Raw genomic sequence first — 63,338 nt, 5'->3', positions numbered from 1 at the left:
GGAAGTCAACCAAGGCGTTTTTTTAAAGAAGAAGAAGCCCTTTTTTTTTAGAGAAAAAGAAGCCCTCAACCAAGGCGTGGATTTTTTAAAGAAGATTTTTTGAGAAACTTTTTGAGAAGCCCTCAACCAAGGCGTGGATTTTTTTAGAGAAAACTTTTTGAGAAGCCCTCAACCAAGGCGTGAATTTTTTAAAGAAGATTTTTTGAGAAGCCCTCAACCAAGGCGTGGATTTTTTTAGAGAAAACTTTTTGAGAAGCCCTCAACCAAGGCGTGGATTTTTTTAGAGAAAACTTTTTGAGAAGCCCTCAACCAAGGCGTGGATTTTTTTATAGAAGCCCTCAACCAAGGCGTGAATTTTTTAAAGAAGATTTTTTGAGAAGCCCTCAACCAAGGCGTGAATTTTTTAAAGAAGATTTTTTGAGAAGCCCTCAACCACGGCGTGAATTTTTTAAAAAAGATTTTTTGAGAAGCACTCAACCAAGGCGTGGATTTTTTTAGAAGACCTTAATCAAGGCGTGGATTTTTTTAAGAAGACTTTTTGAGAAGACCTTAACCAAGGCGTGGATTTTTTTAAGAAGACTTTTTGAGAAGACCTTAACCAAGGCGTGGATTTTTTTAAGAAGACTTTTTGAGAAGACCTTAACCAAGGCGTGGATTTTTTAAAGAAGACTTTTTGAGAAGCCCTCAACCAAGGCGTGGATTTTTTAAAGAAGACTTTTTGAGAAGCCCTCAACCAAGGCGTGGATTTTTTAAAGAAGATTTTTGAGAAGCCCTCAACCAAGGCGTGGATTTTTTAAAGAAGATTTTTTGAGGAGCCCTCAACCAAGGCGTGGATTTTTTAAAGAAGAGTTTTTCAAGGCAAAGCATAAGGCATGCCTCAACCAAGGCGTGGATTTTTTAAAGAATAGTTTTTCAAGGCAAAGCATAAGGCATGCCTCAACCAAGGCGTGGATTTTTTTAAAGAATATTTTAGAGAAGCCCTCAACCAAGGCGTGGATTTTTAAGAATATTTTAGAGAAGCCCTCAACCAAGGCGTGGATTTTTAAGAATATTTTAGAGAAGCCCTCAACCAAGGCGTGGATTTTTTAAAGAATATTTTAGAGAAGCTCTCAACCAAGGCGTCGTTTTTTAAAGAATATTTTTGGGAAGCCCTCAACCAAGGCGTGGATTTTTTAAAGAATATTTTAGAGAAGCCCTCAACCAAGGCGTGGATTTTTTTAAGAATATTTTAGAAAAGCCCTCAACCAAGGCGTGGATTTTTCAAGAATATTTTAGAGAAGCCCTCAACCAAGGCGTGGATTTTTTAAAGAAGACTTTTTGATAAGCCCTCAACCAATGCGTGGATTTTTTTAGAGAAAAGAAGCCCTCAACCAAGGCGTGGATTTTTTAAGAAGAAGCCCTCAACCAAGGCGTGAATTTTTTAAAGAAGACTTTTTGAGAAGCCCTCAACCAAGGCGTGGATTTTTTTAGAGAAAACTTTTTGAGAAGCCCTCAACCAAGGCGTGGATTTTTTTAGAGAAAACTTTTTGAGAAGCCCTCAACCAAGGCGTGGATTTTTTTAGAGAAAACTTTTTGAGAAGCCCTCAACCAAGGCGTGGATTTTTTAAAGAAGATTTTTGAGAAGCCCTCAACCAAGGCGTGGATTTTTTTAGAGAAAACTTTTTGAGAAGCCCTCAACCAAGGCGTGGATTTTTTTAGAGAAGCCCTCAACCAAGGCGTGGATTTTTTTAGAGAAAACTTTTTGAGAAGCCCTCAACCAAGGCGTGGATTTTTTAAGGAATATTTTTAAGAAGCCCTCAACCAAGGCGTGGATTTTTTAAAGAATATTTTTAAGAAGCCCTCAACCAAGGCATGGATTTTGTAAAGAAGACTTTTTGAGAAGCCCTCAACCAAGTCGTGGATTTTTAAAGAAGACTTATTGAGAAGCCCCCAACCAAGGCGTGGCTTTTTTGAAGAAGATTTTTTGAGAAGCCCTCAACCAAGGCGTGGATTTTTTTAGAGAAAACTTTTTGAGAAGCCCTCAACCAAGGCGTGGATTTTTTTAGAGAAAAATTTTTGAGAAGCCCTCAATTTTTTTAGAGAAAACTTTTTGAGAAGCCCTCAACCAAGGCGTGAATTTTTTAAAGAAGTTTTTTTGAGAAGCCCTCAACCAAGGCGTGGATTTTTTTAGAGAAAACTTTTTGAGAAGCCCTCAACCAAGGCGTGGATTTTTTTAGAGAAAACTTTTTGAGAAGCCCTCAACCAAGGCGTGGATTTTTTTAGAGAAAACTTTTTGAGAAGCCCTCAACCAAGGCGTGAATTTTTTAAAGAAGATTTTTTGAGAAGCCCTCAACCAAGGCGTGGATTTTTTAAAGAAGATTTTTTGAGGAGCCCTCAACCAAGGCGTGGATTTTTTAAAGAAGACTTTTTGAGAAGCCCTCAACCAAGGAGTGGATTTTTTAAAGAAGACTTTTTGAGAAGCCCTCAACCAAGGTGTGGATTTTTTAAAGAATCAGATTCCTACAATTTATCACTGTTCGATGTTCGGTCACTCAATTCTTTCGTACTCTGACTTGTTGAGAAGCCCTCAACCAAGGAGTGGATTTTTTAAAGAAGACTTTTTGAGAAGCCCTCAACCAAGGTGTGGATTTTTTTAGAGAAAACTTTTTGAGAAGCCCTCAACCAAGGCGTGGATTTTTTTAGAGAAAACTTTTTGAGAAGCGTGGATTTTTCAATCAGACATTTGCAAAACTGGCTAGATCAATGGACAATTTTTTGTGAAAGAAAACAAAACGTCATTTGTATTTTAAAAAATGAGAAGCCCTCAACGCTTAAATTTTTGGATTTTTTAAAGAAGATTTTTGAGAAGCCCTATCTTTGGCGATGTTAAGCACTGATCGAAAAGAAACATGAACCAGTTATTTGGAATTTGCGTATGAAATTACGGCATGCATTTTTATTCTCCTACAGAACTATGGAGGGTGTTTTCATTTGACTTATATGTTTGTAACTAAATACACATGAGAGGTGTGGAACAGGGTAGCCATCCATTGAAATCAAGATAGAACTAAAATTTGTATGACATACATACAATTATATTGCGTTTCTGGACATGTGACCAAGGATTTGTTAAAGAGAACCCCCCATTCTCGATTTTAAATTTTCAAGATTTTCAATGGGCTGGTAAGTTAAAGATTTGAAACTTTGCACAATTATGCATATTTGAAGATTTAAAAGAGAACAAAAATTATTTACAATTGTTTTTTGTTATTGTTTTTGGGTAATGACAAGATAACTCCTCACTGTAACATCGGAATCCGAAAATTACAACGGTGTTAGAACGAGTACATGTCTGGCTCTCGCTCAAAAATTAACAAAAAGGCGAAAATTTGAATAGTCGGACTGGGGCGACCGTATCATATCCTTCATCACTTCGGGTGTATTCTAACAGATCTCGCCTTTTCGAAGGAACATTGACATGAAATTGAACGAACCTAAATATGCGATCTTTTTCTATAAGTAAATCGTCTAACATAAATTCCAACACATGCCATGTTGCAATCAATTCTATATTTTGTAAAAAGATTTAAAGCAAACTTTACGCATGCTATTTGGTATGCTAAAATTTTAAAATTTAATATGAATCGGACGACCATTGATTATTTGGTGTACAATCAACATGAATAGGGCGAAATTATATATGGAAGCTATGCTATATCTATATCTGAACCGATTTCAAGGAAACTTGTCGGAGATTAAATTATATTAATTTCAGTATGTTTTATCAATCAGCCTGGGAGATATATATAAATTTCTCGAAACTTGGTACACGTCACTCTAGACTCAATTCAGCACACTATGCAGAATTTCCCGCAAATCGAAAGATATATAGGGTCTTTGGTGCACCATTTACACAAAATCGGACAAAACTATGTATGGGAGCATATCAAAATCTGAACCGATTTTTTCGAAACTTAACACACGTCATTCTAGACTCAATTCAGTACACTATGCAGAATTTCCCGCAAATCGAAAGATATATAGGGTTTTTGGTGTCCCATTTACCTTAAATCGGACGAAAATATATGTATATGGGAGCTATATCTAAATCAATTTCAATAGGGTTCGTCCTTTGGCCACATTAGTGACTTGTGCCCAATTTCATCCAAATCGGATCATAAATGCTACCTGTACTTTGTTTACAATTTAACGTCTATCGACGGACGGACTGACTGACATGCATAAATCGACTTAGAAAGTGATTCCATGCATATTCTCAAAAGGAACCATGTGTCTATCTCGTTTCCTTTTGCCTGTTACAAACATATGCACAAAGACGCAATACCCTGTACCACAGTGTGGTGAAGAGTATACAAATGGGGCTATATGGGGAGACTACTCCTGAAAGGGGCCGAATATTAATAATACAGAAAATGGAGGTTACGCGTATATAGGGTCTACAAGACAAATTGGACCTATATTTATAATTTTTAGTTTAGAAATTTGGCACGCAATGTGCGAAATTTCAGCGGATTCGGTTGAAAAAAAAACACGTTCAAGAACCCAAAAATACCGACAATTGAGGGATACTCTTATATGGGAGATATGCTTAAACGTGGATCGATATATACCATATCCGAATTTAACCTGACAGAAGACAAAATAACTCTATGCAACATTTTGGGCGATTTATCTCAATTCGTTTAGAGGCTAGAGTGTTTACAAAAGATAGACGGACATGGCTAAATCGTCATAGAATTTTACGTTGATCAAGAATATATATACTTTATATGGTCGCAAATGATCATTTCGATGAGTTAAAAAACAAAATTAATACACCCTCCATACCATGGTGAAGGGTATAACAAATAAAAACCAACGACGAGCTCTTTTAACGCTAAAAAAGAACTTTCCCAAAGTAACGACGAGCTCTTATAATCCATAAAAATATATTTTCAATAATCCACCAGTTTAGAAAACATATTTTTAAAAATCCATCAGCACTTATAAACCGTTAAATTATTTTTTTACACAATTTTTTCTATGACATAATAAGACATTACACTAGACTACAGTTTTTGTTAATTTCATCAAGTAAGCCTGGCTCTTGTTAATGTACCATGCTTAGAACTATATTATTTAATCAGCATGCCCTTTTAAGACTTAAAAAATAACCTCCATTAGTGTTGGCGGATTATTTGGAAATACCATTTGTATTTCGTTTTTGTAAAATAGTGAGGCTGAATCCCTGTTTGTAGTTTTTATAAAAAAAACAACTATTTATTAGTGGGGCATTGTATGGCATTGTCCGCCGAGGGGTAAATCGGGGAATACTCATATATAGTTTCTTCCGATTTTTTTGGAATGATACCCCAAACTCCCAATAAATGTCCCATTGAGCAAAATTTTGCATAGCGAATTGAGTAAAAAAGGATGTGTGATAAGGGTTGTTGAAATCGGTTCAGATTTTCATATAGGTCTTGTCAGGGACGTGCGCAGGGGGGCGGCCCGGGCCCCCCCGAAATGATTTTTTTTTTACAGTAAATTTATGTTTGCAACAGCGAATTTTTTCATTTTGTACTACCGGTACATGGTATGGTATGTTTTTTTATTGGTTCGAATATCTATTTAAATAGCATAATTAATTTCGTCCGATTCCATCTCAATGATCCTCCAAAGATTCTATGTCAGTTCTATCTAGAGGATATTGCAGATATTAACATATCTTGTATGTACCCAAAGTGGTGAAGGGTATCATATAGTCGGCGCCATCCGACTTTTGAACTTTCCTTACTGGTTTCTTATTAACATTGTTTGAAATATTAACACGCGACAATACATTAAGTAAAGTCATATATCATAGAGAGATATTTGTAATAAAATAAAAACATACACAATTACATTTTGAAAATATTTAAATTATTACTGTTAATTGCTATAGCTGCTACTAATAAATTGCTTTGATAATTTTTCAAACAAAATTCTAAGCTTTGTATTTGATGTCTATTGAACCTTAAACAGCCTTGAGGAGGTTGGGAATGTTGTTATGAAATGACCGCAAACATTTTGTAAATTTTGAAAAAAAAAATTAGAATGATTTTAAATATTTTGTAAAATAATTAATATATTTTTACTTGAAATCGATTGGAGGAAGTCATATAAATCGTGGCAAAGGGCCATACTGAATTTTTGATTTTATATACAGATAATCATATTTTGAAAGAAAGTTCTCTTGAAACCCAAACTAAATTTTCAATTTCTATTTTGAGTTATAAATATATTTAATTTACAAACAAATATTAAAACAAATAATAGCTTCGCACAATTCCCAAATCTCTTTAAAATTTACATAAAATTGCGTATTTAAAGTAAATTTTTCCATTGTCAATGACATCAGCAATAAAATTGTTAATGTTAAAAAGTTATCAAATATCACAAAAATTTAACATTTCCATGGGAAATAAAAGAATGTGTGAATATGCGAATATTTGTGAAAAAAATGTTTAACGCATTTTTTTATTTATTTGTTGATAAAACAAATTAACGAAAAAATAAAAACATAAACCGAAAACAAAACGCAAATGCGTTAAAAGCTTAATAGGCCTCCACACTTCGCAAAAAAGGGGTAAAACATTCAAATGTAATGTCATAGGAATATATATATATATATATATATACATACTCCTTTTTGCACTGTGAACAAAATTTGCTGTGGAGGTAGACAATGTGATGGGACACAGTGGGGTAAATAGTCACTGAATATTTTGTAGAGAATGTTTTTCCGAAGGACCATTTTTAAAGAATATTTATGGGCTTCCTAAAACAAGCCGTGGATTTATTAAAGAATATTTTTGAGAAGCCCTCAACCAAGGCGTGGATTTATTAAAGAAGACTTTTTGAGAAGCCCTCAACCAAGGCGTGGCTTTTTTAAAGAAGACTTTTTGAGAAGCCCTCAACCAAGGCGTGGATTTATTAAAGAAGACTTTTTGAGAAGCCCTCATCCAAGGCGTAGATTTATTAAAGAAGACTTTTTGAGAAGCCCTCAACCAAGGCGTGGATTTATTAAAGAAGACTTTTTGAGAAGCCCTCAACCAAGGCGTGGATTTTTTAAAGAAGACTTTTTGAGAAGCCCTCAACCAAGGCGTGGATTTAATAAAGAAGACTTTTTGAGAAGCCCTCAACCAAGGCGTGGATTTATTAAAGAAGACTTTTTGAGAAGCCCTCAACCAAGGCGTGGATTTTTTAAAGAAGACTTTTTGAGAAGCCCTCAACCAAGGCGTGGATTTATTAAAGAAGACTTTTTGAGAAGCCCTCAACCAAGGCGTGGATTTTTTAAAGAAGACTTTTTGAGAAGCCCTCAACCAAGGCGTGGATTTTTTAAAGAAGACTTTTTGAGAAGCCCTCAACCAAGGCGTGGATTTTTTAAAGAAGACTTTTTGAGAAGCCCTCAACCAAGGCGTGGATTTATTAAAGAAGACTTTTTGAGAAGCCCTCAACCAAGGCGTGGATTTTTTAAAGAAGACTTTTTGAGAAGCCCTCAACCAAGGCGTGGATTTTTTAAAGAAGACTTTTTGAGAAGCCCTCAACCAAGGCGTGGATTTATTAAAGAAGACTTTTTGAGAAGCCCTCAACCAAGGCGTGGATTTATTAAAGAAGACTTTTTGAGAAGAAATTTTCGAATTCCGATACACAAAATGCCGCCCATTGTATCCCAATTACCCCAATCATCTCTATTTGGAAGTGGATTTGTTCGAACACAGATTATATGTTTCGACTCATTACATCTGTGTTTGGTTACAACTGGATTTTTGTCGATGGTGTTGTTGTTAGTTTTTACAACAAATTGCACTGGACAACGGCACGACAATTGGGTGCTGTTTTCAACGGTTATTCGCATGTTTCAGTTTGATGATCGGCAGCCCTGCTACTGTTGAGTGTGTTTTTTTTATTTGTTAACAAAAATACACTTGTGGGTACAATATTTAGCACAGATGCTGCAGATCAAATTTTGTTTTGAAGTCGCAGATTATCTCAAATTTTGAAGCTCCATCCATAAATGTCCATAACCACCATGAATCGTTTCAAAACTATATGTTTTAAGGTTGCCTCCACCATTACTTGCAATCTGTGCTATAAAATCCCTCCCAGCAACGAAGTGATCGCGTGTAACCACTTTTTGTGAATGTCATGGTTTTTGAACGTTTGCGGTTTGAGTCGGAAAGACAGACAGCGAGAGAGTGACAACGTAATTGAAAAGGCGTAAACGGAACGCAGCGCAACGAGACGACGAAAAACACATGTGACGCCAAATGTTTTGAGCACCCTCCGAATAGCCGGTAAAAAATAACACACAAAATAAACAGCTAACCAGCCATCACCCCCAGCAGTTTAGTTGGGGGTTTTATTTCCGCTGGACATTCGGTCTCCAGTGTTTGATTAAAAGCCACATCAAAATATTGCAACAGTAGCAGCAGCAGCAGATACAACAACAATAACCAAACTCTAAACACAACAGACGCCAGTCGGTCAGGCAGCCAACCAGCTAGCCACCTATTCAATTGATTGTTTTCCGATGATTGTTAATGAAATGTTGTGTCGAGCGATTAAAGTTGTTAGTCTATATCAGCGGAAGGTGGACAATGGGTGAAAAGTGGGATCACAGTGGGAGATCCATGAAAAAAAGTCTTCTTTAAAAAATCCACGTCTTGGTTGAGGGTTTCTCAAAAAGTCTTATTTGAAAAATTCACGCCTTGGTTGAGGGCTTCTCAAAAAGTCTTCTTTAAAAAATCTACGCTTTGGTTGAGGGCTTCTCAAAAATACTACTTACTTACTTAGCTGGCTTGATTGTTCCATAAGCCTAGCTTAAAAAAGATTTCCAAGCGCGTTGGTCTTGTGCGCATCTCCTCCAATTTGAAAGACCACGTTCGAAGATGTTGTTTTCTACTTGGTCTTTCCATCTAATTCGTGACCTTCCCCTTCTTCGGGATCAGATCAGTAGGCTCGCTTTTATATGTCTTTTGAGCTGGGGCATTCTCATTCATTCGCACAACATGGCCTGGCCACCGTAGTCAATACGTCTGATGTCGGTATCCGCGTATAAATTGTAAAACTCGTGGTTCATTCGACGCCGATATTCACCGTCGACGCAGATCTTTCGGAGAATTTTTCTTTCAAACAGCCCAAGATCTGTCACATCTGCTTGCGCAAGTACCATGCTTCAGATCCATATAACAGCACGGGTAGTATCAGCGTCTTGCAGAGTGTGAGTTTGCTTTTGAGTTTTTTGCTCAGACCATAGTAGTATCGGTTGGCCATCACTATCCTTCTCCGAATTTCAAAACTGATGTCATTAGCTTTATTTATGGCGGTACGAAGGTATATAAATTCATTGACTACCTCGAAGCTGTAGTTCTCAAGTTCCACAGTTGGTCCGAGTCTACTGGATGTCTTGCGCGTTGATACCATAAGTTTGGTCTACTCGCCATTCACTGCCAGTCCCACTTTGGCAGACTTCTTCTCGACCCATTATATCGATAACATCGGTGTAGGCGAGTAACATGTGTTGTTTGGTGTACAGAGTGCCATGCATGCTCCTGACCAGCATCTGACCACCAATCTTGAATAGTTCGGCTGGTAACCCATCGGCTCCTGCTGTTTTATTGTTCTTGAGCCGATCAAATGTTTTTATGACCTCATCTTGGCTAGGTGGTATACACTCTATACCATCATCTCTTATTGGATCCGGAGTATCTTCTTCACTATTTGATACCAGAAGCTTTTCAAAATGCTCCTTCCGGATCCTCAACACGCTGTCTGTATCTGTCACCAGGTTTCCTTCTACATCTCTACAGAAGGATGTGTTTGCACCAAAACTTTCGGTTAGGCGTTCTACTCGTTGGTAAAATTTCCGGACTTCATTCTGACTACTGTACATCTCGATTTGCTCACGTTTTTCTTGTTCTTTCTTCTTTTTTTCTGAAAACACGTTTCTCCTCTCTCCTTTTCTTCCGATAATTCTCAATCACATTACGTGTTGCTACTGTCTGAAGGGTTGCCCGATACGGTGCGTTTTTCACATCAGTAGAATTACGACACTCCTGATAGTACCATGGGTTTCTTGGTGGTGGTTTTTGGTACCCAAGTGTTGCTTTTGGTGCAGTTTGTAGGGAGTGGGCAATTCTTTGCCATTGTGCTTCTATCGGGACAAGAAGTGCTTTCGTTAAGCAGGTGGGTAAGTTGAGCGGAGTAGGCCTCGACTACCTGTTGTGTTTGCAGAGTCGAGTTGAGTTTCCGTGTTGTGTTAGATATATTGCAAGGATCGCAATCGTCTTAATGTTGCAGCAAACATTAAGACGATTGCGATCCTTGGCTGCTACAAGGTAGTGGTCCGAATCGATATTTTCTCCTCGGATAGATCGAACGTCTAATACACTGGATGAATGCCTTCCGTCTATCACAACATACTCAATTTGATTTCCCGTCGCTTGATCAGGAGAAATACAGGTGGCCTTGTGTATATCAAGTTGCTCATGCCGTTATCGGATGTTTCTTCCTGAAGGCTGAATTTTCCGACGGTGGGGCCAAAGATATTTTCCCTTCCGATTTTTGCATTAAAATCTCCTAGCAGAATTTTAATGTCGTGGCCAGGGCAACGGTCATATGCTGTTTCTAGGCGCTCGCAAAATATGTCTTTGGTCTGCTAATATTTGTCTTTGGTCGGAGCATGGGCGCAAATAAGACTGATGTAGAAGAACATAGGTTTTATGCGGATTATAGCAATTCGCTCATCTACTGGGGTACATCTGGAGACGAGGACTTTTATTTCCTGTTAACCATAAATCCGCAGCCAAATTCATGTCTCGTTTCATGACAGCTATAATACAGTGCGTGATCGTCTGATTTCCTTACGCCTGTCCCTTTCCATCGCATTTACTGTAAGGCAATCATATCGGCTTTGTACTTCTTAACCCTTTCAGTGTCAAAAAATTTTTTGTCGGAATAAAAATCTAAAATTTTGTACTTAAAATCATATGTAGGCACAGAGTTTAGAACAAAAAGCAATTCTTATTTTAACCCTCGGACAGTTTTGTCTGTCTTTCAGCAAAAACAAAGACATCAATTGTAACGGTACATAGGATAACGGAAAAATTGCAAAGGAAGAGAGTAATTTTAAATGTCGAATATATTCGACAAAAACACTGAAAGGGTTAAGTACATCCGCCAAAGCTAGAACTGCGACTATTCTGTACAACGTGCGTACATTCCAAGTGCAGCTTCGCAGATCGTGGTCCTTTATACGTTTGCGTGGGTCGCCAACATTAGGGGTTTTTTCTTTGCTTTTTCATAGTAGGAGGGCTTTTTCGAGTGTGGGCAACTAACCCGACGCCTCAACCCACTTTTTTATATTTCTTATGGGTGAACTGGTGGCACATAGCAGCTCAAGCCTTGGTTGAGGCTTTTTCAAAAATATTCTTTAAAAAATTCACACTGTATAGGCCTTGAAAAAAATATTATTAAAAATCCACGCCTAGATAGGCCCTAGAAAAATACTCTTTAAAAATGCAGGTCGGATGGCCCACAGGAATAACTTTTCCCCCATTGTGAATCTATACAAACTAAATAAAATGTGTGTAGTATATTTGTATGTATATACTTGTATTAAAATAATATATATATATATGTATATATATATACTTACTTGTAAAAATATTTATCTTCCGAACATTTGTACTACTGATCTTTATCGGTTATAATAATATCGGTGAAATGTGTATTCAATTAAAATGTTTTCGGTTGTTGTAGTTGTCATAGCTTTGTTTTATTTGTTTTTTTTTTTCTATTAAAAAAAGAGTTTTTTTTATTATAACCGACTTTTAAATAAAAGTTGAAATAGTTGTATGAATGTTTGTGTGTTGGTGCAATTGTGCGGATTATTTGTAGAGTGGCATCTGGAGAACGGAACCGAACGGGAGCATACATATGGGGTATAAAACAAATAAAAAAACACAAAATAAATAAACAAACCGACAAAAACCGGAAGTTCTGCTAAAAATAAAACCGATGACGTCGACGACGATGATTGTCAAAGATGACGACGTTGATGATGATCTGATCAGTGGAGCGTAGTGTCTCAAATAATAAAATAAAAATTAAAACTTAAAGAGTAATATTCAATTGTCTTAGAAAAACAACAACAACATATCGTAGTACAACTATTTAAAGATCATTCCCTTTAATAACAGTCTTGATCGGTGGAGATTGTCATATAAATTACGGCACGTCTTTATAGATAATAAACTATAATTTTTTAAGTATATAATTAATTATTTTTTATTATTATTATGAAGTAGTAGTAACTAGAAGTGGAAAGAATATAGGTAGGTACAAATGAATGAAATTTTGTAATCAACTAAGTTTTTATTTTTTTTTTTATAGATATAAAATTGTAACTTCCTTGTTAGGCGCATTCTATCATAAAATGAAGGGTATATAAATTTATTCCATATGTTTGTAACGCATGTAGGTAGTTAAGGAGAATACGGATTTCCTAAAAATATTTTTAATTGACCGTATGAGCGTCTATTTGTTAAAGACTATTTTTTCAAAGCACCAGCGGGATAATTTAAAAAATATCAGATTATTGACCGACTATATGCCTAGATATTTTTAGGAAAATATTTCATGGGTCACCTGAACTGCAGGCGTGTATTTTTTAAAGAACCACAGGCATTGACATTTTGCAAAAAAATAATGGATTTTTTTAAAGATTTGTTAAGAATATTTTTCCAAGCGGACCATCTGAGCTATATGCTGAGATTTTTTTAGACATTATTAGTTCACAGTATAAATTAATAGATTAATTATTTCAATTGTATCATCTGACATAGTATTATATCCGCCCACAGGAAATATGGGTCCACGTTTAGGTGTACAGGGTGAGATGAAAAAACTGCAACCAACTTCAGACTGCTGTCATTTCTAAGCCACTCATCCGACAGCTGTTAAAATTATTCCAGTGGCAGCTCCTTATATTGTTTACAAGCATACAAAAGCATTTTAGTGAGAATTTTCCAGAAAAAAAATATTCGTGATGGAATTCAAACGAGATAGTGTGTTTATATTTGGCTTGAGAACCACAAGTGACTATCGTTTGATCACTCCAGCATTTAAATGTGAATAAATATTTTGTGTCTCGTACCATCGCTCGTTATCGTGATACTGGTAGCGTAGCCCGACGTCAAAGAAGTGCACGGAAGAAAACAGCAACATCAGCAGAAATGGTTCGAAAAGTAAAGAAGCGACTTGATCGAACCCCGTGTCGCAGTGGCCGAAAAATAGCTCGTGAGCTGTACATATCGCAATAGTCCATTCGCAAATATTAAAAAATGAGGTCGGGGTAGAGCCACTGAAATTCCAAAAAGTGCAAGAACTTACACCGTAACAGAAAGAAAATAGACTCAACAGATCTAATGAGTTGCTTCGCTTGGCCGAAATTGGTGAACTGCCGAATCTGGTTTTCTCCGATGAGAAAACATTCGTTGTCCTGCAATTTGTAAACAAACAAAATGATCATGTTTACTTGCCAAAGAGGTCAGCTGAAAATGTGCACCTTCGGTTGGCCACCAGAACTAAATCGCCGGCCATGTTGATGGTGTGGCCCTCCATAACAGCCGATGGTCGCTCTCCGCTTGTACAAATCGACCGTGGCATCACAACGGCCACCAAAATCTACCGGATACCAATCCGTTGGACTATTGTGTCTGGATTATTTTGGAAAGCAAGGTTGGCACTAAAAAAATACCAAAGTGTCGATCAACTCAAGCAAGCGCTTCGCCGGGAATGGGCCAAAATACCGCAGAGCAACATTCGGGCAGCGTGTGACGGTTTCATTTGCCGTGTGACATAGTGCCAAAGGTGACCAATCCGAACAAATCTAAACTTATTATAAAATTTGATATTATTTTCGGCATTTTTCTCTTTCATTAAATAAAATTTAAGAAAAATTTAAAAATTGAATTTGTTGAATTTTTTTATCTCGCCCCGCATTGTCTTCAGACCTCATGTTCTCTGGACTTTCTGGAAATAGTTTTACTTTACATTTGTTGTTCACGCATGTCTACCAAACTTTAGATGCGTTGGTTAGAATCGGTCTAATGACGCTCTTGTAGATCCAATGTATCATCTATGGATTAAAACCTCATTTAGAGAGTACGGCTGTTCTATAGAAAGGAATTTGTCGACCAGTCCCTCTGTATGTGATTTTTCCATTTAAGTTTCCTATGAAGGATGACTTCCAAATATTTTACTTTATTAGATATGGGTATCACTTTGTTCATACTGTCCTATTTTTGTTATATATCTCGGTCTTGTCAATATTTACATTAAGGCCTCTTGGCCTCACCCAATTAAAAACTAACGCCGCCTTCCTTCGTAGGGAGTATTATAACGTCGTCTGCATAACAGACGGGTTCAAATCCCTCATCAGTTAAAGTCCTTAAGAGACTATCAATTATGGTGACCCACACGATTGTCACCATACAAGTGGCTGAATTCTAGTATTTCTGGTGTACAGTGAATTAAATGTCATTGTTAAACATTGTCGGCATATGTTCACTTATTTCTCATGTCATATCTATAAAAGTTCCACCCGAAACTTCCAAAAATCGTCTAGATTTGTATTCTTTTAACTCAATGAAAAGCGGACAAACTTTAGTTACTTGGTACATCATTTGGATGAAATCAGATGAAAATGTATGTGGAAACTATATCTTAAACTGGGACATCTCCGATACAATACGCTATGCAATATTCCATGTACCATTTACATTTGCACCATTTACATAAATTCGGACAAACATATATGAGGGAGCTGTATCTACATCTGAACCGATTTCAACAACAAAATATCGTAAATAGAACAGGATCTATGTGTCACAATTTACATAAAATGGGACTAAATTATATGTGAGCTATATTTAATCTGAATCGATTTCAAATTTAATCAAAGCATTCTAGAATATATTTCGTGAATATAGAACAAAAATCGGACTAGAGTATATTTGGGAGCTATGTCAAAATCTGAACCTATTTCAACAAAACTTCACGGATGTCAACCTGTAGTAACTTCAATGCGATACGATACTTCAATACAATACAATGCTCCATTTACATAAAATCGCACGAAACTATATATGGAAGCTATATCTAAATCTGAACCGATATTAACAAAACTTGGCATATATCAATCTAAACCTAATTCAGTACTCTGTGCAAAATTTTGTCTCAATCCGGCCAATATAGGGGCCAATTACATAAAATCGGACGAAACTATATATGGGAGCTATATCTAAATCTGAACCGATTTTCTTCAATTTCAATAGGGTTCATCCTTGGACCAAATAAGTGACATGTGCCATGGGTACCATGGGTCTATCTCGATACCTTTTGCCTGTTACAAACATATGCATAAAGGCATGGTAAAGGGTATAATGAGAGGTCTAAGATATAGTACGTCTTGACCCCTTCTGATTTTGCGATATTTTTGGGGATTTTTGCCACGGAACACAGGGCGTTTAATTTAGATTTGTATAAAAATACTACTTTACTACTTTTTATTGACCCATGTTCCTAATTATTCTTTAAAATGTATGCGCTACGCTTTATTGTAACCATGGTATGACCACTTGGCAGAATATTTTTAAAATAAGTCGATAGCTTCACGAAGGAATAAATGCGCGAATAAAAATGACAGAGCTGCAATATATTTGTACTTTTCGATTTTTTTATTATATTATTGTCTGTTCATTGAGGAGGGTATATAAGTAGGACAGGTTCTACAGATTAGGTTCATAAAGTCCGATTTGCACTTGATTCTATTTTTTGTAAAAATGTATGTATATATTTATGCGGGAGTGGTCCATTCTTTCCCCTACAAGATATATAGGGGTTTTAAAGGAAATTATCGTTGTTTAACATAAAAAATGATCGGATATTAATGTCATAATAATGAGGACGCACAGTGGGAAAAAATACCGATCTAGCGCGCAGAAAATAAAAAAATGAACTTGAAGGAAACTTTAAAAAATTAATGCAGTTTTAAAGTAGAGTGTTGCGTCTACTTAAGTCCGGTACATTTAAAATAGATATTTTTTCCAATGTTAAAAATTGTATTTTTTAGCTATAAAATTGCGATGGTCGTGTGCATTCTGTGAATATATTTTTATAGAATTTTGTCCATTTTTGATATATAGCATTGGTATTTAATTAAATTGTATAGTTATATAACCCATAAGTTATTTTAATTTAGGTGTTTCGGGCAAAATATATGTAAGGTCCGTTTTTTTAAATTCCTTCAATTAAAATAGGGGTTTAGTATGGAGTGCAGTCGAGTTCAGCGTTGATTTTTGTTTTATTTTTCTTGTGTGTCTGTCTAGAACATCATATTAAATTTTTTCCTGCGACTTCCTGCGATTCTCGGATTTATGGCAATTTTTTGAAAAAAGAATACCAATTTGGTATGGATTTTCTACAATGGATTTTCTACAAAGCAACAAACAGATGTAATTTACACTGATTTTAGTAAAGCATTTGATACGGTGTTACACAAACTTTTATTATTTAAATTGGACGCCATGGGTTTTCCATTCAAAATTTTGACTTGGATTTCATCCTACTTGCAAAACCGCACTCAAAGCGTATCTTATAATAATATTTTCTCTAGAAATATTGATGTTCATTCTGGAGTTCCTCAAGGTAGCCATTTAGGTCCACTATTATTTGTGTTATACCTTAATGATCTTCCATCAGTTATTCAATCTTCTAAAGTGTTGATGTTTGCTGATGATGTAAAACTTTTCAGAAATTTAGACTCACTAAATCAAGCCCTTAATCTACAAAATGATTTGCACTCTCTTGAATACTGGTGCAGTATTAACGGTATGTCACTGAATCTTAAAAAATGTAAAAAATTATGCCTTTCTAAATGTCGTTCAATTCCTACCAATTATTTTATAGGCTCTTACAAATTAGACAATGTTGATTCCTTTGTTGATCTTGGTGTTATCTTAGATGATAAATTGCGATTTAATTTGCATATTGAGTCATGTGTAAATAAAGCCAAATCTTTACTAGGATTCATAAAACGATGGTCTAAATAGTTTGACGACCCTTATGTGACTAAACGTTTATTTGTTAGTCTGGTTCGGCCTACATTAGAATATGGATGTATATTGTGGAGCCCGTTTTACAGTTGTTATTCTAAAAAAATTGAATCTGTCCAAACACAATTTCTCTTATTTGCTCTTAGAGGTTTGCCTTGGAGTACAGTTGAAGGACTCCCTCCTTATGAAAATCGTTTAAAACTTATTAATCTCCCAACACTAGAACGAAGACGTTTAATGCTGAGATCTATATTTTTAATAAAACTTTTACGCGGTCAAATTGACTCGAAATTTCTAATCGGTGAAATCAAGTTTAATGTACCTTCACGTCTTACTCGTAATTATATACCGCTTTATCTTCCTTTAGTGAGATCTAATTATGAGTTATGTAATCCCTTTAGATCACTATGTGAAATATATAACAATCTGTATAATCGCATCTCTTTATCTGATCCAATACATGTAATTAAAAATTCTATTCTAAATTTAGAACTGTAGAGTGCAAGCAGTTGCCAGATGTTTATGTTTTGTGTTTGTCTTTATTGTTGTGTTTAATTAATTAACTTTAAATTGTTTAACCGGCTGATGTTTACTGTAGCCGGTGTTTCCCAACATTACTAACCCTCCATAATCCGGATTATGAGGTGTACGTTCTCCCTACGTTATGGGGAGGAGGTCCCCTCGGTCGGCAGGGGCGGGTAAGAGTGGCGTGGGAACGATCGAAAAAAAAAAAAAATTGGTGTAGGAAGCTTTTTAAGTTTTTGTACAAATAAAATTAAAAATTTGTGAATTTTTTGATATAATTCATCGAATATGACTTGGAATATATCACAGCATAGCAGATAAGAAAAAAACAAGTTCAAAATGTCCATCCTAAGGTTCCAGAGTAATGGGTGTGAGTTTGAAAATGAGGGTATTTATGTAAGCTGCTCCAAACATTGATTTTAAACTCATGCACTGAATATACATTTATTTCAAATGTCTTTCTAAATAAAAATTGAAATTACAACGAAATCGGTTGTAAGAGTCTTTTCAAATACCGCAGGTAAAGGGTCTACTTTATGAACCCTGAAAAAATATCATTGGTGTAACATTCATATATACACGGTTTTACCTACATGACCTGTGGATATGCTATTAACGCAGAGTCATTTAAAGAACTTACTGAGGAAACATTTATTCTTTTCGTGTGATTATATCCTTGGTTCTATATGCCTTCAAGCATACACAAAATATTTGTGCATGGAGCTGATATAATTATGGAGCTGATGAAGAAGCCATGGAATCCAGAAATAAGGTCTTTCGGAATTACAGGGAACTGTACACCAGAAAAATGAGTGGTGAGGAAACAATGAGGGATCTTTTCAATAGGTAGCTATTTTCTTCTGATCCAAAAATATGAAGTTTGTCTCGTATTACATCTCTAAACCATCGATATAGTGAGCCACTATCTGAAGAAGTCCTTAAATTCCTAGATGATCCAATGCTACCAACTAATTCAGATCAAAACTCGGATTCTGAATGTGATTAGTATTTAACAAGTAATGCCTAAATTTTGTAAAATATAAATATAGTTTAATGTTTTAGGTATATAATACTAACAATAATAAAGATACATATAATAACAATAGTGTTTGCCCTTAACCCACTTTTTACCCTGCAAATGTTTCGGAATTTTTAAAAGAACCTCCTATTTTAGGAGTACTATTATTTATAACGAAAAATTTTGCTTATTAAAAAATGCTTAAAAAGCTTCAAAATAGTAATAATCAACTAAAAATTTAAGTTTTTTCTAAAAAAAATCGGCGTAACTACGTTTTTCATAAAATAATTAAAATTGTCCATCAAAATCTATTCTTATCCAAAATATCGATAAACATACAGTAAAACATCTACTTTTATTATCTGCGCGCTAGATCTGCATTTTTTCCCACTGTGGGACGGTATGCCGTATTATGTAATGAAATACGATATCAGGTACAGGACCATATATTTGTCCTATGCCTTCGAAAGCTTCAAAAATGTACCCTCGCCTACATTTCATGTATTTTAAAGACTTTAATTTGAAATTTTCCAAAGCAAAACGAGATATAAAGAATCCAGGGATATCCATAATAAATTTGTTCATTTTTGCGAGCATTGGTTGATCGGGTCTCCTATCCGTTAAAATTCCATGGTGTTCGTATTTTTAGATTAAAAAGTGACTAGAAAAATTACCAAACATGTATTGGTTTTAGTGAAGAACTTTACATAGATTTTCGTAACGATCCGCACGTCATCTGTGTCCTCTATTGTGAGGACGGTAATACTAAACAGTAAGTAGAATATGTAGACCCCATATAATATTTTAGTATGACATCCATTACATGCATCAATAAATAATTTGATTATTTTGAAATATTCGAGCAATTTCTTAAATATGTTATTATACAGCCATCGTATATACTATGTATGAACACACTTTCCTTTCCTGACCTTTCAAACTCCACTGATTTCCAAGAATTCGCCAAACTTTGATCGTTTCATAAAGAAATGTGTTTTACTTTTGCTAAAGCATTATATTTATTTAAAAAATTATATATTTGACACTAATGTAACAAAGAGAAACTATTATTTCAGATTTTTTGTTTTTGCTATTTTTATTTCTTTGTTAATTATTTTGTTTACTTTTTTTGTTTTGTTAGTTGGCTTTGTAGTTCTCAAATTTAATATTTATTTTTTATTTCACAACATTTATTTTTGTTTACTTTTTATTTTTTTGCAATATGAATATTTCACACGATCATCATTTTTGTCGATATTTAAATATTTTTTGGTTTTTTTTTTTTTTTTTTGCTTTTATTTTTTAGCTATTTTTTCATGATGTTGTTTTAGTTGTAGTTTTTTTTTAGTTTTTTTGGTTGTTGTTTGTAAATAAAAATTACGTCTTTATTCGCTTAAACACCGGAACCTAATAACAGTTCATTATTTTGTAGTTACGTTTGTACAAGTTAATGTTTATTGTAGTTTGTTTTTTGTATTTGTTTTAAACAATTGCAAAAAACGAAATGAGTTTTTTTTTTTTTGTATTTTTTTGCCAGCTAGCCATTGAGAATAGCTGCTGACCGTTTTGTAGAAAAAATGTGTATTAACGCTTAGAGAATAGTAGGTTGGTTCCGAAGTGACTTGAATTGGAATATAAAATGAAAACAAGGAATTTTCTCTTCCGAAAAATTTGACTACTAGGGGTCTTCTATAAAAAATTATATTCGGCATTCTATAAGAGTACCTATTCGGTCTTCTATAAGAGGACCTATCTGGTCTTCTATATGAAGATCTATTCGTTCATCTATCAGATGACCCATTGGTCTTCTATTAGAATACCTATCTGCTCTACTATTAGAAGACCTATTCGGTCATTTAGAGGAAGACCTACTCGTCTTTTTATAGATAATTGGGTATTCTTTTAGAAGACCAGTAAGACATCTATAAGATGACATATTTATCTTCTATGTGAATAACAATTAGTCTTCCACAAAAATATCGATTCTTTTAATTTTGTATTTTCCTCCGTTGTCGGAACCCACCTATTATCTAAATCTTAGCACAGAAGCACGCACAGTTTCACATGCGCCAAGCCAAGCCAGCGAAACCTGAACGTTTAAATGTTGCCATTAATAGCGTACGCTGATATCGGTGGAGGCAGAGAGAAAGAGGTCTTTGGAGAGTAGACAAAGATATGCAATTTTTTAAAGACCACAAACACAAATCAATAAATTAAAGCAAGCCTAACAAATATTTTACTACAAATATGACAAGAAATTTATTTGTGAATTTATTTCTGCTATTCCGTAATTTATTACAAATTTCAGTATTTTTTACAATATGTACGTGCATTTGACGATGATTGGAAATGTTTGTAATGGAGGTATTTTTAAATAAATGAGAAAATACTTTCTTTGAACTTAGAATTATATTTTTGGATTTTTTTTTTTCAAAATGAGTTTAACATGCTAACCTGGACTTTAGCAACTGCTGATGATTGACAATTAAGGACACGAGTTGGCCCATACTCATTACTGTGGACTGTCTTAGTGTGAACAAGTCTCAGCGATGTAACCCGTGCCAATCGATCGATATCAGATGGAAAGGGCTTCCTTCATTTCATTGCTATATCGCCGGATTTCCTTCCGGATGTGTCGAGGCAATGGATTCTGAACTACTATGTCGGGATGCGTCGACAGATGATATACTGTGATTATTAATGATGCCGTTTGACTTATTTTGTCAATGATGTTATTTTGCCTTCGATTTCGACGACATATACTCCAGAGACAAGGATGTCGAGTTTTATACACTCGTGTTTTATGACACCTCCTTATGGGACGCCCATTTCTATCTTCCGACTCTTTGACTATTCCCCCTCAACATATGCCTTTTGGTTGTGTTTGGTTATCTAGAGTACAAGATGTCGTTAATCTAAATTATCTGATCGATAGTGTCGAAGGCTTTATGGATAGATCCAATGTCACAAGAACTGTCCTTCAGCATGTTTTGTTGAGGCCATTAGCCTTATTAACAATATCAATGAGTCTCTATGGCTAGCTGATTAGTCCGATTTTGACAATAAGATAATTCTGGTCATATTCCATATTTCAGGGATCACTGACTGTTTGGTGGAGAGAATCAGGATGTGTGATAGATAGGATATTGCTAATGTAGCCTTTAGTGAAGGTTTCTGTTTTGTATAAAGGCTTAAAAAGTTCAATTAACACAATAATTCAAGCCAATGGATTCCCAAAAAGTTGTGTCTTTGGAAATTGGGTAATTGATATTCATAAAACTTAATCCGAAAATCGTTCGAAAAAACATCTTGACTAATGTACTATTCCGCTTCGGTGGACACTTCAAGAAGCTAAATTGTTTCATCTAGAGGTAGGAAAATCCAAAGGTATGGTTGAAAAGCCCCTCCATCCTGAAAGAGTGAATGTTATGGTCGTTGGTGCCATTGGACCTCACTCTGTGCATTCTCAGCCTTATGACTAATAAGGGTATATGGATTTTCCAACGCAAACATGTTTCTTTGGACCAAATTCATTTCAGACAATTTGAAGACGATACATATTCTCCATCTTAAATCAAGTTCGAAGATAGAGAATATCCACGCACTGCATCTAGTAACTCAACTAAAAAATGTCAATAATGTGTCTGATTTGGTATATTTGTCCATAAACCAGTTTTTATGAGACGTAGATTAAGTTTGAAGGAGGGATCCTTTAGTCCACTCACTTGCCGACTCCATTTCATTTTTTTTCTAGACCAAAAGGCCATGAGCGATTCCAAAAACTCCATATGTCATTAGGTAAGGGTATATATCTGTTGGAAACACCAACTGACACCTTTTTAAAATGAGGTCTGATCAGTAGTTACGGTGACTGGCTCAATTCAGTTATTTACGAGAAAAGTTTCGGCACCGATATAGGTTTTGAATTTATGTTGTTATTTCATTATGAACGAACTTTCTTTATTATGAAATAAACATCCATTCAGATATATCTTTAAAATGGCATTTTCTCTTCACTCTAAAATAAAAACCGGTGAACGGAGCAGTATAGTCAGACCGGGCCAAATGATACCCTACACAACTACCACCAAAATAAAATTTTCAGCAGATCTATATGCCAGGGTGTCTATGCCTGGACACCCTGGCATATTTTACGAATCATGTTTTCCCGTAGTAAATATTTACGCCATACGATTCAAATTGGGTACTTTACATACAAAAGTGTTGGTTCACTTGACCCTAAATAAATAGTTGATTAGATCCTTTCACCTTGTAAAAATGGTTTGCTTACAATAATAGCCTCTAAAGGAAGCGTTTTTGGTCCATTCCATCTACTAAACATCATCTTATCATCACCGAATTTTATAGGGGTCGTACCTAAAATATCATCCAATTTCTCTGTGTAAAATTTCGTGATGTTTGGGTCAAAATTATGACCTCTAGAGCGACCAGAAAAACCGACAAAAATCAAGTTTTGGCCTATTTCAGCCTTAATATTAAACGATCATTACCACAATCAATTGGCGACTTCTTTTTCCAGAACATGCGTTTGATCCATAACTGCGGCCTGTATCGTGTTTATAAATTATAATGGACGGACAGACACTCATGTCTAGATCGACTGTGTTAGTCGATATATGAAGATTGGTATACTAAAATGTGGGGACTTGGACCAATATATAATATATAATACCCTTACAACATAGTTGTTTAGCATTCCTTCACTCTAAGAATTAAAAGCTAACAAGACTATTTATATGGGAGCTTTTAATTACAGCCATTTGGATCAAAAAAATGCTGCTATGTCCTTAAAAAATACCTAAGGTCGTGCTATATTATCTTATAGGAACGCGAAATCTTCTAGAATCTTCAAAATCAAATGGTGCGTGCTATGAATGTTGTGGCTGTATTTAAGTAACAAATACACGACTTTTAATTTTCAAACCCAACAAAAATCCTAACAGTCAATAGGTTTTAGAGGAAATATTATTGCCTGGCAACTATGGCCACTCCAACAATAAAAGCAATTAATTATAGCAACATATTTTGTGTGGATTCTTCGACAACATCGATGTTTATAAACATTTGACATATGCCGCTCAAACATAAATTCCGATACAGTCAGATGAAGAAAACATTCCAAGCGGCATATAACTGCCCGGCTAGCTCAGTCGGTAGAGCATGAGACTCTTAATCTCAGGGTCGTGGGTTCGAGCCCCACGTTGGGCGCAAGTAATTTTTTTCGAATTTTTGAAATTACAGCTAAATTGATTATGTATATATTTTTTAAAATAATTTTTTTTAATATATATTTTTTAAAATATATATTTTTATTTATAAAATATAATAATTTATAAAATATAATTTTAGTGATCGTAAGTATTTGTTATTCACAATAGACTGATTCTTTATTCTATTCAGCTCAGTAAAGGTGTTAATAGAAACCGCCGTGTTCACGTAGGTATTACATTTGTAAGACTTGTGGAACTGGGCCTAAAATCTCCTGAAAATTATCATTAGAAATTTAAACATTTTGGGAAGTTATTTTAAGCTTGAACCTTACAGTGCCATGCATTTCCCGCCGGTCTACAGGTGATGCATAATATTAAAAACACATTTGAAATATTTACCTTAAATGAAAATGTAGTGTACTTCAAATAAAAAATGCAAGAATTGTCTTATTTTATTGTAATTTATTTTCCTTACAATATTTATTATTATCTTAAAGCTGTTTCCATATCAATTCATTGTTAAAATAATAACATAAACAAAAAATTGAACTGCGCCCAACGTGGGGCTCGAACCCACGACCCTGAGATTAAGAGTCTCATGCTCTACCGACTGAGCTAGCCGGGCATATATTGATCGCAAGATCACTACACAATTTCGGATAATTCCGATAATTTTAATGTTATGATCAGTTTCGAAATTGAATTCTAACCTAATTTTCAAAACAAATAATTTCAAAAATATTTTGAAAATAAATTTTAAAATATAATTTCAATTTATTTTAAATTTGAAAAAATTAAAAATAAAACTTTTTTCAATAAAAAGAATGTGGTCCAATCATATTGGCTGGGCTGGCGATGGCACCTCACTCCGGTACGCTATCCCACTACTGCTTACCGCGGGGACTCTTGGCTGCTGGTTTTCACCCCTGGCCCGGTACACCCCTCCTTAGCCAACCTGAATGCCTCGGACTCCTCCATGGCACCCATATTGACGGCAAGCTTAGTGCGGACGTTCCGTCAACATGAGGAAATCCACCACACAGAACCCCCAGCCTCAGACCATTCCACAATCTGACCTCGCAGAAGCACGATTACAGAAGATGCCAACCTTCCAGTCGAGTAGCGATGAACTGAAACGTTAATATAAGCTGCACAAGCAAGCACATATAATGAACACACATACATACGAGCATTGACTCACGGTGAGTGGTATTCACATTGACTGTTGTTAAATATAGCCACACACATAAGAGGCGAAGCAACGACTAGGGGATATTTTTAGTTAAACGTAAAGGTGAACCAAATGTATTGTGACGTAGGGTAACATAACCTAACCACTTGTGTTCAAAATAATACCATTTGTGAAATGTGAAATAATGATTTTAATAAAGAAAATTAATTTCTTCTTATTTGGTATTCGAATAAATTATAATAGTTGTAACTCTATACCCCTATTTGAATTAATAAAAACAATTTAAAAAAATAGAAAACAAAAAAGTGAACTGCGCCCAACGTGGGGCTCGAACCCACGACCCTGAGATTAAGAGTCTCATGCTCTACCGACTGAGCTAGCCGGGCTATATGAATGTAGGGCGTTCAATGGTGTTCCTGGATAGGGGCAAACACACATTCTAATATGAATCAAAATCTATAGAAATTTTGGTAAATGTTCGAATTAAAAAAAAAAACTGTAAGTTGGAAAAAACAATATAACTTACCTGGCACATACTACACCAACAGCAAGACAATTTGTGATCATATAATTTTTCTTTAGTCTTTCAAAATCCTGAAAATAAACAAAATTTTTTGTTTCATTACTTAAGACAAATTCTGAAAAAAATATTATTTCAACTCAACTGTTACAAATATGTATACTTTAAACCACATGTTGGGGAAGGTACATGAAGAAGAGTACCAGTTAAGCCCCATATTCGGACTTGACCTAGGCTTGGTAAAGATAATAGGTTGTGCAAAGTTTGGTTCAAATCGCTCATTCCATTCGGCAGATCTTGAATTTTTAAATATTGAAAATGTTGACTCCTTTGTGGAAGATACTCTGTTTGTTTCATATAAGATTTAATAATTTTAAAACTGTTGATCGTTTATGGGGTGGGGGAAGTAATAGAAGGAACGGACCAATAAGTCTCTCAACAATATACAGGCATGATTAAAATAGTAGGATGTGCAAAGTTTGGTTTGAATCGGATATGATATTATGAATGATTTTTCAGCACAATTTCTACCAGAAGGAGTTTACGGATTTTTCGTATTTTCAGGTTTGAAAGAAATTTAAGATGTGCAAAATGTTGACATATGCTTGGCCATTGGGCCATTCCATTCGATTAATATTGGATTTATAAATAGTGACCCTTTGTGTGGGTGGTACCAGAAGGATAGGACCGCATATTCCTCATCATCGATGCGGAATCGGTTAAACCCTTCGAAAGTTCTCGTGACACCAGCCGCTAAGACAGACCGACATTTGTAAATCAACTCCAAATTGGTCCAAAGAAACATGGGGCCCAAAATCGATATTTCGAGGTGCCAAATTTCTTCAGCATCAAAGTGTATATACCCATAAGGCTAAGGGTATAAAGTGTCCAAACTCCCCAACAGTCCGTATAATAACGTTATATGGGGGCTATCCTAAAAAGTGGACCTATATCGATCATTTTCGGAAGGGAGATTTAACTCGATGTACAATAATTATTGTCAATTCATTTCAAAAACGTGCCAAAAATTCCCAAAACACCGAATATTTGGCTGTGGGGAGTTTTTGAAAACTTCTGTTGTTATTGATGAATGTATTATGGACAGAAGACCCACTATTGAGTAATATCTTTAAATAAATACAATTAATTTGTAGAAATAATTCATAGAATAAACTTACCGACGATTGAGATTCTTTTATGTTTTACATGTCAAATTTCAGAGATGGTCCGTATGGAAGGAGATTTGAGCATTGGATTCCTGATTGCACTTATTCAAAGGACACAAAGCAAACTGGTACATTAATATAAAATATTTGCATGAAACGACGACCTTGATTTAGAATGGCCTCCATTGTATTAGGGCCATTTGGAAGTTGTTTAATTGATTACAGCCCTCTGTTACAGAGGATTATAGAATTTTAATTGGTAGATCTGAAAACTGAGGTTATTCTTTTTATAGTAAGTACATTAAATTGAATAAAGTCTATTTGTTAATATAATTTTTAAGAATAAACTTACCCGACGACCACACTTTTAACAAGACTTTAAGAAAACGTATGAAATGTCCAAAGGCAATTCTTTCGTAACAGGTCCAAGTAGTGCTTGTGTAATTTGAAATAGGTTTCATTGAATTTAACCACCGGTTACAGAGGAATTGAACTTTTGCCATTGGGAAGTGGTTTAACTGTTTGCTGCCTTCTGTAACAGAGGAGTTGATGGATGAATTTTAATCGATAGACCTGATCTAAAAACTGATATTATTATTCTTAATGTAAGTTTTTTTTAATTCCGCAGAATAAACTTACCCGACGATCAGCAATAAGGCCTACTACTATTTTAAATGAAGGCAATCCTTTCGTAAACGTTCCAAGTAGTGCTTGTTTAATTTGAAATTTGTTTCATAAAATGTAACCCCTCGATTACACATGGGATTGATGATTGAATTTCGAACAGTAGGTCCGACAAGAATTTTCAGGCTTTCTTACTGTTGACATAAGCTCAAATATTTACATGAAATGACCCTTCTTTCGGCATAGTATCAATTGGACTTGCGCCATTTGGAGAAGGTTTAACGAATTGCAGCCATCTGTTATAGAGGTGTTGATGGAAGATTTTTAATCGGTACACTTCACCTGAAAATCAATATAATTGTTATTGTACCTTCTTTAAATAGAATAATAATTTTTTGCATATAATTCCGAAGAATAAACTTACCCGACGATCAGCGACCAGGTCTTTAACAAGAAATATTACGCCTTTAAGAAGACTAGTAACAAATTTTAAGTGTCCACACTGTTAAAAACCTTTAAGGGGACCCCCCCATTCTCGGGGTCAAAATTTTTGTTGATATAATTCGAATCTACACTGATTAAAGAATGTCTCTACAAAATTTCAAGTGAAAATCTCAAGAACTCTTGAAGATATAGCCGATTTATTGTGTCAGCATCAAGTGACGGCTGAAGGGCTTCTCAAACTTTAAACGCGTTTTTCTTTAAACATTTTTTGCGAATGGCGGGCACGATAACCCAAAAACTAATAATCCAATCGGTTCCAAATTTTGCAACGTTTCTCTGGGAGTGTATAGCTCTCGTATGAACTAGGATAAAGCCAATCGCTGAAGTTCTTCCTTATTTTTTAACTTGGTTTTTGGTAAAAAATCGGCGATTTTCCAAAAATATTTTTTCAAAGGTCCACCATTTTGTTAATTTTAGAGGGAAGTCAATAATCCTAGTTCATACGAGAGCCAGACATGTACTCTTTCTAACACCGTTGGAAAGAGTACATTCCGATGTTCCAGTGAGGAGTTATCATGCCCGCCATAAAAAATAAGGAGTTTTCTTTAATTACAAAAAACAACAACAAACCAATAATAAAAAATTTTTGTAAATTATTTTTCTTCTCTTTTAAATCTTCAATTATATATGTGCAAAGTTACAAACCTTAACAAACATTGGTATTGATTTACCAGCCCATTGAAAATCTTGAAAAATTAAAATCGAGAATGGGAGGGGTTCCCTTAATTTGATTCTTAAGTTGCTCTTAAAAAAGTACTCGATATAAGCTTTAAACTAATACCCATATTGCCTTGGAGACTCTTTAAACAAAATATGTTCCGAAATTTCAAGACCTATATCTCGGGAAGTATATATTTCCTTCACATAAAATGTATATCACTGTATTAAGCTCAAGGAGATCTACCTACGGTAAACTTGTTACTTATTCCCAATCAGGTATCTCGCCGTTTTTAAATGACTAATTTCGGCGGACACAGCAACTTGCGACCGGGAATTAAACTTGACAAAAGCCTATGTATGAAACGACCCTGATTTCGAGTTGATGAATGATGAAATTTAACCGGAGGATCTGAAAATGTTTTTGTTATTGTACGTTCTTAAAATTGAATAACATTATTTGCATATAATTCTCAGAAAAGAAAACTTACCGGGCGGTCAAAAATTTCCAAGCTTTTTCATCTCTACTTTCGGAGCACAAATGTTCTTATGGCTGCCATTTGCCACGCATTTTACTTTTTTTATTACAATAATACATACAACAACTGAATAAACATAAATCACGTTATATTTTAATAATTTAATTTATAAATATCAATAATTTTATTGTTTTATTCACTTTTTTCTTTAATAAATTTGCAAACAAATTTCACCGTTTAACCTAACGGTTTGCTCAGGTCTTGACAATCATGCTTTTTATTGCAATGTTGTCAGTACTGCTTTGTGAAAGAGAAGGAGCGAGAGAGAGAGAGAGCATTGACAATCATCTGTTGTACAAATGTCGACCTAACTCTCCCTGTCACATACAACCCCATTGAAGAGCTCCAAACACAAGCAGTAAAATAACAAGAACGGTTGCTGTTGGAAACGTTCAGAGACGGAAGAAAAAAAAGCAAACGAAACGCGAAAAGAACAAAAACAAAAATAATAAGCAAAAACACCAAAAAATTAACATAAAAATTTGCATAGTTTTTTGTATTAAATAATAATAAAAATAAAACGGTGTTTTGAAGAGCGAAAGTGATTTGTCAAGTGGTGGTACTAACAACAAAAACAACAACAGTTTATTAACAATAATAACAACAAAGAAAACCACACAAATCAGTGACGAAACAAAAGAGATAATACACTGTGTTTGTCTGTCAGTGAAATAGATAATAATAAAGAAATAATAAAAAAAAGAAGAGTGAAATAATTAAAAAAAAAACGCAAAAATGTGCGGTGGATTTACGTGTTCAAAGAATGCATTAATTGCCTTAAATATTTTATATGTGGTAAGTGGGATATGGCAGACATACAGACAGAAATGTCAAACAATTTATGGTTACAAAGCTAAGCTACTGAGCCCTTGGCAAGGGCGCATAAACCACAACAACAACAAAAGAAAAAAAATGAAGCCGTAAACAAAAAACGGCGACGAACGCGAACAGACAAAACTGCTGACTGATTACAATCAGAAAATTTAGCAGAGCGTAAAGAAAACTGTTATACATAATAACTTAAAAAATTGTTGTTGAGTATTTTTTTCCCGATTTGGAGCTACTTGACCCTATAAGGTTACAACAAGTCAAATATCAAGTCTCCAATCACACAACTTTGTGGAGCAAGAAGAGTAGTTAGTTGAGGAGGAGGAGGGTGCCAAACAAAAAACTCATATTTCATATTTAGCTGATTTTTTTTTTGAAAAGTCATGAGGATTTTTGTTTCTCATTATACATACAAGGCAGCGCACAGCACATTTGGGACCTGACGGCCATATGCAGTGCCATATATCCTTATTCATTTGGTTCCCAATATCCTCCTCTTCACATCCTGCACAATGCTCTAATTTGCCCTTTCGAAACAAAGAAAATTGTCTCACCAGGGGTTTCTTTAAGCTTTTTTTACCCTTTGTTCCAGATCTCTTACCTTTCTTCCCCTCCCCTGTGTTCCTCGTTTTCTGCTTTCCTCAGAAATCCTTTAAAATATCGATTTCGTTTTGCTTTATTTGTTTTAGCATTCTCATCATCAACAGCATGGATGGCAGCAAGACAGTCAAAAACAAATCATCCCTCCTCTGGCATTTTGTTTTTCCTCATAAGAGCTTCTTTTTTTAATGTATTACACATTTTTTTCCAATCACTTGCCCGCTTACTTTGTAATCACACAGACAGACAGTCAGTCAGTGAAGCAAGCAGCCAGCCGAAGTCTCCTCAGACCATTTCTCTTAGTCTGGCTATCAGCAAAAGGCAACAATGTGTTGTTATTGTTGCTGTGTTGCCTGACTTCTGGCTGGTTAGGCTGTGTGTTTTCTGTTGTTTGTGACGGCGGCATTGCTGCTTTGTTTCCTGGTACGAGGGTGGTTCTTACATGAGAGAGAGAGGTAAAAGTCAAAGCTCCAGAATGGTATGGAGACCACCACAAATATGCGGGTGGAACATCGGAACAACTCTAGTTTAGTAAAAACGATATTTTGGTCCACAACAGATACAGCCACATATCGCACCATTTTGGAAAGAGCAATTTGTGGTCTATCATTTGAGTCATGGTTGGGGAGAGAATATTATGGACCCAAGTTCGACTTTTAGGGAGTTTTTCAAAAAAAAATCTCCAAAACGGTTTGAGATAACCCCACCATAATTAGGGTAAAAATACATACCTCTGGAAAAAATTTCAGAAAAATCTGATCGTTTTTACTAAACTAAAGTTAAGCCGGAAAATCCTTAGCTATATCCTTAGTTGAACTTAGACACGGTCTGTGCGTCAGTAGGCCAGGACTGGACAGTGACACAGGAGATGCTCAATTGTCTCCTCCTCCTCAACACAGAGTCTGCAGTAATCAGTAATCATTATCCCATTTACTTGTAATGGTCCTGATATTGCAGTAACCAGTAAGGACTCCTGTCATTACTCTAATTTCAGCTTTGCTCAGGTTCATCAGTGAGTTTGTTCTCTTGGTTGACAGAGTCAGCCAAAAAGATCTTGACAAATTGCACCTAGGTTCGTTGTACCAGAGTTCATTGGCTCGTTCGTCGAAGAACGCCTCAAAGTTCCGAAAAAGATGACAGATGGGTGGTTTGATTGAGTCATCAATTGCTAGATCTGCAGATTGAGATTCTCGTCTAGCTAATTCGTCTGCCTCTTCATTACCCATGACGTAACGGTGTCCTGGTACCTAACACAGCCGATAGCTCTAAGTGTTTCCAAAACTGTTCTACACTCGAGGACAACCTCAGATTTGATATTACAGGATTTGATGCCTTTAAGAGCCGTTCAACGAGATCTGCATCCAGACTTTTTTATCAATTCCGGTGTTTTCCAAATAGCAAAGATTTCAGCTTGGAAAACATACAGTTGCTATCCACTACATGTGTAGGTAAGCTCAAGGCCTAGCTTTCACAGTAGACTCCAGACCCTGCACCTTCTTCCATCTTAGACCCGTCTGTTTAAATTGCCAGACCGTCCAGAGGAGAGTTGCTACGGCTCCAGTCGTATCTACTAGGGATAATGGCATCTACATCGTCAAATCTCAGGACTGGTGATATATAGACGCTTAGTTTTACGCGTTGGTCCAATGTTATACCTAGTTCGTTCAGGAAACATCCATGCCTGTAGGTACAATTTCGTCATAGATTTTGCAGGCAGGCTTAGGGAACTACGCGCTGCCTGACAATGCTGATACCCAGAGACCTTCAGTTCAGCATTGCATTCAGAGCTGCTTGTGGGGTGCTCCTAGCGGCTCCAGTTATTAGAATCGAAAGGATGGGCTTTACCACTGTGTTATACAACCAGTGTATAGTCGATGGCCCCCAGCTTTTCCCAATGGAGTTCTTGAATGCATAGATTCCTGTTACATCGTAATTGGCAGTTTAGGATTGTACCTAGGTATTTTGCTTCGGGCGACTGATGAAGCAGCACTACACACAGTGTTGACCTTAATAGAAGTCCTATCGGCAGTATAGGATTGTACCTAGGTATTATCCGTCTTGTATGTCCCTTTTCCAGGTGTTTTTTTTATAAAGAATACATTTCATTAGATATCTGTTTCTCTATTCAATCAATGACCAGTTGTTTCTTTTACATGACTCTTCCCTCACCTCCTCCTTCTTCTCTCTGTCACATGTGTATTGTGTCTCATTTTGGACGCTTAGTCATCTCTGTTATTGTTTTTTATTTTCTAATCAAACACAGAGCCTACATTTGAGTTTTATTTACCCCAACCCAGAAAAACATAAGCTCGTCATCCGACGGCAATTGATGTTTGACCTTAAATGGTGGGATTTATTTTTTGTACGTTGATTGTCTAGCAATTATGTGACCAGAGACAGGCATTCCAAAACACACACAAAGAGGTAAATGATCTGATCAACAAAAAGTGATAGTTCCGAGTCGTATTTTTTATTTTACTTCCAGTTATCGTTTGTTATTGTTTTCTTATAGGAATTTGTTTGATTTTTAAATAAAAACACGACTACCTGCCGGCAGCGTACTAAAACGATTATCGTCTTAGGAAGAAGCTTAAAATATTACTACAATTGGTACCATATTTTGGTGTACTAAAGTTCAATGGGACTATTAAAGTATTTAGAAAATATTACGAACCCCAAATCGATTGTATTTAGTTCACAGCTGTTGTAATAAATTTCCATTTGTGATTCGAACGTTTTGTGTGGCCATGCACTACGGGGATGGGTAAATTTTGGAAAGCTATTTCGTTTTGATTATCAATGGACCCTAACATGAAAAAAATAATCAAATCTTTTGCGTCTTCAGCGTGTTTAGTTATGAAAATGTGTGAATTATCACAGTTCGTTTTAAATAAATACAATTAATGAATGTATATTAGGGTGCTTCAGAACGCAAAAGTAGTTGGTGGTTTAATATATGCCAATTATTTTGAAAAAAAAAAAAAAAATAATAATAATATATAAATAAAAACGTTATACATTCCAAATGCCTTTTCACCTCGAAGAAACTCGTCAGCTATTTCATTCCCTTTAATATCGCACAATTGTATCTGCATTAAAAAAACGGCCCCTGAATTTATAGTCTGCTATTATATTTTGCCGCTGCAAAAGGCGCCAAAATATAAAGAGCAGAGCTTCGATATAATTTTCCGAAATCTTGCCGCTTTATTAACACCTTCTAGTGACTCAAAAAACATTTCAAGATTTCGATGGAACTGATGCGGTTGGTTGTTGTTATAGCAGTCATATTGCTTTTATACAATGGACTAAGGTGACAGACGTTTTCCGAGAAAGACTCGGGTCGTTTCGGATCGTAGATCCCTCTGTCATGGAAACGGACGCATTTGGTTGTTGTTGTAACACGTTGGCTGTTGATGAAAGTTCTTTCCTGAAAATGTTGATAGAAAAAAAAAACGGAAGAAGGAAAATATATTAATTATTAGGAAATCGAATTTGAAGAGGGTAGCCGGCGAAATTGTGCCACCTCTATTGGCTTTAGTCATAAATCTATAGGCAATATACTTGTAGGCTCGAACGGACAATTGAATAGATGGTGTGTGTCGTGAGGACTTTGCTGGAATGAGGGGCACCTGTTTAGGGTTCCGGGGACAATACGCTCTCGATACGAGTTGGGAACATTGCAAGGAAAAATCCTCTCACTCTCCGAAATTGCAGGAGGATGTTGTTGTAGGATTTTATTGAATCTGTAGCCATTTATGGCTGCGTAGACCACCAGTTGATGTATTGGATGCCATCACTGTGTATGGTTGAGATGACACGGCAGATATCATGCGAGCAGGAACTTTCTAGTTGATGTAATTGTAATGCGAGGAGAAATGAAGGATGTTGTCGAAGACCACGCCAAGGCTTTTTGGATTATGGACGGTGGGGATGCGCCTACCTTCAACGGAAATGTGAAGTTCTAAATTGACTTCTCGCGTCCAGGAAGTGAAAAGTGACACAGTAAACTTTGTAGTGGATAATTTTAGATTGCGCTCCCGCACGTACGTCGTCAATGTTAACGCCGGACGAAAGATACATGTTGAACAAAAAACCGCCTTGCGGTACTCCCATTTTGATCTTGCGATATTTGGATTTTTGGCCACGGAACTCAACGAAGGCCTGCCGCCCATTAAGGTAGTTGACAAGCCAACGCTTAATATCACTCGGAAGGGTGGAATTTGTGATGTCGGATATCAGCTCGGAATGATCGACCGTATCAAACGCCTTGGACAGATCTAAAGCATACAGAATGGTCCGTTCAGGTGGTCATCGCTGATTGAGGCCATTCACAATCTTGGAAGTAATTTCTTGCAAAGTCGTCGTTGTGTTATATGATTTCCTGAAACCGTGTTGGTGGGTTGCACGAACGAAATGCTATTTCAGGGACGGAAGCAGTAGATACTCTAAAACCTTGGCTACTGGTGACAGAAGAGAAATCGGTCTGTAGGATTCCCCATTAGTAGCGGATTTATAAGGTTTTAGAATTGGAATAATCCGGGCAACTTTCCAAATGTGAGGAATTACCAACTGTGACATCGATAACTCGAGAACTTTGGTCAGATAGCCCAGACCTATTGCTCCAAGCTTCTTTAACATGAACATGGATATGTCGTCTAGACCAAGGGCTTTGCTTGGCTTGGATTTGGAGATAATTGCCTCTACCTCGCTGGAGGTAAATGATAGTGGTCGCAAGTATCTTTTAAGATTCTTGGATCTCCGGATAACTGTCTCGAGGTATAGCTATACGCCGTGAAGATGGAACCTCCATCCTCGCCATTCTCATCCTCGGCTCCATAGAAAGTTTTTTGGAGAACTCGGCAAATTTAATTAAAATTAAATTTTATTAAAATTTTATTTAAAAAATCCAAGCCTAGAGCCTGTGGAAGCCTCTTAGGGGAAAATTCGATTTAAAAAATTCACGCCTAGAGCCTGTGGAAGCCTCTTAGGGGAAAATTCGATTTAAAAGATTCACGCCTAGAGCCTATGGAAGCTTCTGAGGTAAAATTCTATTTAAAAATCAATTTAAAAAATCACGTCTAGAGCCTGTGGAAGCCTCTGAGGAAAAATTCTATTTAAAAATCAATTTAAAAAATCCACGTCTAGAGCCTGTGGAAGCCTCTTCGGTAAAATTCTATTTAAAAATCAATTTAAAAAATCCACGTCTAGAGCCTGTGGAAGCCTCTGAGGTAAAATTCTATTTAAAAAATCCACGCCTAGAGCCTTTGGAAGCCTTTAAGGTAAAATTGTATTTACAAAATTCACGCCTAGAGCCTGTGGAAGTCTCTGAGGTAAAATTCCATTTAAAAAATCCACGCCTCCGATCCACCATACTTAGAGCTTGCTGATGATCACTGCCAGGGGATGGCAGCTTGTTCCTCCTCTGGTAGACCTCTTCAGCAGCGCCTGTGAAAATTTCTTCTACAAAACAGAAATAAACTAAAATAATAAACTTTTCTCCTATTTATACAAGAAATCTCTTAGGGCTCAATGCTCTGATTTTTACCCTTATAAAGAAAATCATTTTTTTCCAAGAAATTCCATTCAAGTGCAAAGTAATTCATCTTTTTTGTGGTGTGTATATTGCCGGAAATGTCTATTCCAAAAAAATATGATTTACATCGAAATTGATTAGCCAAATGTGAATTAATCCCCCATGGTGTTGTTGCTGTTATTTATTCGCTTTTAGGCAATTCATGGTGTGTTGCAAATTTTGTTTGCACTTCTAGTGTAATCAATGCGGGAATTAATAAGCAAAACGAAACAAAAAACACACCTGAGTCAGAGACTACATCATCTACCCATCCACCTACTCTCGCAATGAAACGTATTAAACATGCTGTGCATGCAACACATCTTAGATAAACTTTTAGATAGACTTTTTTTCTTATTTTTTCTTTTTATTTATTTTTTTCTGCTTCATATATTGATTAATAATGCTTTTGTTTTCTCTTCTTCTTCATTTTCTTCTAGATGGTGGGCTTCCTACTGATTGGTGTCGGTGTCTATGCCCGTGCCGCATCAATTGTTACAAATCTACCCATTGTTGGCGGTATACTGGCATGCGGCATAATCTTGATATTAATATCGATATTGGGTCTAGCTGGTGCTGTTAAACATCATCAAGTTATGCTGTTCTTTGTATCCTTTTTAAAACAAAACAACAACAACAACAACAAAAAAAAATTGAAAATACTAACAACATTGAAACCATGTTGAAGACCAAATCAATATATCGTATAATCAACAAGACAATAGAGGCAGATACACTTATGTCCAAGCTGAACAATGTGCTGCTAAGTTAAGAGCACATAAATGCACGAACAATCACTGCAGTGTATATTTGTTTAAAGATAAGATACCTGCATCAATTTATGTAGGCTCAAAATGATTCATTCTGGGGAGATAAGATAAAATTCTATCTTCTGAGATAAAATTCTATTTAAAAGGAGTGGATTTTTTAAAATAGAATTTTATCACAGGATCTAAGCGAGAACTTTTTAAATAGAATTTTACCTCACAGGCTTCCACAGGCTATAGACGTGGATTTTTAAATAGAAATTACCCTCAGATACTTCCACAGGGTCTAGTCGTGGAATTTTTTAAATTGAATTTTCTTTCGGAGCCATCCACAGGCTGTATGCGTATATTTTTTAAATTAAATTTTCTCTCAGAGGCTTCCACAGGCTATAGGCGTATATTTTTTAAATACAATTTCCCCTCAGAGGCTAGTAGTGTGTTAGTTTCTTGAAATGTGAAAATTTTCAATATGTACAGGTCGAAGACCCCGATCTATGCAGCAAAAATATATTGACGTGTCATTTACAGGAATTGTTCCGGATTGGGCCGGTAGCGATACTACATCGAAAGAGATTACGTTGCCATATTCTTCGTCGAAGTACAGAACCCTCAACACAGTCTCCTCAAACCCTAACGTAGTCTCCTCTTAAAACGTTGATGGTCCTACTCCTGATAGTGCATCGTTTCTGCAATTTAATTGCAACAGCCTTCAAGGAATAATATACGATATAGTGGACTTCATGAATCGGAAGAATATTATGGTCGTGGCGGTGCATTCAACCAGGCTCAATGAAATCGTAGCCTATAGCGTTGGGATGGTGTTACAACGTTCTGATGACGTATCGCACCAGAAGTGGAGTTGGGGGCCTAGCATTCTTCATGCACCACTATGTTCAATACAGGACATCACCTGGCAGCCAGTCATTTCTTTTGGGTCAGACCACCTCTTCATAAGCAGACCGCCCAAGTTTATCATCATTGAACGTCGCTCTTTCCTTAACCATAGGAAAGCCAACTGGCAAGGATTCGGAGAGTTTACTAACCAGCGCTTCAGAGAATTTTGCATGCCTTGTGATGTACGGGTAGCAGAAAGAAAATTCCTTACAATTGCAACCGCTATATTTATACCTGCTGATGGAATATCCAAGATGAGAGCTAATTTCCCAGCAGAAGCAGTTGGTCTAGCAAATAAGCTCAGACGATCTAAACCAGCAAATCCAGGGTCAGGTAACTTACATTGGAGGTCAGCAGATTAGTCGTGGAGCATAAGCGGAATAAATGGTTGAAGCACCTGAAGAGTTGCAGCATCGGTACCGGTGTAAGTAAACTGTTGGCAACCGTTAAGTCTCTCTCGAACACTGGTAAAAAGGATAATGGGACCTCAGTCATATTTAACGACTAAACAGTGACTGATCCGAAGAGATGCGCCAGTTATTTTAACAGACAACTTGTCGATATCGGGCGAAAGGAATGTCCGATTTGAATCAAACTTTGCATAACCAATTATCTTTACCAAGCCTAGATCTTTGATAAAAACATATTCCTTATATAAAACGAGTAATAAAACCTGCGCATAATTCCGAAGATCTCTGAAACCATAGGCTAAGGGTATATATCTGTCAGCGATACTGACTGACACTTTTTTACTTCTTAAAGAATCATTTTTTGGGTTAGAGTGCTCAAATAAATATCCAAAGTTCGATATGTTTTTAGATTTTCAATACCTCCTCTGTTTAGCATACAAATAGCCGCCACTAGCACATCACATTCGGCCGGCCTTGTTGTTAGTTGAACAAAAATATTTTCCCAATTGAAGAATGACCTACATGTACGCCAACTGCATGGTTAAAACACAAGAATGTTCATCTTATGTTAAGTATTCAAACTTTTTTTTCAAATTCTAACAAAAATGTAACCCCCACCAGTCGATGTTGTTGTATTTTTCGAGAAATATTTCTACTCCCCCAACCTAAAAGTTTTGTATTTCTACACACCCAAGTACCCAATCTAGTACAAGTACCTAATGTAACAAAATTCTTATGCGCCTCGTTGCTTTTATAAACTATTAACCATTCCACAAAAAAAATGAAACTTTTTTTCTGAACTATTCGCATAATATAGCAGAAGCACCAGTAGAGGCAACTGCTGGATGGATGAATGGTGAAGTGGTAATGGGTGGAAGCTAGTTTATTTTTATAGTTCGTTTTTTAAGTGGAACTGCTGCCTTTGAAGACGAGGCAAAAAAGGCATTTATAAGGAAATTCTCATTTCAACTATGAACAATAATAAATTCTGCAGGATTAATGAGGCGAATGTTTAAAGTGGAATTATTATTCTAACATTCGTTAGAAATATGCCGAAGGGATGAAAGGACAAAAAACATTTAGGAGAGACAAAGGGTTTTTTGTCTGCTAATTTTTTCCTCTCTCTCAAAGCCGTGGCTATTTTGAGACGCATCAAATTTTTATAGCTTTGTTAAGGTTCTCACAAATTTCAACTTGGTTTTTTTCTTCTTAATAATTTTTCCGCCATAATCTGAAATTGAAACAGACTTCCATAGCCTCTAGGCGTGGATTTTTAAATAGAATTTTACCTCAGAGGCTTCCACAGCCTCTAGGCGTGAATTTTTTAAATAGAATTTTCTCGTAAGGGGCTTCCACAGGCTCCAGGCGTGGATTTTTTAAATAGAATTTTACCTCAGATGCTTCCACAGCCTCTAGGCGTGGATTTTTAAAATAGAATTTTCTCGTAAGAGGCTCCCACAGTCTCTAGGTGTGGATTTTTTAAATAGAATTTTCTAGTAAGAGGCTTCCACAGGTTTCAGGCGTGGATTTTTTAAATTGAATTTTACCTCAGAGGCTTCCACAGCCTCTAGTCGTGGATTTTTTTAATAGAATTTTCTCGTAAGAGGCTTCCACAGGCTCCAGGCGTGGATTTTTTAAAAAGAATTTTACCTCAGAGGCTTCCACAGCCTCTAGTCGTGGATTTTTTAAATAGAATTTTACCTCAGAAGCTTCCACAGCCTCTAGGCGTGGATTTTTAAAATAGAATTTTCTCGTAAGAGGCTTCCACAGTCTCGAGGCGTGGATTTTTTAAATAGAATTTTCTCGTAATAGGCTCCAGGCGTGGATTTTTTAAATAGAATTTTCTCGTAATAGGCTCCAGGCGTGGATTTTTAAAATAGAATTTTCTCGTAAGAGGCTTCCACAGTCTCGAGGCGTGGATTTTTTAAATAGTATTTTCTCGTAATAGGCTCCAGGCGTGGATTTTTTAAATAGAATTTTCTCGTAATAGGCTCCAGGCGTGGATTTTTTAAATAGAATTTTCTCGTAATAGGCTCCAGGCGTGGATTTTTTAAATAGAATTTTCTCGTAATAGGCTCCAGGCGTGGATTTTTTAAATAGAATTTTCTCGTAATAGGCTCCAGGCGTGGATTTTTTAAATAGAATTTTCTCGTAATAGGCTCCAGGCGTGGATTTTTTAAATAGAATTTTCTCGTAATAGGCTCCAGGCGTGGATTTTTTAAATAGAATTTTCTCGTAATAGGCTCCAGGCGTGGATTTTTTAAATAGAATTTTCTCGTAATAGGCTCCAGGCGTGGATTTTTTAAATAGAATTTTCTCGTAATAGGCTCCAGGCGTGGATTTTTTAAATAGAATTTTCTCGTAATAGGCTCCAGGCGTGGATTTTTTAAATAGAATTTTCTCGTAATAGGCTCCAGGCGTGGATTTTTTAAATAGAATTTTCTCGTAATAGGCTCCAGGCGTGGATTTTTTAAATAGAATTTTCTCGTAATAGGCTCCAGGCGTGGATTTTTTAAATAGAATTTTCTCGTAATAGGCTCCAGGCGTGGATTTTTTAAATAGAATTTTCTCGTAATAGGCTCCAGGCGTGGATTTTTTAAATAGAATTTTCTCGTAATAGGCTCCAGGCGTGGATTTTTTAAATAGAATTTTCTCGTAATAGGCTCCAGGCGTGGATTTTTTAAATAGAATTTTCTCGTAATAGGCTCCAGGCGTGGATTTTTTAAATAGAATTTTCTCGTAATAGGCTCCAGGCGTGGATTTTTTAAATAGAATTTTCTCGTAATAGGCTCCAGGCGTGGATTTTTTAAATAGAATTTTCTCGTAATAGGCTTCCACAGGCTCCAGGTGTGGATTGTTTAAATAGAATTTTACCTTAGAGGCTTCCACAGCCTCTAGGCGTGGATTTTTTAAATAGAATTTTACCTCAGAGGCTTCCACAGCCTCTAGGCATGGATTTTTTTTATTTATTTTCATAAAAAATGTTTCCGCATAATCTTCAAGTGAAATAAGGAAGCTTGTTTTACCACCCCCCTCCATAATTTATTTTTTCAGATTACTTTTAATTATCTCTCCAAACACACACATCCAATGATTTTTTATTTTTTTGAAACAGAAGTAACATTTGGGGAATTGAGTTCAGCTGCCGATAATTATTATGTCAACACAATTATCTAGACGATGCTACCAGGGCAGGCAGACAGTCAACCAAGCATCCCTCCAACCATTCCTCCAACCAACCAACAGCAACAGTAGCAACACCCATTGTCTATTGTATTAGGGTTTTACAAATTATGGAATATGTATTCCCAAACCCCCCATGGCGGCGTCAACTACAACAACCGCAACCACCTCCACCACCCAATTCCTCGGGCCTTAAAAATTGAAAATAGAATATTACTTGGATTCATAAGAATATTATGCTGCTGGAGTGTGTCAAAAAATAAAAACCCCTATGCCAAGAGGGTATTCATCATGAACCAGAACAGCAACAACATCAGCTCTTGCTTTTGGTGCCACAGCTTTTTGCTGATCTAGGACGCCCGCGAACGTAATCAAGTGATGTGAACAGAAGAAGGTTATCACAATTACTTTGTATGGCCGAACGACCGACCCCCCTTCCTGCTGTGACGACATGCGTCGCCTGCTCAATGTATGAGATTGTTTTTGTTGTTGTTGTTGTTGTTTTTTCTTATTTTTTATATTCTGCTTGGAACATAATGAAAACAACATCATCAACGTCAACTACTTTACCACAAAAAAAAAGACAGACAGACAGTCACACAGTCGACCTCATAAAATTCCACACTATTAAAGGAGACAACAACAAATTTAGTCATAAGCCCCCCAATACAACAACAGCAACAATATGAACAAGATGTGAAAACATAATGACAAAAAATTAAAATGCAAAAAGGTTTCAAAGCACACAAAGGATGAGGAAGGAGGATAGTAGCAGCACCTACACATATGGAATAATATGAAATTCCCCATTGATAATTGACAATAATAAACAAATGTGAATGATGGTGGGGGAGTTGTGGTCGGAGAGGTGAATGTGGAGATGGAGGAGGAGAAGGATAAAAGGAACACAGTTTACCTCAAACACAAAGAAAGTAATTTTAATTAGATCACGACCATCAGAGGCACAGGCTTTTGTTTTTCAAATAGAGGTAGACTTCTTCAAGTAAAATACGGTCCCAAAAGTATGATTACCCATGAATAGTTTTGCAAATACTATCGGAGCCAAAGTTATTGATTTTGTCAACCATGAGAGCATCAATGAGTGGCATAGAGGTAGATGACTCAAAAATATTTGTTTAACACTAGAACGCCGAAGACGGTCATTTTGACGGCTTTCCAATTTCAAGTACAAAATCAACTGTGCATTTAATGACACTATTTTTTAGAATTTGGTGACTTTTTGTACTTCATAGAATTACGTTTATTATAAAAAATTCACCAAATTTTCAAAAAAGTGTCATTAAATGCACAGTTGCTTTTGTACTTGAAATTGGAAAGCGGTCAAAATGACCGCCTTCGGCGTTCTAGTGTTAAGGATCACCAGAACCAAAGGAACTTCGGAACTTCCTATTCAGGCAATTTGGAATCGATTTACAAATTTTCGCCTCTGACCGGCCGATGCCCACAATAAAACTCGAAGGGGGTAACTGATTCCATCCAAATATTGTACATCTTAATATTTCTTCCAAATTTAGTTCAAGTTTCAAGATGGCGAATATCGGTCCTGAGAAGATTGGATTTATCGGTTCCCTCCTTCTTGTACCTCCACCACAAAGGGTGAAAATTTAAAATTTTTACTAATTCAATATTAAGCAAATGGAATGTCTGATTTGACCCACACTTTGCAAATTTCAACAGACAACAGCGAGATATTGTCGTCCTTTAACACAAATAGCAGCAGATATCGCCACCCAAAGTAAAAAATGTAAACACAAATCAAGGACCTAACCACTGTACAAAATTCAAGGAGTCTTTGTTTTTAGGCAACAATAGATGGCAGTCCCATAACGTAGGATAGGCTACACCAGACCAGGCATTTACTATTGAATAAAAAGAATAAACAAAAACGTCCATGAGGTGGACATTCAAAATACCTGCAATTGATCGAGGCTTCCAGGAGAAAAAGAAACACAATACTACAGACCGGAAATGAAGCGTGACGAATGCAAACGATGTATGAAATTCTAATTTTGAGGTTTTCTGTAATATGGGGGAATATTTTTTTTTTTCGGAATCGAATGAAAATCCAAAATATTAAATTACCGCCAATTTGGTTGGAAATGGTGACCAAAATACCTGACGAATACATACGATAGCAATGGACCGGTACAGTGCCCCCACACTCACTAAAAACTCTTCAAATGAGTAGAGTAACAACATTTAACCCGAAGTTTATGTTTGAGACAGATCGAAGTGCTGGAGGGAGGAATTTCCGATTAATTTTCCCGTGACAACTAGTCACAGTTGCAAATGTCGATAAAACATCCCTGACATCAGTGCAATTCTTACAAGCCAAAATTCCAAACCCTGGCGTAACTATTCTTTAAGGAACGGATTAGACAAGTTTCACGCTGATTTATTTGGGACTAACTTAAGTCCCAAATAAATCAAATCAAATGCATTTCTGCAATAAAACTCTAGCTAGCACTCCTCCGGCGAGTGTGGGCCGCCATTCTTCTTGGTTATATTCATAGACCTCCTCTGTTTCTCAATTAAATTCAATATTTTTTTACGTACTCCAATAAAGGATGATCCCAACAATTTTAACTGATACACAACCGAGTGTCTATCATTGTTATCCATTTGCCTTCTGGGATCATATGTCCAATATGTGGGCCAATTTCAAGGCCTTCGCAAATATTTCTCTATAGGATGACCCTTCAGTAATAGTTTCCGCAATCATACGGGTATTTTATATGCGTCTACGTCTTTGTGAATCGTGCTAGGAACATACAATTTCCTAGATTGTGCGAGACCTTCGCGGGTCCTATGTAAAAAGTCCGAAGTTTTTTTTTTTTTACCGGAAAATTGTCTGAGTTCTTTAAATATGGACTTACATCGAAAAATTTTTGTAAAACTAGTTTTCTTTCTCCAAAAACACAGAATGGGGCGGGACCATTATATGAGGGATGCGTTTGGACATGGAGCTGTATTCAAAAATTTCAACTGGAATATTTTCAACGGCCAAGACCCGAAATGTTTAATTGCATCCCCATGCTTCTATTGGTCATTGAAAAGTGTCCCTTAAAAAGTCCACGTTTCCATTGGTCCATGCAAAATATTCCTTTTAAAATCGGCGCTTTTATTGGTCCTTGAGAATTTCTTTAAAAATCCACGCTATTATTGGTCTGGGCTTCTATTGATCCTTGAGAAAAATTCATTAAAAATCTACGCTTCTATTGGCCTGGGCTTCTATTGATCCTTGAGGGAAAATTCATTAAAAAATCTACGCTTCTGTTGGTCTGGGCTTCTATTGATCCTTGAAAATCCACGCATTGTTTGAGCCATAAAAAGGTCTTTAAAAAATCCACACCTTGTGTGGGCCTAGAAAAATGTTCTCTAAAAAATCAACTCCTTATGTGGGCCTAGACAAATTTTCTTTAAAAAAATCCATGCCTCAGTTGGTCGAAGAAAAGAAAATTTTAAACAAGTGAAAAAAGCGGTAAAATTCGCCGGGCCGAACTATGGCCATAGATATACTGGCAGATACTTGAAATGAAAAAGTGAACCTATACCGATACTTCTACAAACCGATTTATGTAAACCACTATGTATACTAAATACAATTTTCAGCAAATTTTTAATGGGGATTTTTCATAAACTATGAAAACCCTAAAGCGTGGACTGATACTAATAACGCATGGTAGAGTATACAATCCTAAAACTACTGCAATTTAGAGTTATATGAGGCTATGCCTAAAGGGGGACCAATATTTATTACATAGTGTAGGAATTAGCGAATATTTGGGGATATCATTATATGAGGGCTATGGGCTAATTAATGACCGATATATGTCAATTCCTTCCTTCAGGAGGTATCATTACTTGGAGGAAATGCCTAAATGCCTACCGATATATTTCATTATCGTCAGGTTCGAGTTTTTTATCACCATATATTTAGAAGACTATCCCCCATACTATGGCAGAATACGCCTATATGAGGACAAAAATCGTCATAGAATTTTACTCCATACTATGGTGGAGGGTATAACAAAATACACGCGGACAGGCGTGTTTCGACTGTATATAATATCAGTAATTTCGGATTCAGATTCTACTCAAAAAATTAGATTGAACTTACTTAGCTTACGTGTGACAGAGCTTTCGTTCCATAAGCTGAGCTTGAAAAAGATTTCCAGGCGTGTCGGTCTTTTGCGCAGTTTTTCCAATTGGAAAGACCATCTTCGGCAATGTTGACTTCCACTTGATCTTTCCATATTTTTCGTGGCCTTCCCCTTCTGTTCACGCAGAAGGGGAAGGCAGGTTTGCATTTTGAACTGTAGCCAAAAATAGCTCAAATCTGGTAAGAGTAATGACTTTCCAATAAGGCTGCGACCAATAAAAAATGTGATAATGTGAGCCAAGTCATTCATTTATACAAAGCATGATTCACATGTATCCGATCTGCGCCTGTTTAAAATAGTGTATCTTTTACATAATTTTTTAAACAAAGATATTGTAAACTCTGTTCAAAGTATGGAGGATAAACAAAGGATAACAATTTATTCAAATTGAAAATATAAACATTAAACGAACCTGGATGAAATGACTCTATCATCATGACATCGTCGATGGAACTCACAATTCCTTTATATTTATCTCTATTGTCTTGTTGTTGTATTTTTTATATTGCTTTTACTTCATTATGCAGTTTCTAGAGAAAGCTATAAAGCTGAAAATATATTATGCATACGAAAAAAAAACAAAAAAGAAAATGAAAAAATTGTAATCTTATTTAACACATTGAACTAAATGACTTTGTAGCGCACACACACAATCACACTTAAAATTATTATGCAAATTTCTGGGTTTTTCCTTAATTCATTTATATAATCTGTTCCGCTCGAACAGTACATGATCATTTTGTTCTTGCTCTTCCTGATACAATTCTCCATTGCCAGTTCATGTTTGGCCGTGAATTCGGAACAGCAACAGGAATTTGCCGAAGAAGGATGGAATCGTGTGCCAGCGTCAATGCACAAACAAGTGCAGGACACCTTCCTCTGTTGTGGTTTCAATTCGACAAATACCACGGCTGACGAATCCTGTGAGGTGGTAAACAAACAATGCTGTGTCGGTTCCTACGATACCAATTGCCAGTGTCCACCATGTCTGCCCAAGTTGGAAGATAAAATCAATTATGTATTCAAATTGTGCGGTGGTTTGGGTATATTCTTTAGTTTTACAGAGGTAAGTAAAAATACAATTTATCAAAATTTAAAATAATTTACAAATGACTAATTATAATTAACGACATTTTGTATTTTTTCTTCCCCAAAATTTGCTACTAACAAATGGAATGACCTCATCAGTTCATTGGTGTTTGGTTAACCGTTCGCTATCGCAATCAAAAAGATCCACGTGGTTTGCCCAGTGCATTTCTTTAAATACACCAACTGAAACAAAGCAAAGCATAACACAATTCAATACGAAAAATAATGAAATGATTTATACGAATATGATTTACATTACATTAACTATATATAGACATACATACAAATTACATTATATAATCCATTTCACACTTTCCCATTTGCATCTAAAACCCCCTAACACCCCTCCTCCTTTTCTTGCCACATTAAAAATTGACCCAAATAATTCATGCTAGTCATAAAAGTAAAAAAAAAAAATGGAAATGGTGTTAACATATGGATAAACTCATAAAACAAAATGGTATTTATAAACAACTACAACAACAATAATATTAACAAAATGTAAAATATTTTCGATATTTTACAAATACACCACCATTACACATTCCATTAAATGTTTATAAAAAAAAAAAACAAAATGTAATTAAACAACAAAATGATTTTTGTAATAACACAACACCAAAGCCCACTCTCCCCCCATTCCTACATATATTACGATCTTAACCATGAAGAAAATTCCATTCTTACATACACACATTAACCAACCAACCTACATACATTCTATCACAATCTAATTATTTATTCTTCATTTACATAATTAAATATGCATTAATCATTGAAACATAATTACTTTTCTATATATAAAAAACATTATATACATCTATACTATTACATATATATACAAAACCCATTAAATAATATATACATTAATATAAGTACATACATCTACATTTATAACTATATTTAGAGACTTTTTAGTTATGTAAGCCGCCCTCCTAGTCATCAAAATCCCCAAAACTGTAGCTTACCCAATTAGCTGCTATTTATAAAAAACAGGCATCAATCAACAGACAACTCTACAGCCTTCGTTATAATCTTAAATCACAAACAAAATCCTAAAATATTTTCCCACAAAAATATATATTTTTGAAATTTTCTTTTTTTATTTTCTTTCTTTTTAACATATCCACAAGAAAAGGGTTTCATTCCAAAAAAATATACCTAAATCATCCTCATCATTATTATAAACTATAACCAATATCCGTTCCATTCAAATACCTTCACTTTTATGGCCTACTACGAATAGAGAATTACATACAAGAAAAATACATTTCCACATAACCGGAGAGTCATAAAACATTGGGTGAGAACAATTAATTAATTTTGATTGTTTATTTTTTTGGTTCAACGTTTTTTAATAGTTCTTTCGTTTTTTTGCGTATACACTTTTTATTTATTTATTTAAAAAAAAAAAAAAATGCAATTTGAAGCCTCGAAGGCTTTCTAAAGATTCTTTTTAAAAATTGTATTTTTTATGATCTACCACAGGTTGGAGAACTTCAAGAGGATTTGTATAGGCTAAATTACGTCTAGATGTCTCCCATAGGGATGACTTTCTAGACTGGCACGATATCCACTAAGAATCCGTCAAAAAGTGATGATCTACCAAGGGTATTTCAAAGACGTAAAGTTTTTAAAATACCTTAAAATGATTTCTAAAGGAGATCTTCAAGACGTCTTCTGAAGATTCTCTAGAGGTCTGGAAAGATCTTTTTTTCAATTGATAGAAGACATTCAAGACGTGTCCTTTTAGGAAATCTTTCAATATATTTTCATTGTTGGGCCACTAAATTCGATGCTTTTGCCTGTGTTGGCCCAATAATGTCATCAGACAATATACTGATGGACCTCGAGAAATATTTAAAAAAATCAAAGCTCTATTGTATTTTAAACATTTTTGGGACCAAAAATATATATTCCGGAATTTTGGAAAATGTTCCATCAATAGTTGCTGTAATTTAGTGGTTTACACAATTTCCTTGGAATACATTATTGATATATTCAACGATCTCGCCTATATAATGCGCTTCAATGTTATTTGTTGAGGTATAGTAAAGATCCAAATGGGGTTTGAAACTTTATTTATAATAAGAGGCGTGGATTTTTAAAGAATATTTTCCTGGAGGTCGCGAGAGGCGTGGACTTTTAAATAATATTTTCCAGGATGCCGCGAGAGGCGGGGATTTTTAAAGAATCTTTTTCCGAGGGCCGCGAAATGCGTGGATTTTTAAAGAATATTTTTCTGTGGTCTAATGCCAGCATGGATTGTTTTAATTTAATGAAGTCCCACGGTATTGGAAACTATACTATGTGAGACCACAACAAAATCAACGAAATTGTGGAGTTTCTAACCCAATGAAAAATTTTGACCAGCAACTGCTGCTAGTCTGAAGACCGCATCCTTTTCACTGCTACAGAGTGGAGATATGTTTTAGTCCTCAGTAATACAGAAGCCATTTATATCGGCACTGCTGCCGCGAGGGCATCCTACTTTGATGCTTGGACTTATCCAGACCTGTTTCACTTTCGTAACCTGGATATTAACACTTTGTGGATTGTTAGTGTGGCTTGTTTTTCGACTTCTCACAGGACATTTACGGGCTCTCCTACCTTATAATCTAGACAGGCTCTTGTCTTCCTTCCAAAAAGTTGATGGTACTATGGACCTCTTTTCATCCAGTTAGTTATTTTTGAGTTAAAATCGCCGACTCAATTTTTCAATTATTAAGTCTCTCTCTATGTTCATCGGATAGGTTCTGGTGAACTTTGTGATTAGCTTGAGATTCTTCTTGATTAAAAATAATTCCTTGTCCGTAACGATAGCCGTATTCCCGTCGACAAATCGGCAGCAGAAATGTATCGCCCTCCGGTATATTTTGTGTCGGATCCTTCTTTTTGGTTTAGTCGCTGGTGAATCACAAAAACCAGCTGTCTACGTGGAATTGGATTTTTCAAACAACAAAGCAAAGAGAAAGAAAAGAGAGAGTAGAAGAGCAAGGAGAAAAGATAGCGAGAAAAGAAGAGCGGAGAAATGGTTATTTCAGCCATGTCAGATTTTTGACAAAGCCTAGGATCTGGTTAGGATCTATTTTAGAGAAGAAGGCTAGATTATCAACTTCATATCTTCCAAACTGTTTATGTATTCTGCCAGTCAGCGATGGACATCTACAGAGGATATGTTCAATTGTTTCTAGCTCCTCTTCGTCCTCACAAAGATGACAGTAATCCTCTCCATTGGAGTTCCATTTCGAAGTGAGGAATCTAATCTTGCAGTGACCTGTTATGATCCCCACAATGATTCTGATCTCTCTTTTATTATGTACCAGCAGCGAAGGCGTTCTTTTGCGAGAGAATTCAGGCCAGATAGATTTTGAGATTCTGCAAACAGGTTATCTCAACCATCTGTTGCCGACTATCTCGCAGTAGAACAAGCGAATATTACCAATGAAATAGCCAATGGGTGGTTTCACAGATCTCTCAATCAGAAGATTGGACGAGCAAGCTCGTCGGCTATCTTACTCCATTCAATGCCACTATGTCCTAGAACTCAACATAAGCTAATTATCTGTCGTATATCATTTAGAACTGCTTTTGAGTTTACAGTACACGACTTCACCGCCTTAAGGGCCGACTGACTATCGACATATATAGTCACCGGTCCCGTAATGTCGGCAGTAAGTGATTTTACTATCTCGTCCGCTTTCGTGATTGCAAGGATTTCTGCTTGAAAACTGCTACAAATATTGTTAAGTTTATATGTGTTATATGTTTTTAATTCCCTACAGTAAACGCCTGCACCAGGTCCGTGATAGTATTAGCGGTTAATGTCGCTGAGGGAAAATTGGTAGTTGGAAGGATACTCATAAAATTCCGGACTGAGTGTGTCAGGGAAATTACAGGAGTATAAATCAAAATTGTAGTTAATTAATTTAATTTCAGAAGGGTGGTTTGTCTTCTGGATCCCTAAGCCGACCATGGCTTAGGATCTTACAAGGCCTCAACCTGTGGCCGAAAAAAACGTATATTTTCGTCCAAAAACCAAACTGGAAAATAAAGAAGTTCTTGACCGATTTCAACAATCTTAGTTCATACGATAACAATGTAGGTCCAGAATATGTGTTAAAAGTTGGAACCGATTGAATTAATAGTTTTTGAGTTATATTGCCCGCCAATCGTAAAAATACTGTTTCGGAAAAAAGCGTTTTACACAAAAAAACAATCTCGAAGCTTGAAATGAATTGAAGATGTGCATGTGTTTTTCTCAACCGGTGGGGTTTGCGAATGTATGTGTACAAGCGTGCGACGGTAGATCAGACAGGTCTGACAGCATTCATACAGATCCAATAATCCACGCTGTCGATCAATATCATATAAATGTTATACTTCTCCAAGACACTTATTTAACCTTCGTGATATATATAATCGGCCAACCACTACATTTGAAACTACAGAGTTATCATCGACAATTTGTAGTTCACATTGACCAGTGAGTTCTGATATAGTCTTCACATTGATATTTTCACAATTCTTTCTGAGATTTCTAAAGGGTTAAAAAAATAATGATCCAAAAGCAACACTTTTCAGTTACTTTCCAGTTCCAGAGTGGTTCCAGAGCTTACCTATTACATTTTTTACCAGTGTAAATGAAGGTCACTTTTCAAGACTATATGGTTTACTCAAGCAAAGAGACCGATACTACTGTTACCGGTTGTCTCTACTAAATTCTATCAGTTGTCAGTCTGGAAAGGAAATGTGATCGACAGAAAAATAAATATCGTGAATCTACTAGAAAAAAATTCAAAATTTTTACGTGGTCTTGCTGATTTTGGTTTACCTGCATAAATCAATGTATCATACATATTGGATTTGGATACTGTTCAAGATATTTCGGTTCATTTATGTTTTACATTTATTATTTTTTATTTATTAAGTTTTAAACATTTATTTATTATTTTTGTGTATACATGTTTTATGTTTACTAATTATAATGTTCATATTATTTTTTAATTTATTCAATTAAAAATTGTTGATATTTTTATTAATCTGCCTATTTTTCATCTTGCAGGTACTTGCTGTATTTTTAGCCCGTCGCTATCGCAATCAAAATGATCCTGACTATCTGCCAGCACGTGCAGTGTTCCCACATAATTATATTTACTAATGCTGAACAAAATATTTAGCCGATCATTGTTTGTTTTTACTATTCTTAGTGGAATCTCTACTTCATTTCTGAACTACAACAACCACAACAAAGCAAAACACTGTTAAGAAATTTAAGATTTTTCACTACAAATAGAGATACTAACACACAAAAAATTGAACAAATTAAAGAAAATTAGGCAACTATATTAATAAAATGAAAAACAGAAAAACAACAACATCAAGAAATCATGTTAATAGTCATAGTTTGTTTTTTATTTTAGTTTAATTGTATATTATTATTTTTAAATTTATTTTTTTAATTTTAATTAATTGAAATTTTATACATATGTTTTATTATATTTTAAATGATGTCCACCTTTACTATGTCTTTAATTTATGATAATATATTTTTTTGTCATTATTAGTCAAAATGGGACGAAGGCTGATTATGTTTTTTTGCTCATGTTTAATTTTTTTTTTGTATTAAGTAAGAAAATGTAATATTGTACACAATTAATATCTTTTAAATTTAATGGTCTATTGCCGTACTGCAAGAATCTACTACCTTTTACAACGGTAACAAAATGTTCCTTTATGATATCGAACAAATTAGTTAAAATTAGTAGATTCTTACAGTACTGCAACAGACCAAATATAATTTTCGCTAAAATCATAGTCATCATATACAAAAGTCAGTGTACAATTTTGAAAGAATGAACAAAACCAAAAACAACTGTTTTAAGTACATGTATCTTGAGATTATTTTAAATGTAGTTTTATTTTTTAGAACAAAAATATGCAGTTTTGAAACAATTGTCAAAGAAATTGCAGTACTCTTTTTTGTAATATTTCTTTAGTTTTGTAATTATTCCTTGTATAATTATTGATTGCAAATTGTATAGAAAATTATATATTTTGAATTAATTATTTTTAGGGCTGTGTGTTAAATATATAAATTTAAACAAAAAAATATGTATGAATGTATTCTTTGGTATTTAACAAAATTTTAAATCTATAGGCGACAACGCCTATAACAATATTATTTAAAACGACTTTGTTGGTTTGAACGTCCAAATTCAAAATATTTGGATAGAATATTGTAAAGTAGTTTTACAACATACATTTTATAATGGCGGTATTCAAAATCCGTAAAAAGCTCTGGCCTTTATTTGATATAGCGATCAATATTATCAGTCCATTGACTGTCACCAGAAGCGATTTCGACTGTATATACTCGGCTGAAATTTTGTGGCTAATATATCTAAAACTCTTATTGTATAAGGAAGAAAAATTGTGGGTCACTAAATCGACATCCGAATATCAACCACTATATACAAATCTTAATTAATTTTATTAATTTTCGATATCATATTTTAGAGAGGTGCTCAAAGGCATAAATCTTTTTAAATTGCAAGGTCTTAATGTAGTTTTCATTTGAAATTGTATATGAGAAGGTGAATGTCCTTCTTCCATCTGGACAATAGAAAACTAATTGGACCTCATTTAAATAATATGAGGCCCAATTTCTAATGGGATGCGACTACTAATACTCGCAAATAATGTGGACTAGGATATGGATCATGGGTTGAATTATGATTGCGTATTTTATTTTAATTATACTTTGATGAAATGTTATGACGAGGGCTCATTGTTTTACACCTCATGATTATTTGTGTTATTATGGTTCTGACTTTAACTCCAACTTCAAAAAAAGGCTGCATTCTTTACCGATTGTGACCAAAGTGAAGATGTGTTAGGTGAGTGGGTTCAACTGGGCACTTGAAGAGGTGTAGCGTGTCATGTGGATCATTATCAAATGCCGCCTTGATATTTTACCCCGAATCATAACTTCGTACCCAATTCGAATTGATATGTCTACATCTGATTTGTGTCTACTGTTGGTTTCTGGATGGAATCAGATGTTGGATACGGGAATGAATGTGAATAATGTGCGGGCCTTGTCTGCAAGTGAGACAAATGTCCTTGATCCCAGCGACTATCGCTTGATACACATTCAAGATGACTCACCATCCTGACCGAAGCTGCGATAATATAGTTCTGGTTCTTCTGGGCAGGGTCTTCTCCCCTTTGGCTACCGCTGTAGGTTGACAGTTAGGGACACAGGTTGATTCGTGCTCATTGACAACTTGTTGGAATGTCTGAGTGTGAACAGTTCTCAGCAATGCAGCTAGTGACAATCGCCAATGTCAGATGCAATGACTTCGGATGTGTCGAGGGGATGGATCCTGAAAACTATATGATGGTTGGGATGCGTGGGCATATGGCATGCCAGAAGGAACTGTCTGGTGAGCAACTGAAAGTAACCATGCCTCCTGATACAGGTGATCCACACTTGAAGGTGACACCACTATCGAAGGTGACACCTAGTATTCTAGGATTCTGGACCGTTGGAATTGTCATACCTCTGATCGATATGTTTAGTTGTCGCTTGACCTCCTTATGTAAATATAGTGACAGTTGCTTTAAATGGGGAAATCTGCAAGTTTCTACCCTGAAAAAAAATGTGACTACCGATGACAAATAGGAGTTGATTTTGTCTTCGATCTCTACTACATCTACTTCCAGAGGCAATGATCGAACAATCGTCAACATACGTGACAAGTTTAATACCATCTGGGGGGAGGGCACTTTAGAAATGTCGGATTGCTTCGTCAACAGCGTCTGTGTGAATACGATATAATCCTGCCTGATTTCTTCTTGCCGTGTCTAGGTGGTGGATGCCAATCGATAAGGTGGTAGTTCGTATGACTGATTTGTAACACCGAAACAGATATTGCACCGACAGATATTCATCTCCTCATGTAAATGGTCTATGGGAGTCATGAAGAGACAACCTGTTGCAGTCATCAGGCGGTATTTTTGTTGTAATGTTATTCGTCTTAATCGGAACGGATTTGATTACAGCTCCATTTCGATTTCATGTAAATGGTACACCAATGGAACCACATGAGTCCGATCAATATCAAATTTTGCAAATGCCACTTCATTATGTGCAGAATGACAGAAATCAAGTATAGCTATAATCCTTTCCGATTTAAATTGCGCTTCAATATTGCATTTTATATGCATTATCAACCGATCAACAGAAAATTTGGTGTATGCGACCGAATTGTTTATCTAATTTGACATGATACTTACTAATCGGTAATTTTTTTTTTTGCCTAGACACCAATAACAGCTTCTTTATGCCTTTAAAGTCGTGCAGGAATTGTAATTTTTTAATTCAGGTAGCACGAAATTTTTGCAGTAAATATTCAATATTGGTTCATATTTTTTAACGGTCCTAGACGAATTCTACAACTGGAGTGATTGTAAGTGGTAATTTCGGTTGCTCTGAGGATAAAATACCACCAGACTGAAAATATTGAGGTTTATGTTTTAATATAGTCCCAATATGTAGGGACTGCTCAATTTTCGGTATATTGAAATTCGCAAATGATTGGGATTTGGCGGAGAGCAATCGAACTTGAAGCCATATCCAAAGTTTCAAATTGTCAGTTAGTTTATATTTTTCCAGCATACAGCCCTAAAACCAACTTTTCATAACAATCAAATACTAAAAACCCCTTCAACATGTTCGATCACGAAAAAACCAGCAACAACATAATACAATCATTAACTCACCTATACCAGCAAAACAATATATTATATAATCAATCGTTGAAATAAAATATTTGGAGAACCTAAAAGAAATAAAACAACAAATTTAAATGTTGCATGAAATTTATGAGATTATGTGTAAAAAATATATGAAAATTAAAATTGAAATATTAAGCAACAACAACAAAAAAATATTTAATGTTCACAAAAACCAAAAACAGAGATTCACAGAAACCCGATCTATATCTACAAACTGTCTATATACAAAAACATATATAAATATATATACAACCCAATTCTGCATAAAAAATAATAGAAACTCTACTACCTACCTACCTATATCCAAAACAACTGTTTCTATGTATTTTCAAAACCAAAAAACACCTATTTAAGAAAACCAAACTGTAATCTGTAACCAAGGAAAAAAATTCAAAAACAAAAAATCAAAAAAAAAAAAAATTAAGAACTGTAGTTGATGTTATTGATAATGTTGAAATGAAAAAAATGATTTTGTATTTGAAAAAAAATTAAAATAAAAAACATGTAGCTTGTTAGTATAGTTTTCCGGTATGAATAATATAAAAAAATCATTTCCATTGTATCCCATATTAATCTATGAATCTGTTCCCAATACTCACTCTCAACTACTATACATTTTCAATTTCAAAATTTTTGTTTTTTGTACTCTCCTTATACTTAATTTACTTTTTATTGAACATCGATTTCGTTTCCAAATTTCATGAAAATAATCTCTGTATTCTGTGCTGTGATTGAAATAAAAAATAAACATCTTTAAAAAACAACTACAAAACAATCCGTAGTTTGATTTTTGTTTTTTCAAGGCCTATCAGAGGATTGATTTTTAAAGAATACTTTTGAGAAGCCCTCAACGAAGGCGTGGATTTTTTTAAAGAAGACTTTTTGAGAAGCCCTCAACAAAGGCGTGGACTTTTATACCCTTTACCACACTGTGGTAACAGACAAAAGGAAACGAGATAGATCCATGGTTCCTTTTTAGAATAGGCATAGAATCACTTTCTGAGTCGATTTATGCATGTCCGTCCGACCGTCTGTCCATGTTAAATTGTAAACAAAGTGCAGGTCGCATTTATTATCCGAATAAGATGGAATTTGGCACAGATCATTTATTTGGCCCAGGGACGAACCCGATTGAAATTGGGAAAAATCGGTTCAGATTTAGATATAGCTCCCATATATATTTTCGTCCGATTTTTAGCAAATGGTGCACCAAAGAGTCAAATTTAGGTCGATTGGCACCAAATTTTGCATAACGTACTGAAGTTAGGATAGACTAACGTGTGCCAAGTGTCATTGAAATCGGTTCAGATTTAGATATAACTCCTATATATATATGTTCGTCCGATTTTAAGCAAATGGTGCACCAAAGAGTCAAATTTAAACGGATGGGCACGATATTTTGCACAACGTACTGAATTTAGGATAGACTAACGTGTACCAAGTTTTATTTAAATCGGTTCAGATTTAGATATAGCTCCCATATATATGTTCGTCCGATTTTTCGCAAATGGTGCACTAAAGATTTAAAGGGTGTTCGATGTGCACAACATTACGCGCAACGTATCGAAATGGGTCTGGGTTAACCGTTATATGGGGGCTATCCTAAGAAGTGGACCGATATTAATAATTTTTAATGGAGACATTTGGTACGTGGACCGATAAAGCTCATCTTCGGACCTGCAGACAAGAGACAACTTTTTGCAAAATTTTATTGATCTACATCAATTCGTTTAGACGCTAGAGTGATTACAACAGAAAGACGGACCTGCATAAATCGTCATAGAATTTTACGCTGATCAAGAATATATATACTTTATACAAGTATACCCGATTATTAATCGTTGGGTGAAGTCGGTTCACATATAGCCACAGATCACATATTTAATTTAGTCGAATTTCATGTCAATGGTCCTTAAAAAATTCAAGGTCTGTAAGGATGTATTTCCCGAAAATTTGTCAAAGTGGTAAAGGGTATCATATAGTCTGCCCCGTCCGACTTTACTACTTTCCTTACTAGTTTATAGAAGACTTTTTGAGAAGCCCTCAACCAATGTGTGAATTTTTAAAGAAGACTTTTTAAGAAGCCCTCAACCAAGGTGCGGATTTTTAAAGAAAACTTTCTTAGAAGCCCTCAACCAAAGCGTGGATTTTTTAAAGAAGACTTTCTGAGAAGCCCTCAACCAAGGCGTGGATTTTTTAAAGAAGACTTTCTGAGAAGCCCTCAACCAAGGCGTGGATTTTTTAAAGAAGACTTTCTGAGAAGCCCTCAACCTATCCAAGGCGTGGATATTTTCAAGAAGACTTTCTGAGAAGCCCTCAACCTATCCAAGGCGTGGATTTTTTAAAGAAGACTTTTTGAGAAGCCCTCAACCTATCCAAGGCGTGAATTTTTTAAAGAAGACTTTTTGAGGCGGATTTTGGATTTTTTTAAGAAGACTTTTTGAGGCGGATTTTGGATTTTTTTAAGAAGACTTTTTGAGAATCCCTCAACAAAGGCGTGGATTTTTTAAAGAAGACTTTTTGAGAAGCCCTGAACCAAGAGGTGGATTTTTTAAAGAAGACTTTCTGAGAAGCCCTCAACAAAGGCGTGGATTTTTTAAAGAAGACTTTCTGAGAAGCCCTCAACCTCAACCAAGGCGTGGATTTTTTCAAGAAGACTTTTTGAGAAGCCCTCAACAAAGGCGTGGATTTTTTCAAGAAGACTTTTTGAGAAGCCCTCAACAAAGGCGTGGATTTTTTCAAGAAGACTTTTTGAGAAGCCCTCAACCAAGGCGTGGATTTTTTCAAGAAGTCTTTTTGAGAAGCCCTAAACCAAGGCGTGGATTTTTTAAATACTATACTCAAATGTGGTCTCTTATTCTGAGTTCAACTCAAATTTGGAGTTCTCACTCACTAAAACCACTCAAGGATATTACTAAAGATAAAAGCTTTTAAAAAAGAGAGCAAATTACGAATGTGAGATAAAACAATTCTTCTTACTCTCTCTCTCACATTCTGTAAAAATATTCCCTCCAAATATCTCCTAATTGTAGGCCTTAACAGCTGTTAATTATTTTAATGTGTAAAATTCGCTCTCTCTTTCTCTCTCTGTATATTCCTCTCTGCGAATGTCCTTTTTGTGTGTGTACACTACAAGCAAAAAATCATACAAAAACTTTAGAATTATGCATAAATGTGTGTATGTATGAGTGAGCGAGTGTGTGCGTGTTTTTTGTTCATGACAATTTCAGCAACAAGAAATTATATAATCGAACATTGACGTGTAACAAATACATTGAAACCAATGCAGAGTTCCTACCACAAAGACACATTTACACACAAGCACTCTACAAGACTACCAATGTATTTGTATTGCAAGCCCACACAAACACATGCAGAGAGTGCAAGAGTCCTTGCCGATGGATACAGTGTGATTAACAGAGCAGTGCAGTGTCACTCTCCTCCAGTATTGAGTAAGTGGCTTAGAGCGGTTTTTGTTGAATGCCATACTGCCAGCAACAACATCAAAACAGTTCCTCAATAATGTTGTGGTTTGCCAACACTACAACCTTCTTTGGCATGGCATGATTCTGTGATGCTGCTCAGCATTGCAGACAACAAAGGAAATCCTTTGTTGTCCTGCCTAACTGCAACTATGGAGGATGATGACTGGAGGAGGAGGGTGATCAGGACGAAGTGGACGGGTGTGGTTGGTACCATCAATGGCATTGAGTGTGAAGATTCGTTGTTTGCATTCCAAAAAAATGAAAAACATAAACAAAGAGTAAACAAACTGGGCTGCTGCCAACTGCAGTCAAGCACCATAAGTGGGCAACAGGCGTGCCAATACATATTTATTGTGTGAAACTATTTCAATATTTGAAGGATATTTATTTTAGTATAATTAGATTAATGTTGATATAGAAGTATAATTAAGAGCAACATAGGGGATTCATAATTAAATAAAATTATTTTTCAAGGACTATTAACTTTTGCGAAGCCCTCAAAAAGGCGTGGATTTTTTAAAGCTGACTTTTTGAGAAGCCCTCAACCAAGGCGTGGGTTTTTTAAAGAAGACTTTTTGAGAAGCCCTCAACCAAGGCATGGATTTTTTAAAGAAGATTTTTTGAGAAGCCCTCAACCAAGGCATGGATTTTTTAAAGAAGACTTTTTGAGAAGCACAAGGCGTGGATCTTTGCCTCAACCAAGGCGTGGATTTTTTAAAGAAGACTTTTTGAGAAGCCCTCAACCTCAACCAAGGCGTGGATTTTTTAAAGAAGACTTTTTGAGAAGCCCTCAACCTCAACCAAGGCGTGGATTTTTTAAAGAAGACTTTTTGAGAAGCCCTCAACCTCAACCAAGGCGTGGATTTTTTAAAGAAGTCTTTTTGAGAAGCCCTCAACCTCAACCAAGGCGTGGATTTTTTAAAGAAGTCTTTTTGAGAAGTCCTCAGCCTATCTAAGGCGTGGATTTTTTAAAGAAGACTTTTTGAGAAACTACCAACAAAGGCGGATTTTGGATTTTTTAAAGAAGTCTTTTTGAGAAGCCCTCAGCCTATCCAAGGCGTGGATTTTTTAAAGAAGACTTTTTGAGAAGCCCTCAACCAAGGCGTGGAGTTTTTAAAGAAGACTTTTTGAGAAACCACCAACAAAGGCGGATTTTGGATTTTTTAAAGAAGTCTTTTTGAGAAGCCTTAGCCTATCTAAGGCGTGGATTTTTTAAAGAAGACTTTTTGAGAAACCATCAACAAAGGCGGATTTTGGATTTTTTAAAGAAGTCTTTTTGAGAAGCCCTCAGCCTATCTAAGGCGTGGATTTTTTAAAGAAGACTTTTTGAGAAACCACCAACAAAGGCCGATTTTGGATTTTTTAAAGAAGTCTTTTTGAGAAGTCCTCAAAAGCTTGATTTTTAAAGAAGACTTTTTGAACACAATCGTTAAGTTTTAAAGCATTTTTTCTACTAACCTTTCCTTACATGTTGAAGTTTATTGCCTACAAAGTTGTTGTTTATTTCAATTGGCTGACAGGCATCTTGTTTTGTAGTTTCGTGCTCTACTTACAAATGGACATTGGCAAACGGATCAGCTGACATACGATTATGCCAACATAGGATGTATTGTTCGAATGGAGCCATTTTGAATATTTTTCCAAGAAAATGTGGAGGGGGTTTCTTGCAGAAGTTGACATCAAATGGTGACATTTGAAATTGATATTTGGATGTTAGATGCCCTGCAGTTACTATTTATAAAAAACAGCTTTGGATATCTACATACATATTACACATACAACCCATTGTCCTCCCAAGTCCATTAATATCGTTCTGTTTGTTTTCTTTTTTGATTTGATGCCTTTGGAGGATGCTGTTGTTTTTTATTCCTTTAGCACAACGATAAAACGAATTGTCAGCTATTGTTATGGTTTCCTTCTGTACAGTTTGTTTTATGGTCACTTTTATCGAGTGACTGACTTCATGTGTCAGTCTTGTATATATGTGACTGTCTGTGAGTGTGTATGTGTGTTAAATCTACTTAGTTAGCCAGCTCAGGAAGTATCATCTTAAGGATATTCTCTTTAACTTGTTTTGCTAAACAAAACACACACCGACTTGGGTATTATCGGGTACTTATCTGGAATACTATTTGTATATATAAAAAAACATAACATAAAAAAGTGAATATTTTTTTTATATCCTGCAGGAGAATATTTTATGTCATATTTAAAAATCCACGCCTTGGTTGAGGGCTTCTCAGAAAGTCTTCTTTAAAAAATCCACGCCTTGGTTGAGGGCTTCTCAAAAAGTCTTCTTTAAAAAATCCACGACTTGGTTGAGGGCTTCTCAAAAAGTCAGCTTTAAAAAATCTACGCCTTGGTTGAGGGCTTCGCCAAAAGACTTCTTTAAAAAATCCACGCCTTGGTTGAGGGCTTCTCAAAAAGTCTTCTTTAAAAAATCCACGCCTTGATTGAGGGCTTCGCCAAAAGACTTCTTTAAAAAATACACGCATTGGATAGGTTGAGGGCTTCTCAAAAAGTGTTCTTTAATAAATCCACGCTTTGGTTGAGGGCTTCTCAAAAAGTCTTCTTTATAAAATCCACGCCATGGTTGAGGGCTTCTCCAAACAGTCTTCTTTATAAAATCCATGCCATGGTTGAGGGCTTCTCAAAAAGTCTTCTTTAAAAAATACACGCCTTGTGGGCTTCTCAAAAAGTCTTGTTGAGGCCTTGAAAAATATTCTTTAAAAAATCAACGCCTTGGTGGAGGGCTTCTCAAAAGTTTTCTTCCATTCATCCACCCCTCCAAATATTCCTACTCATACATTCCATCGTTCGAATTTCGACTCGTCGACTATGCCGATTGAACTCTCAGTTAAATGTCAAATTTGAAATGACCTTTTGTCCATGACCCAATTAAAGTCAACGTATTCTCGTTCACTTTTCTCACACCCCCTCTTATTCTTCTTTTTGTTTTGTGTGTGTATGCTTGTGTTGAAAAATGCACCCACCCGCACAAAAACGGCTGCCAAGTCAACCACACATAAATCTCCGGAATAATCCCTTACCTTCCATTACACCATGACCAGAAAAAAGGAGATGGAGGTTGAGAAGGATGGAAAAGTAGACCCAACTTTCAAAAAGATTAAAAATGGATTTGAAAAAAAAAACAAATTTGTGTACTTCTTTTTATAGTTTTCTAGTCATGGTAGTGGTTTTAATAGTTGTATGTATGTGTGTGTGTACTTTGTAAATTGTTTATTGCATTAACATAAAATTGTGTGTATGTGTATGTGTGTTTTATTTTATTTATGGCTTGGCAAGGTCATTTGCAGCGTAAGGTGTATATTATTATTTTTTTTTGTAGATGGCGCCCAAATGATTTTATGATTAAATAAAAAAGCTGCAATGTTTTAATTTAGTTTATGATTTAATTTAATTACGTTCATCAGCTAGATGAAAACTCTTATCCTCTCTCTACACCACCTCCATTTATACACTAAGAAATGTGAACCGTTGAGATGGATATTTAAACATCGCAAAACATTGAGCTGTGCTAAAATAGCTTCTAATGATGCTACTGCTGTCGATGTTGTTGTATGTGTGTGTGTGTGTGCATACGCTTGTCTGTGTAGCAGTATTTTTCAGCAGGATACCATCATCATGAACAGCTGTTTCTTTTAATAACTCAAAGTTCGTACTTGCATGCAGTGCTGTATTGTTATGACGGAGCTTAAAATTGGCTCGGAAGGCAACAGAAATTAACTATTTAAATGGACTAGGTCCGAAGATAATAAATAAGTTGGGATGGTTTAAGAAAATTATAATATGAACTAAGGATGTTCTAGAAGGTCGATTTGATATAATCTAAAGTTCGTCCGATCATTCCTAATTGCTTCCAATTTTTTTCACATCGTAATATGTTTACAAAATATCGCATATGAAGGATATTGGTCTACTCAACCTGAAAATTGTGAAATATATAATCAATCCCATATTAAGCGAATTTACCAAGATTGGGTGCGATGTTGGCCCACACCTTCTAGTATATTCACCCACCCACAAAATGATATAAAATTTAGCAAGAAATCATAAGTCTCATATAAAGAGTTAGGAGTTGCGAATTGGCGCAAAGTCTAAATCCTTAATAACGACGGTATCTGATATTCCGGAAAACATCGATATACAAAAGTCCCGGAAAATTATTTGCTATCACTTGTAACTACTATTCTCTTGGGAGATGTATGAGATTCCTCTTCCTCAAAACAATTTCCGACTTCAGGATTTTTAAGAAACGAGTAGACCGAGACTCTTCAGCAGTAAGTCTGTAATTTTTTAAAATATGAAAATGTTCATTTTATTTTTTCAGACTGACTAGAATTACATTCAGAGCATAGTCCAACTCCTTTGGAGCATATATCTGGACTA

The 63,338-nt window shown here is 35.6% G+C and overlaps 1 protein-coding gene and 3 non-coding genes across 5 annotated transcripts; 2 read left to right on the top strand and 2 right to left on the bottom strand.

Moving 5' to 3' along the window:
* The first annotated feature begins 23,837 nt into the window (after positions 1-23,837).
* On the top strand, positions 23,838-23,910 carry Trnak-cuu (transfer RNA lysine (anticodon CUU)). The gene has a single exon. It is a non-coding gene; the product is annotated as a tRNA-Lys (tRNA).
* Positions 23,911-24,464: 554 nt separating this feature from the next.
* Positions 24,465-24,537, bottom strand: Trnak-cuu (transfer RNA lysine (anticodon CUU)). The gene has a single exon. It is a non-coding gene; the product is annotated as a tRNA-Lys (tRNA).
* An 880-nt stretch (positions 24,538-25,417) lies between these two features.
* On the bottom strand, positions 25,418-25,490 carry Trnak-cuu (transfer RNA lysine (anticodon CUU)). The gene has a single exon. It is a non-coding gene; the product is annotated as a tRNA-Lys (tRNA).
* Positions 25,491-29,785: 4,295 nt separating this feature from the next.
* Positions 29,786-51,802, top strand: LOC133326275 (tetraspanin-13-like). 2 transcript variants are annotated; one of them, XM_061534959.1, is made up of 4 exons: positions 29,786-29,909; positions 36,555-36,722; positions 46,280-46,618; positions 51,707-51,802. In XM_061534959.1, exons 1-4 carry the CDS (start codon positions 29,850-29,852, stop codon positions 51,800-51,802), a joined length of 663 nt encoding a protein of 220 aa, XP_061390943.1. In that variant the 5' UTR covers positions 29,786-29,849. The 2 variants fall into 2 exon arrangements, with proteins under 2 accessions (XP_061390943.1, XP_061390946.1); XM_061534962.1 differs by lacking the exon at positions 51,707-51,802 and adding an exon at positions 46,741-46,839 and having other exon boundaries at positions 29,805-29,909.
* Positions 51,803-63,338: the final 11,536 nt, after the last annotated feature.

The sequence above is a fragment of the Musca vetustissima genome, unplaced genomic scaffold, assembly GCF_032173495.1.
Source record: "Musca vetustissima isolate MV318-11 ecotype Yass unplaced genomic scaffold, APGP_CSIRO_Mvet_v1 utg22703, whole genome shotgun sequence".
Lineage (NCBI taxonomy): Eukaryota > Metazoa > Arthropoda > Insecta > Diptera > Muscidae > Musca > Musca vetustissima.
The sequence above is the reverse complement of the archived record's forward strand: the minus strand, read 5'-3'. Positions and strand labels throughout refer to the sequence as shown.

Excerpts from the sequence above, each read along its gene's own strand:
- LOC133326275 (XM_061534959.1), top strand. The coding sequence starts at position 29,850 with ATGTGCGGTGGATTTACGTGTTCAAAGAATGCATTAATTGCCTTAAAT. Across the intron at positions 29,910-36,554 it reads CCTTAAATATTTTATATGTG|ATGGTGGGCTTCCTACTGAT; the intron begins GTAAGTGGGATA and ends ATTTTCTTCTAG. Across the intron at positions 36,723-46,279 it reads ATCAAGTTATGCTGTTCTTT|TACATGATCATTTTGTTCTT; the intron begins GTATCCTTTTTA and ends CCGCTCGAACAG.